This window comes from Mus caroli, chromosome 17, assembly GCF_900094665.2.
Source record: "Mus caroli chromosome 17, CAROLI_EIJ_v1.1, whole genome shotgun sequence".
NCBI lineage: Eukaryota > Metazoa > Chordata > Mammalia > Rodentia > Muridae > Mus > Mus caroli.
The window spans coordinates 79,574,565-79,637,489 of NC_034586.1; the positions used below are offsets into that span (position 1 = coordinate 79,574,565).

Here is a 62,925-nt window from a genome sequence, read left to right on the forward strand (position 1 = left end):
TCTGTACCCTGGTACCCACTCCAGTCTACAGAATCCTGTCCCATTACACAGAGGGGAAACTGGGGCTTGAGAGAGAGCACGCTTCGGAGAACAGAGAGCCCCAGCTTTCTGAGTCCACTCTCATCTGCCTCCAGGCTTCTGGCCAGCAGCTCCTCTGGACCCTGGGCTCTGACTGCTGCGTGGGAAGTCAAGTGTGATGAAACCCAAGCCCACTTGGCTGGTGCCCTGATGTGGTTTCCCACTTGAGCTGAAGAGCTGGGTGGGAGCTGCTGGGGAGGACTGTCAGAGGGCGGGGACTCACAGGCTGGGCAGCAAGCCCTCTGAGGAGTTGTCCCCAAGGGGGTTTCCAGGCCAAGCAGGCTTCTATCCCCCCACCCCCACCCCTGTGACTGAGGACCCTAGTATGACCCAGGCCCTCCTGACACCCTGCTTAGGTAAGAACCAAGAATTATGGCAAGTGAGGGAGATGGGACAGTAGGAGACATCAGCTCTTCTAAGGACACAACAAGCCAGCTTGATCTTTCCACCAATGCCACTGGCTACGTAATTTGTGGAGTCCATCGCAAAATGAAAAATGCAGGGTGTAAAAATTAGCAAGGATTTCCAAATGGAAACATCAAGATAAGAGTCTAAGCATGTAGTCCTCTGACCACGGGGCCCTGTGCAGCTTGCACTGATAACCAGAGCATGGAGCTGGCCAACCACCAACATCTCAGACCTTTGAGGAGCTCAGAAGAGAGAGACCCATCTTCTGGTCCAGGCTTAGGGTAAAAACATCAGCCTGTCCCTAGCTTCCTCTGGAAGCCAGACAATGATGGTTTCAGTTCTGCGCCAAAACATATATATCCTCATGTCTTAGGCAGAAATGTGTGTGTGTGTGTGTGTGAGAGAGAGAGAGAGAGAGAGAATGTGTGTGTGTGTGTGTGTGTGTGTAAAAGAGAGAGTGTGTGTGCACATATGTGTGAGACAGAGTATGTGTGTGTGAAAGAGAGATAGAGTGTGAGAGTGTGCGTGTGTGAGAGAGATCGTGTGTGTGTGTGTGAGAGAGAGAGAGAGAGAGAGAGAATGTGTGTGTGTGTAAAAGAGAGAGTGTGTGTGCACATATGTGTGAGACAGAGTATGTGTGTGTGAAAGAGAGATAGAGTGTGAGAGTGTACGTGTGTGAGAGAGATCGTGTGTGTGTGTGAGAGAGAGAGACACAGAGAGAGAGAGAGAGAGNGTGTGTGTGTGTGTGTGTGTGTGTGTGTGTGTGTGTTAAGGACTGGGGGAAGCTTGCTCGACCTTTGATCCTTGTCTAGCCAAGGAGGGCTCAGGACAGAAAGGGCTTCACTAGGGAGCGGTAATGAAACCCTTGTACATACAGCATTTCCATTAAGTACAAGCAAGGACCTTCCCTGCTTATTTTAGCCCAGCTCTCTCACATCCAGAGACCCAAGTCTGAACCTTTCACAGATGGAGGAATCAGTCCCCAAACAAGAGGTTTCCTGGAGGGGAAGAGGGTGATTGACTCCTGACGGAGCAATTGGTCTACAGGGATGCACATTCATCAAAATCCGTCAAGTTGTGCACTTAGAAGCTCTGTGCTTTGTATGCAAATTATTCTCCCAACAAAGCTGGGTTTAGTGAAGAACTACATTGCAAAAAGCAGGATACAGAGGCTCTGGGAAATTGAACGGAGGCACTTGAGAGTAGGGCCCAAGCAGTCACAGAGAACCCAAGCTGGGGTCAGAAAGGCAAGCTCTTACATAACTGGGGCCCCCTTCCCATAGGAAGAGGCTGTCTTGCAACGTCATGGTTCAGTGCTATGTGTTCAGGGCACGTACTGGTGCTGAGATCCACATAAGGCTCTCAGGTCTGACCACCCTGGTGGAAGTGGGGTAGAGCTGGGGCAACCTCTCCTGGTGGCATGCTTCCTTAGCTCTTTCACATAGAGTGGGCAGAGCAGCTTAAGGGTTGAGGAGACAGCATATGTCTTACGGTGGTGTGCACGGTGTAGGGCTGCTTTTATTTGAGTCCCTGCTGAGTTCCCCTCCACAGGAAGCTGTTTTGGATATCCTAAGTGTGAAGGACGGAGAAGGCGTTAGAGGAAATTGGGGTTCCCTAAAGAAGGGCAGAGGTTTTTTTTTTTATAGACAGAAACAGTATCAAGGAGTTAGAGAGGTGCCACTCAGTTGGTAGAATGCTTGTCTAGTAAGCATGAAGTCCCTGGGTTCTACTCCCAATGCTGCAGAAACTGCAGCCCAGGAAGTCTAGTGCTTGGAGGGTGGAGGCAGGAGGAGTAGAAGTTCAAAGTCAGCCTGGGATCCATAAGATTCCCATCAGGGGTTGGGGGGCTAAAAATACAAGATAGAAAAACAAAAAATAATATTAAGTTGAAACCGTCTTAAACATTGCAGATCTCCACTAGCAGAAGGAGACTGAAGGTAATGCTTTGGGGGCTGCCTTGGTCCTGGTCACACAGATCTCCAGTCCGCTTCGTAGACTGGATTTATCTTTACCTGTGGGTCTCTCCTCCACCAAAGAGTGTAAGTTGCTTATCACCCCTGACTCTTGCCCAGGGACCAATACAAACATCCTGGTGCTTAATAATTGCTGGCAGATGAAGGACGCAGCCACAACTCTAGCAAATACCAAGAGCGGGTGTGGTTAGGACAGGGGCTTTAGAACCCACCATCTTCCTAACATAGCCACACCCTTCTTGGCTTGTATCCCTAACGAGCTATCTAGGTTCCCAAATTCTAATGATCCCTCTGTCTGTAGAGTTACACATTTTTGCCAGTGAAAAATCCGAGGTCCAGAGAATTTAAGCAATTGTCCCAAGGACACACTTGAGGAATTGACAGAGTCAGGCTAAGAACTTCCTGCTCCACTGCCCAGGCGGTTTGAGCTACACTCTCTGTTCCCCACCCGACCCTATGCAGTGCCAGAGCTCCGTTGGGTGGGGCTGGCCAAAGGGAGACTTGAGGCTTGGCTTGGGCCAGGCACTCATGGAAATTGGACCGTTTTCCTGGGGCGGAAATGAGAAACAGATGTGACTCCAGGAGCTGGGGTGCAGACTCATACTGTGTTGGGGGCTCAGGTTACAGAAGGGACATGTGACTGTGGTTATAGAAACTGCCTGAAACCCCAAAGCTGGGGTCCAGCCTGGGCCTGGGAAGCTAAGCTCCCTCCCCTGACTCTCCACTTTCTGGTATCTGTGAGAGCCTGATACAGCCAGTAGAACAGGAAGCTGGGGGAGTCGAGGAGGGGGGCACAACCCCAACTGCTCACCCCACTCTGTATGTACTCAAATCTGCTTCTCAACTCAGAGCTGAGCCCCTGTACCCCACATGTCCCCTCAGGAGGATGCTCAGAAAGGCCAAAGCTGCCCCACAGAGGATACCAACAGCCTAGGCCTGGTTGGAGAGCCTTAGAGCACCTCTAAACATGTTTGCAACCTCACCCGATACTTCCTGTGTCACCAACCTGCCCCAAGCCTTTGGAGAGAAGGGGTGACCCCTGCTCACAGCACTTGATTCTTCTGGGAAAGCATCAGGCGCTGGGAAGGCTTCCGGAAGCTTCACCGGAGGGAGGGTGGTGGTGACCGGAGTGTGGGGGATGGGATGAAGCCAGATTCCAGAGCCAGTGAGGCTCCCAGGTAGGCAGAGAGCCATGAGTGGTTTAGCAGTACAGGATGCCGTTTGTGAACACCTAAGCTGATCTGCGGAGGTCCCCAGACCTCCCGTTTGGTCAGAAAAGCACCTCATTCGATGGTGTACTCACGTATTCATTTAATAGGTATGTTTACACACCCTTCTGGCACTAGCATAAGCCCTGCAGAGCCAGAGGTGACAGGGCGTGGATTCCTTCTCCGGGACTTCCTTGCTGGTTCATTCACTATGGAGGAGAATATAGACTTCATGCCAGCACCCTTCTGGACTATGGACGCTGTCAGTAGTCAAAACACAGCCACAGTGAAATGGGTGTCTGCAGGGGACATGGCCTATAAAAAACAAACCTAGACAGGCGCAGCGGCTCTGACGCAGAGGCCCACTGTAAGCCTAGCACGAAGGAGGCAGATAGGAGGATTAACAAAAATTCATACCTAGTCTTCAGACCAACCAGGGCCACATAGTGAGAGTCTATGTAAAAACAACACACCAGGTCGAGCTTGGTTGTGTACACCTGTAGTGCCTGTAATACCAGCACTCAGGAAGCTGAGGCAGGAGGGTTACAGTGAGTTTGAGGTTACTCAGGTCAACCTGGATGAGAACATGAAATTTAGTGGGGGAGAAGAAATAGGAAAGAAAAATTAAATAGTCTGTTTGGAAGGAGGCCAAGTGCTGCGGAAAGAGAGATTAAACCAGGCGTGTGGGGATGGGGATTGGTCACTCTCTGAATTGCTGCGATAGAAGCAACTGATGGGGTGGAGGAGGGGGATGGTTAGCCTTGGCTCTCAGGTCAGAGGGAACTGTCCCTCACCACAGAGAGAGCATGGCGGAGTCAACCCAGCAAGGCAGGATCTTGCGTTGGCTTTTCCAGTTATGACCACTAGGAAGCAGAGAGCCAGAGCCAGAGATAACTGTTACTTTCAAGATCCCAATTGTCCCACTCCTGACAGGTAGCCCCCATGTACACAGGGTTCCATGGTGTCCCAAACAACTTGAACGGCTAGGGTCCAAGAGTTCAAACACACAAGCCTGCGGGAGACAGTTTACATTCACAATATAACAGAGGGTTAAGGAGGTAGTGCCTCGATGCCGTGGTCCCCAAGCCAAGACAGGAGGGAGACTGTGGCAAAGCATTGAAGCTGGAGGGAGAGTTGAAATGAGGTATCTAGGGGGTGTGCAAAGGCCTCAAGGCAGGAGCAGCAACAAGGAGACTTCGAGGGAGGGGGACTGGGAAGGGGCCTTTAGCTGTTAGAGTAGAAGATTCCAAGGAGTTTTTTTTTTTAATTTGTAAGTTTTTTTAATGATGTGTTTGTGTATGCATGCCACATGTGTGTGGGTACCCATGGGTTTTATAGAACTGGAGTTACAGGCAGTTGTGAATTGCATAATGTAGGCACTGGGAACTAAACCTGGGTCCTCTGGAAGAGAAACAAATACACTCAGACACACATACATGCACGCACACAGACACACACGCACGCACACGCACACACACACACACACACACACACACACACACACACACACACACACACACACAGAGTCATGTATAGCCCAGCCTGGTCTTGGACTTACTATGAAACCAAGAATGGCTCTGAACTTTTGATTCTCAGGCTCCTAACCCCTGTGTACAGGAATTAAGGGACTGCACTACCACACCCAGTTTATTTGGTGCTGGGCTCAAACCCAGGACTTCATGCTCGCCAGGCGAGCAGTCGACCAACTGCCCTGCATTTTCAAATGACCACTGGGACTGTTAGGTCTGCTGTAGACTAGAGCTAGCAAGGACAATGAAGAGTCAGGAGACAGCTATGACAGTTGTGGCAAGACCCCCGGTCCTATTGCCAGGAGGCAACAGTGGGGACTGGTGGATGTTCTAGGAGAGAAATCATATAAGGTTTCATAGTAACAGGCAAAAGGGGCTGATTGACTCTGACTCAGGGCCTTTTCCCATGGGAAGTGACTCAGGCAGTGTCATAGAAGATGAGAAGCCAACAGTACTCCAGAGAGCCGCAGCCTCCTTCACTGCCTGGCTGTGACAAGTGACTAGGCTGAGAGGAAGAGGGACATTGGGCCAAGTATCTGATAGCACAAGGTGTTGGCCAGAGAAGTCAGAGCTGCTGAGGATCCCAGAAGGGGCATCTTGTGGGCCTTAGCAGTTCATGCAGGAGCTGGAACCCATGAGGCCACCTGTCCAGCTAACACCACAGCCTGGCCACCAAGAAGGGGCTGCAAGGAGATGAGACAGAAGCCAATGAGGAGCCACGGTGTGCCTGGGAGCACTGGGAGGAAGTGCTGGAGGGACCAGCGCTGGGGAAGGGAGGTATTGGAAGCCTCCAGGAGAGGAGCAGTCTAGCACATAGGCACGGGGTTGTCAGGAAGAGGACCAGGTGGATCTGGGGACAAATATAAGTCAGCCAGTCTGGGCAGAATTGGAGATGTCTTTGAAAAATAGGGTGATGGAGCAGCTGGTGGATCCCAGCAGAAGAATCTCAAAGTTGTTGCATGTGCACACACTCACACACACAATATACACACATACACACATATACACCCAATATACACACATACACACATATACATACACATACAATATGCACACATACACACAATACACACATGTACATATACAATATACACATACACACAATATACACACACACACACACATATACTCATACACCCAATATACACAATACACACATATACACACATACAATATGTACACAATACACACATATACACATACAATATACACATACACACAATCTACACACATACACACACATACATATACACATAAACACAATAGACATACAGAGAGAGAGAGAGAGAATAATGAATTATTTTAAAGGATGTGAGAATAATACAAGGAAATGAAGACACTGGTGGTCCATCTTTACACTGTAGAGGGTATTTTTCTAGCCATGGTAGTCTACTCATAGCCATGGTAGTTGTCTACTCATAGCCATGGTAGTCGTCTACTCAGCTATGAGGTGCTTGGCTATGGGTATCACCAGCTGTGTGTCTTGAGGAAGCTCTGCTTAGAAGTATAGCTCCCTCCTCTATACCTTAGTCCCAAGGCCAAGGAGAGACGGGGTCCAAAGTGAATCTTAAAGGCAGATCCTGGAGAGGGTCTCCCTGGATGATACTGAGAAATCACAGACAGACAGGTGTGTTCCATAGTGGCCCAAAGTCGCACTTCAGATGAGGGGTATGGGACCTCCAGAGGTCTTCATAGCATCTTGCCACTGGATCGTCTTAGGCAACCATTTCTTGTGTGCTCTCATGTTCATGGGATGTCAGTTACAAATGACAAGATGTCCCTTCCTGTTCCCAAGGTTCCTTGTTCAGCCTTCCAGGGGAGACTTACTACAGTGGAAGGCTGGTATCAAAGCCTAGTTCTCATCTAGAAGGGGGAAACAGGATGTGATGTCAGAGGGCCCAAAGAAGAGAGATTGTGAGACTTCAAAGTCAGTTCCATCCCTCACTGCGGAAGGAGAATGGTGGGAAATTCTCAGTTGGACTTGTGGGTAAACAGGCAGAGCTGGACTCTCAGGGAGTAGCCATGAGGTGTCTTGGATGAATCCACCCAGCAGAGCGGTGGCTAAAGGCCATGCAGGGGATTGCCACTCAGGAGACGCTTTAGGGATGGCAGACATCAGGGTCTAGGAAGGGGATTCACAGAAGAGCACCTGACCTGGAGTAGTGGGAGCATGAGTCTGGGCTCTCAGGGGTTGGTGGGGAATCTGTACCCTGGCCACATACAGAGACCACCAACATCAGCATCACCTCTCCCATCCATCAAAGTAGCCCCAGGAACCAAGATGGAGCATCTCTGTCTCATGGCATGGTGTGGGAAAACAGAAACAATCCCATGGTCACTGTGAGCTCCTCTTTTCATCTCTGTGGGGTTTATAAATGTCTTCAATGGTACAGTCTCTAGGTTATGCGTGGGGGGGGGGATGAGAAAATTCTGGGAAAGTCACATTTTACTCTAAGGACACCGAGTTCAATATGTAAACATGGGACTCTCTAGTGGGTTAGTTAAAGATCTCTCTTTCCTTTAATGCATTCATTCATCCATTCATTCATACCTGTGAACAGCAGGTATGATTTCATCAGACCAGGATGAAGTTAGTAATGCTGGAGAGAGCTCACTCAATAGTGTTTGCTGTCCTAGCGTGGGGAACTGAGCGCCATCCCCAGAACATACAAACAAAAGCCAGGTATGGCAGCTCACGTTTGGAACCCCAGTGCTGAAGAGGCGGCCCACCTTAATAACTTGTTTTGAAGCCAAATGAGAAACTGTCTCAAAAAACAGGGTGAAGAGCAATTGAGTAAAAAAGTTGAAGTTGCTATATACATGTACACACATATATATGCACATATACATCCCAATAATAATAATAATAATAAACAATAACTTTTAAAATTTTTATTATTTAAATGCATTTCATACATCAAACATATTAATAATATTGAGCATTTTGAGAATCAAATAATATATAAAAATTTTGTTCAACTTTTATATTCATATCCTTTCATACCCTAAAAATATTGTTAATGAATATTTAATACTATCCATAACTGAGGAGCCTATATCTAATGTTGAATACTAAATGGATAAACAATAACTTTTTTTTTTTTTTTTTGGTTTTCCGAGACAGGGTTTCTCTGTGTAGCTCTGGCTGTCCTGGAACTCACTCTGTAGACCAGGCTGACTTCGAACACAGAAATCCACCTGCCTCTGCCTCCCAAGTGCTGGGATTAAAGGCGTGCGTCACCACTGCCCAGTAAACAATAACTTTTAAAGATGAGAATAATACAAAAAATAGAGACACTAGTTTTTCATATCTGCATTGTGGAGTGTGATCTCTCTCTCTCTCTCTCTCAAGATTTACTTATTTATTTTATTTATGAATAGACTGTAGCTGTCTTCAGACACACCAGAAGAGGGCATCAGATCTCATTACAGATGGTTGTGAACCACCATGTGGTTGCTGGGACTTGAAGTTGAAAGAGAAGCCAGTGCTCTTAACCACTGAGCCACCTCACCAGCCCATGGAGTGTGATTTTCAACCCTGCCACCCACATGCCTGTGCAAGTTCCTCTGGTGGCTTAGCACTTTTGTCTAGACTTCAAGCCTTTCTTTAAGACTCGTCGTGGACTTTGTTCATGGTTAGGCGCTTACTGCAGTAAAAGCATCCAACTCTACAACGGTTACCTAGTATGGCAGAATGAACTGGCCTACAACTGCAGCTGCAAATTATAATGAGTAAGGTATTCATTCGCTCAGTCTCCTGGTAGTTGAGGAATTTGGAAACAGCTTTGCCTGGCGACTCTGCTTATATTTCCCATGAGGCTGTAATAAAGATGTTGGGAGGGACTGTGGGTATCTGAGGCTGATTCCAAGGGACACCTGAATGAGGCCTCTAGCCATCAGCAGAAGACCTCTCTGTGGGGCTGCTTAAGTGTGTGGTACTGTGGATAGCTTCCCTCTTAGTAAGTCAATGTAAAATGACTTATTCACATTGGGGGCGGGGAAGTTGGTTTTTTTGGCCAATCCTGAGCCGAGCTCCCTGTTGCAAAAGGAGACCTGTCCACTTATAAGATGAGGAACTCTTGGTGGCTGTCCGAGAGATGGGGCTAGCTCCTGGATACAGGGAGAAAGAAGTATACAGTCAAGGAAGTTCATTCTCAGCTTGGGGTTCCGCTAGGCGCTCCTAGAATGGTGCCCACGTAGGTCTCCTAAGGATCTCGAGGCAATCGGGGTGGGAGACAGCGCTCAGAGAAGGAGCGAGAGCATGGGCCAGGGCTGAGCAGCTGCTCTTCTGTTTGATCAGAACACTACATTTCTGGGCTCTCACCTTTGGCTATGGATTTATTCATGTGCTCATTCGTTCACTCCTGCCCAATTCTTAGGCTGTAGATATGGAGGCTGACTCTCTTCAGGAAGCTCCATTTAATGTGGGAAGCTCCCAGTACGGCAATCTACGAAGCCTAAGGGGAGGGGGGTGGCAATCCATGCATAGAGTGTGGAGAGTGTGGAGTAAGCCCCACCAAGTAGAGTTCCACACCGTGAAAGAGTGTTGCAAATGAAGTTGGACAGGTCAGAAGAGATGTGTGAGCCAGGCAAGGGGCATTAGAAAGCAGTAAGGTCGCGCAGGAATTTAGTGAGGCATGAAGGAATCAGTCTTGTGAGATAGTAGGGTATCAGGGAAGGTGGTCCTGGAGAGGAACTTGGGTCCCCAGCTCTTGCCTAGAGCAGAAACATGCCAAGAGGCTTTTAGGAGGAGGCACAAACACCGGAGGTGTCAGCCCAACTCCACAGCGAAGATGTAGCGGAGCTCACCCTGCCCATCTCAGAGCGGCCGGCTCCAGCGGCAGGCTGAGCCCTACTTGCTTCTGGGAAAGAATTCTGGCCCTGCAGTCCCCTTCCCAATTTTTTTTTTAAGATTTATTTATTTATTATACATAAGCACACTGTAGTTGTCTTCAGACACTCCAGAAGAGGGTGCCAGATCTCGTTACGGATGGTTGCGAGCCACCATGTGGTTGCTGGGATTTGAACTCTGGACCTTTGGAAGGGCAGTCGGGTGCTCTTACCCACTGAGCCATCTCACCAGCCCCCAATATTAGCTCTTACAAGAAGCCTTAAAGGAGGTTGAGGACACTGGACTGTGGACACTGGAGGTCCAGTTGAAGACAAGAGACTCCCTTAGGGTGGCAGGGATGAGTGGAGCCATAAAAGGCAAGGAGGAGGGAGGCGCCTCAAGGTTTTCAGTTAAGCCTGCTGAGAGTCTTCTAGGCTCAGTCCATGCACTACAGTCCCAAACTGAGCATCTGTTCCCCGAGGAGCCTCAACACCAAGTTCTCCAGTCCAATCTGCAAGGGGCACTTTAGCCTCCCCAACAGCAGGTGGCGCCCTCCTGTTGAGATTAGATTTAGGAGCTGAGTTTTCTGCCCAGAAAACCTGTTGGGCAAAGGAGAGAGGAGCTGGCCTCCGGGGAGCTGACCCCTGGGCGCTCACCTTATCCACCCACTGTAGCCCACCTACTAGCCTCGCCCTTGCTCTCCCTGCCTTTCACTTGGGTCTCAGAGCCCTTGTTCTTCATCGCTAAGGTCCACAGGGCAAGTCTGGACTTCATGAACTTCACAAGCTAAGGCAACTCCAGGACCAGGATAGTGGGGGATACAGTTGGCAGTGGAATGCTCCACGGGGTCTTCTGAGCTCCTCTCACCTCCCAAAGGCATTCCCCCTCAGGCCCTCAGAAGGTACTCCTTATGCCTAGCCGGAGGGTGTTTGCCTACGGCGAGGTGGCTCTGTCAATGAAGAACAGCATAGACGCCAGCATCTCTGTGCAGGGTGAACTGTGCCCACTGGTGTGCCCATTGTCTCCTAATCCCCAGTCTTTAGTCCTAGAGGAAAAGCGAGGGGTGCGGAGGAGTCCCATGGGCCCCTCCAGCTCTCCTGGCACCCCGTTCACTCCCTACTTGTTCTGTCCTTGGAACTGAAGTCCCCCGACTTGCCAGGCAGAGCTGGCCTAGGCCATGCACCTGTGGTGTGCTGAAGGCTGGGCAGCAAGACATGGAAGCAGAGGGTGCCCAGTGCAGGAAGACCCTGGCAAGAGATGAGCACCATTGAGGTAAGATGTAGCAGATGGGACCCAGGCAGGAGGAGACCAGGATGACAAGGAAGGAAACTGACAGAGGTTCCTGAAGGAGGAAGAAGAGGAGGAAGGGAGGAAGAATTTTTAAGAACATTTCGAGGAGAGGCGGAAAACAGAAGTTTGTGGGGCTAAGTGGTGGTGAGGCAGCCAGGGGGATTCTATGGCCCAGCACAAAGAAGACAACAGGTTTTGTAAGGAAGGGAGGAAGTGTTGGAAAGTTAGAAGGGAGTGGCAGAGAACTGTTATTGGAGGCAGGCACCTGTCTCTCCTCAACCCTGTGACAGACAGGTACGGAAACACCCTGAGCACCGTAGACCCTCATGCTACCAGCCTCACACTGTGCAGCTCATAAAAAGTGAAGCCGGAGCTCAAGAGCTTAACCCATCCCCCACCCATGTTCCCCCACCTCCAGAGCACCCTCCACCCTGGCGAGATAGCAGCCACCCACCCCACCTCTCTGCTGGAGTTGACAGGGTAATCAGTAACTGTTCACCAAGATGGTGTCTCAGCCAGACAGGGGGGCCTTTGTCTGATCCCAGCCCTGCTGGGAGCCCTCACCTGGTTCTGAGTTTGCTCAGTATTAATCATTGACCAGCACCCAGGGTTACAGCCCCTCTGGAAGCTCTCAGGACTGGGGCCTCAGGTGTCCCACAGCTTCAGGCGAGGCTCAGCTGGAGCAGGGAAGGGACAAAGAGAAGGAGAGGGGAGGGCGCAGGCTCTGGGTGGGGCTCAAGGATATTGTACCTACTACCTGTGCTTGCCCAGCTCGGCTTTCAGGAGAGATCTCATCTGAAGGGACTGAAAATTCCCCCACTGGGCGCCTCGTCCTCGTCCTCTGGAGGAGTCAGAGGCAAATGCAATGTATGGATGAATGTTGCCCTCGAGGCGATGTGGAGCTCTCTGGGGACCCACACAGGTGTAGACCCCTCCTCTCGCCCCTGATGGAGACCGAGGAATTAACTCACTATGTGCCAGAGGGACGAGGATGATGGTGAAGCTTGGCCAGGAGCAAGGAGGAAGGCATAAAGAGATACACATACCAAGAGCAGAGGTAGAGAGGGACACCTTCTATAGGAGCACACACTCCTGAACATGATCTCCGTTGACTAGCCTAATAGCTTATGCGCTAGGGGGCTGTTCTACGCCACGTTCACAAATTAGAAAAAGGAGACACAAGTCCATCACTTGTCCAAATCCCAAAGTTAGGAAAGAGAGCAGTGACAGACTGTGTCCAGACCTAGGACCTTGGGCTGTGGTCAGATTAGAGGGGATACAGAAAGAGAGGGACCTTAAATACCTTCCAGGAGCAGAGAAGAGTTGAGCCCCTAGTGTAGGGATTGCCTTTGAAGGGGAGCAGGCATGGATCGGGCTTCTTCAGGTATTGGAGACCTGGTTTAGATATTCCCCACAGAGAAGGAAGTCAGGTGAGCCGGCCCCTCAGCACCACAGAGGGGAAGCCCCACCAGCCCCCATATCCCCTTTGGCCTTACCCTGAGAAGTCAATATTGATGTTTTATGACCCAGGATAAGCACATGTTCTCTTCCCCCCATGAAGGGTTATCTGGTTTGAAGGGTTAATGAGTGATCGCTCTGCTGGGGAGGGGAGGGGAGCGAGTGAGAAGAAAGCAGCTATTCAGGCTGAGCCCTGCAACTCAGCTTCCCCCAGCCCAGTGGGTCAGACCTGTTCTTTCTGAAGGGTGGAGACAGGACCTTTGGGAATCTGAGGCTGAATCCACAGGGTGTGTCTGGAGGACTGGTGCGTAGGATGTACCCAAGGAAGGTGTCCCCAGAACAAAGATTGCCCAGGGAAGGGGCTGGCAAGGCAGGTGTGTTTGGCATGTGGCTGCCATGGAGGGGGAGGCATAGGAGAAACAAAAGTCAAAGTACAGAAGATTCATAGATGACTCCAGATGCTGTGGGACCCTCTGGAGAGTCAGGGTATTGGAACTCAATATATGATCCTATCCCACCTGTTACCCAGTATAGTTTTGGATAGGTGGCTTAATATCCCTAGGAGCCAGGTGGCTTATCTTCCAGGTTGGTTTCAGAGACTAGATAAAGTAGTATACTCAAATCAGGGAGAAAGCATAGAATAGATCTTTTTAAAAGAGAGGTAGAGATGACTACAGAGAGGCTCGGTGGTTAAGAGTGTTGGCCGCTCTTCCAGAGGACCCGAGTTCAGTTCCCAGCACCCACATCAGAGGCTGCACAACCACCTGTATCTCCAGCTCAGGGTATGTGACACCCTATCCTGACCTCCTCAGGCACCTGCACTCACATGTGCATACCCACGCTCAGATGCACACTCATACACATAATTAAAATAAAATAATAGAGGGGGTTATAAAGTAACTTATTTAAAATGAACAGTTCTGTGGGTTGACAGTCCTGTTGCCCAGGAAAACTCAGAAAGGGACCATGAGGGTTTAGGAAACCAAGGATTGAGGCCTCTGTCTACAGATGAGTTAGGATAAGACAATAAAAGCTCATTTGTAAGGCACCTTCTAAGGACGAGATCTGTGACCTTGAACTTGACCTTCCATTCCTGGTGTCAGATTGCCGTCCCCCAGGCCTGAGCCTGATTCACCGTCTGCTGGATGAGAGCCTTGCTGGTCTGGAGCACTGAGGAGGACAGAGCAGGAGCCTGTCCTCAGCTTAGAGAGGGGCGGTTCAGAGAAGGGAGAAAGGAACAGGGCTGAGGGGAGGGCAGCGTGTTGTTCACTGGAGAAGCAGACGCAGAGCTGGTGTGGGAGAGGAAAAAGGAGGTGTTGGTCACAGGAGAAGCAGAGGCTTGAGAGAGGCACCCTAAGCCAGGAGAAGCACAGTGCCTAGGAGCAGCTGGGCAAAAGCAATTGCAGCCAACCCTGACTACCTGAGTTCAGTCCCTGGGACCAACCTGGTCAAAGAGAAAAAGCAATTTCAGACCTTGACAACTCCCTGTGCTCTGACCTCGACAAATAAGCACACAATGCCTTCTTCAGAGCCCCTCTGGGATATTGGGGCATGGAAGATGAGCCACACCTCTAGAATCTAGAACTCGTCAAAGGTCAAGACAGTTTAGCTATGTAGAGAAACATGCCTGTCAAAGACCCACAGGTGTTCACTCTTCGGGGCCTGGATTGTGGTTTGGGAAAATGGGAGATGAACACACGTAGTCAAGATGGGCCCATGCCTTGTCTGTAAATGACCAGAGGGGCAACCTGTGGCCCTCGCTCCTTACTTAGACCATCCTCTTGAGGGGAGCCAGCCAGGGAGGGATAGCCAGTGTTACCCCCTCACATCACTGTATCCTCTGTTTTCACACTGTGTTGAACCAGCTGGTTTTCTGATGGGCACAGGGTGACCAAGAGTCCAGACAGCACTTCATGGTCCTCTTTTACCATAGATAGCCATGTAACAGTGCTGAAACCAGAGGGAGCTTGTCTTAGTCTGTTTAAGATGCTTTAACCAGACAGCTGAGTGTGGGCATGGTGGTGAATCTTGGTTGTCAACTTGACTCCATTCGGAAGCAACTGAGTAATAAGTGGGTGGTGGGGGGCATGGTTGTAAGGGATTTGCTTGGTCAGGTTATATAAGATGGAATGGCCCACCCCAAATCTGAGTGACCCCCTTGTAGTGGTAACCAGATAAAAGGAGGTCCAACAGGAGAAGCTTGGCCTTCGTGCCGCCTTCTCATCGCTGTCAGCTCATCTATGGGTTTTACGTGTGCTCCGAGCTCGTGCACCCTGTTGCCACCTGCCTCCACAGACATGAGAATGCAGCTTCTTCAGCCTTGTAAACAGTGTACTGAAGACCAGTGGGTCTCCTGGGATCCTCCAGGCCTTCGGTGACCAACTGGGACTGCTTGAGGCATCCAGCTTTGTGCGCTGAGCATTGGGCCAGGAAGCAGGAGAGGAGAGGCCAAGCTTGTTCTTGTGTAACAAGGTAGGAACTAAGTCACCCTTACCAGACCAGTGCACTTCCAGAGATCAGGGTTATCCATTCGTGAGAGTGGAGCCACCAGGACCGGAGTACCTCCTACGAGGTGCTACCTCTTAATGGTCCCGCCACCTTGGCACTGCCTCAGAGAGGAGCAGGCTTCCGGCACACAAGCCCATTCATAGGGGCTCTGCCTCTGTGTCTTAGCACTCCGTAAAGGCCTTGCTTCTACTATAACACTAAGTAGTAACTTTCCAACCTATTCAGAACAAAGCAGATATGAACTGAGGCAATGTACAGGACTTCTGGATTGGCCACTCCCATGACTTATCTCTTGGCCACTGGAATAAGAACTTGGGGGTGAACAGCGTGCCAGAAGATGAGAGTAACATCATAGGACCGTGGAGGGTCAAACCGTGCAACCCAGGGCCCTGACTATCATCGTATCTGCTCATATGTTCTCATGCCAGAGAGACAAGCCTCCATCTTGGTCAAATTGCTTCTCTGCCTGCTCTCCTGTTACAGCTGCCAAAATCCATTGCATAACAAATTTAGAATACAGTCAGCAGTCTGTAGCCACAGAGTTCCACATGGGTGGACCCAACCCATGTGGACTGAAAATAGTCAAGAAAAGAGTATCTGTACTGAGCACACAGAGACTTTTCTCGTTATTGTAGCCTCAAACCATTGATTAAACATGTATTTACCTCGCATTCACATCATGATAGGCATCATAAGTTATCCGGAGATAGTTTAAAGCATTTAAGGGGCTCAGGGCTAGGCAAAAATTATCCAGCTTTATGGTAGGGACAAGAGCATCTTCTCATGTTGTTATCCACGAGGGACAGGGAACCCATTCCATGTGGATGCTGAGGACAACTGTGCCTGAAAGCGTCTCACATGTCTACTATCCAGTATCCTCTCGGGCAGAGCAGGCCCAAGCGTTATAGCCGGGAAGCTCTATGCTCTGACATAGGAGTTAGTGGAATTGTCATCTGGGACAGGGAATGGGCAGGAAAGCTAACTTGCTCTTGGCCCTGTAACTAGAGAAGAATTTGGGAATTGGTGAGTAAGTCTCATTACTTCTTGCTGATTTCAACAAATTCCTTAAAAGAAAAAAGAAAAGAACTTGGGTTAGAACTGGCTGGTCTGCAAGCCAAGGAGGATTGGGAATATACTTCTGCCAAGAAAGCTCACCTACTGGTTGCCAGACATCTGAGTTGACTGAGTCTGGCACGTTGGAGCCTCGGAGAACTCTGGAAGCCACATGCATCCAGGTCCCAAATGAAAGGCAGTGATCTAGGCTGACTCTCCACAACCAGGCTGGATAGGAACTGTGCCCTGGGCCTTTCTCAGGCTTTTCCAGCTCGGAATTCTCCCCAGCACAATGGCAATCACCTCAGCAGCCAAGACCAGATTAAGGGCGTGTTCGCTTTTCACCTGGGCCCATTGTCTCAGATGGCCTGGAAATGGTGGGCCACTAAGCCCAGAGACTGGGAGGAACCTGGGAGGGGCCTGGGCAGAGCATCCAGAGAAAGTACAGCCAGTTGTTGGGCCCACAAACTCTGTCCAGACAAGACCTCTGGCTGTTCAGGGCCTGCTATAGATGTGGTGACAGAGGGTGATGACCCAGTTAGAGCCTCCCAGAGGATAAAGCCACAGCCTGAGAAGGATGCTGGGCAGGGAATTACTTCCAGAAAAGTCGGAAGAACAAGGAGTCTTTAAGGCTTCTGAGCTGCCTGGTTTGGTTAATTACCAGGGACTGGGGCTGTCTGCTGAGCCCCTGCTGTTTTGTTTTCTGAGTCAGGGTTGGTTTCAGTTGTGGTGTGTGGCTCTTCCGTCTTCATGCTACCACACTGTCCCTCACTGTGTGCAGGAGGGGTGGGGAGCACTCGCTCTTGTGTGCTGGTCTCCAGGCCACAGGTGGCAGCCAGCATCCAGCCGTGACTGAAGGGGTCAGTGCAGGATACTGGGTGGCTTCCCTTGGCAGGTAGCATTTGTGTTTTGTGTGTGAGGTTAGCAGATATTGGGTGCCGAAGGGGCAGAGTGTGACAGATTGTCAATCACCCCGAGGTCTTCCTTCCCTCTCAAAGTAGCCTGACTTTTAGGAGAGCGCATGACTATCTTAGCATAGCTGCACTTCCCAGGTAACTTTGCAGGTGTTTGTGGTTGCTACTAAACTGTGGCCGAGAGATATGTAGAGAGCTGGTCTTCAAGTTTTAGATCATACCTTGCAAAGGAGGGATTCGATCTTGCTCTTTGTTATTTCCTGATGGTGAGAAAGCCACACTGGACCGTGTGCAGGAAAGCAGGCCCCAGGGGAGGAAGGCACAAAGAGTCAGAAGTCAGAAGAATGTCTTCGAGGGTGCAGGGCTGAGCAGGCATGCAGTTAGAACTTTAATGGGGGAAGGAAAGACATTTCACAGAGACCACTTGGTACAGTGTGGGTCTTTCCTAACAAAAACAGACATACCTTAATTACTGTGTGCAGTTAATAATCTCAGAGAGAGGACGCAGGTGCGGTTCAAGTGCAGAGAGGAGCGGAGGTTGAGATCTGCCTGCTGGGATTGAAGGACAGATAGGAGACCTTTGCAAGTGAATGTCTGAGGAGGGGAAGGGCAGGCTCACAGTGGGCAAGCTGAGCAAACACTCGGGGTGGCAGGAGCACCTGGGGAGTGCTCCAGCGTGGGAGGTAGGCTGCGAAGGAGATGGGGCAGGGTGTGAAGGATCTTGGATGTCCGAAGTTGAACTGGAAAGTCTCTTCTCTCTCTCCCTTTCCTCTTTCTCTCTCTCTGTGTCTCTGTGTCTCTATCTCTGTCTCTCCCTCCCTCTCCCTCCCCCTCCCTTTCCCTCTCATTTCTAGAAATGCTGTGGAAGAAGGTGTTGGATGGAGGGAAGAAGCAGATGTAACTTGTGATTTTCTGTTTTCCCCATAGAAGCAGAGGACTGTGTTCCTGGCTTTGGACACATAAACTTAGTGACGCATAAACTTAGTGAGAACCAAGCACAAAATCAAAACTCAGATAGGTAGCTATGAGGATGCGCACAGTCCGTGCACACAAGTTTTCGAAGTAGTTCCTAGACAATCAAATAGGGCTCCAAAGTCACTAACTGTAAAAATATGGACATGTAATTGCAATGTCCTTGTCCTTATAGTCCTAGTAAAAATTATCACTTGGAAGGTAGCCCCTACACAATTTTTTTTATCACTGCCATCATTTTGTGATTTTTTAAGGTATTTTCTTCATTTACATTTCAAATGCTATCCCAAAAGTCCCCCATACCCCCCCCCACTCCTCTACACACCCACTCCCACTTCTGGGCCCTGTCGTTCCCCTGTACTGAGGCATATAAAGATTGCAAGACCAAGGGGCCTCTTTCCACTGATGGCCGACCAGGCCATCTTCTGATACATATGCTGCTAGAGACACGAGCTCCGGGGGATACTGGTTCATATTGTTGTTCCACCTATAGGGTTGCAGACCCCTTTAGCTCCTTGGGTACTTTCTCTAGCTCCTCCATTGGGGGCCCTGTGGTCCATCCAATAGCTGACTGTGAACATCCACTCCTGTGTTTGCTAGGCCCCGGCAGAGTCTCACAAGAGACAGCTATATCAGGGTCCTTTCAGCAAAATCTTGCTAGTATATACAATGGTGTCAGTGTTTGGAGGCTGATTATGGGATGGATCCCCGGGTATGGCAGTCTCTAGATGGTCCATCCTTTCCTCTCAGCTCCAAACTTTGTCTCTGTAACTCCTTCCATGGGTGTTTTGTTCCCAATTCTAAGAAGGGGCAAAGCCCTACACAATTTTTAAAGGTGTGTGTGTGTGTGTGTGTGTCCATGTGTGCATGTGCATGCTCCATGCGGAGGAACAGAAGTAAGCATCAGAGCTCCTGGAGCTTGGCTTGCAGTTGGTTGTGAGCTTCCGGGTGGCAGCACTGAGAGCCAAACTCTGGGCCTCTGGAAGAGCAATAAATACTTTGAGCCGTGGGGCCATGTCTCCAGCTCCTGCACTACACACTCCTAAGACATATAATCTGATGAGTTTATAGATATGTATACACCCTTAAAACCATCACAACAGGCACTGGCTCAGTGGTTAAGAGCATTGTCTGTGTTCCCAAAGGATCCAGGTTCAATTCTCAGCATGCACAAGGCAGCTCACAACTGCCTGTAACTCTTGTTTCAGGGATCCAACACCCTCTTCTACTTCCTCGCACAAACGTGGTGCATAGACAGAAGCCAAAAACACCCCCCCCACACACACACATAATAAAGTAATAAAAAGAAAAACATTCATTACAACCAAGAACCTGGCACTTTCAGCGCTCTGTGTGGTCCCTCTGGAAGGTCCCTTCGGGAGATGCCCCATGTTCTTTTCTGACCCTGTAGGTTAGTTCTCATTCTTAAATAATGTTATATAAGTGACATCATGCAATATGTGCTCTTTCTCCCAGCCTTCTCTTTCTCCACTTGGTTTTTGAGAAGCATTTGTGTTGACATATTTGTGAGTGATTAATGCCTTTTACCTTCCAAGTGACGTTGGCGGCATCTGTGGTTAAAACCCCAGTTACTCGATCACCTGTGGCCACAGGCTGCTACAGATAGCGCTGCCGTGGGTACCCGTGGTGAACGGGAGTTCTACCAGCACCGAGGCATGGAATGCAGGGTACATAGTGTATGTTCATTGAACTTTTAAAGAATGTGCCAAAATGTTTTCCTGAGAGGTCAGCCGTCATAACTCTCGTTAGCTATGTTGCCCTGCAGTTCCCCCCCCCCCCATGTCTTCATCGGCACTTGGAATGGTAGGTTTTTTACCTTAGCTACTCTGTAATCGTGGTATCTCAAAGCTTTGGTCTGTATTTGATTAGTTTGTTGTCTTTGCAGCAGAGTGGAAGTGTTTCATGTCGTCTGTGTACAATTCTGTTATCATAGCCAAGATGTGGAAGCAACCTCTCCCAGTGTGTGGGGGTTTTCATTCTTTGAACAAAATATTTGACTTTTCCCAAAGTCCCGTTTAGCAGTTCATTCTTTGACAGGCTATGCTTTTGGTGTGGTATCTAATGCTTGCCAACCCCACAGCAACTGATATTGTCTACTGGATATCCCATAGTTTGATAATTACACTTAGGTTCAGAGTCCATGCTAGGTTCTCCTGACATGCGGTACGTGGAACATTCAGACATCTGACACAAACATAATTAAAAATAATACAAGCCAGCCAGGTGACACTCAGGATTCAGAGCCAAGTGGGTTTCTGTGATTTCGAGACCATCCTGGTGTACAAGGTGAATAGCCAGGGCTATTACACAGAGAAGCCCTGTCTTGAAAACAAATTTATTTATTTATTTATTTATTTATTTATTTATTTATTCACCTATCTATCTATTTATTTATTTAAAAATAAGATAACTTGGGGGCTGGCAGGATGGCTCAGTGGTTAAAACCACTTGCCATTCTTGCAGAGGACCCAGGTTCAGTTCCCAGTAGCCATATGGTAGTTCACAACGGTTCTAGGGAATCCAACACCCTCTTTGGATCTCTGGGGCAGCAGGTAGTACAGTGGTATACATATGCTGTATACCCACCATGCAGGCAAAATGCTTTTCAACATAAAATAAAATTAAGAAGTCTAAATTATTAAAAATAGGCTTTTTTTTCTTTTTGAAAAGTGCCTTTTCTGTACCTCATTGCCTGAGCCTTGTTGAAAATCAGTTGTCCTGGCCAGGCAGTATCAGGTGGATCACTAAGTTCGAGGCCAGCCTGGTCTACATAGAACACCAAGTGTTCACTCACCTGCGGCTGCATGTTCACTTGTTTCCAGTTCTACAGAGCGAGGTCTAGGAAGCCATGGCTACACAGAGAAACCCTGTCTCAAAAATCAAAAAGAAAAGAAAGAAAAAGCAAGTCAGCTCTTTATGACTGTGGCGTGCGCCCGGACCGTCAACTCTGCTCCACTGAGCTTTGTGTAGGTTTGCTAGCATCACATAAGGCGCAGTGGCACTTTTCACTGCACCTGAGAATACATTTTGAAGTTTGTCTTTGTTTTCCAGCCCCTTATTCTTCAAAAGTTTCCTGGCAACTTTGGCTCCTTTATACTCCCATACAAATGTTAGAATCACTTTTCCAACTTCCATTTTTTAAAGTATTTAATTTTGTATATAAAACCCACAAAGAAGTAGCTAAAAAATAATCACAATAATCTTGCTATTTAGAGCTAATCCCTGAAATTACTCTTGGTATAAATTTCCAGATTTCTTATGCACTAAACATATGCCTTACTGAATGCACTAGTCATTGTTTTGATAGCATTTGGCTTACAGAAATATAATTTATATACGGTAAAATTCACCGTTTTCCAGGGTGAAGTTCAGTGAGTTTGGTTCATAGAGAGGGAATTACCACCACGATCACAGACGTCACAGGATGATTCTGTCACCCTGACAGGTTTCCTTGGCAGCTGTTTCTTCCCTCACACCCCTCCCTTGTCATCTGACTTCTGTCCCCACGATTTTGCGTTTTCCTAGAATAGAACTACATGGAACCGAGTGTCATCATTTATATCTGGCTTCATCCTGTGGCCGTATTCAATTTGGGGATTTACCAGTGCTGTATATGTGAGGAGTTCATTTCATTTAATTTCTTTTATTTCATTTCATTGTTTGGATTGCTAAGTAGCTACCACAGTTTGGCTGTTAACAGCCTGATTTCCAGAGTGGCACCTTCAGGAAGAGGTCACTGCTTAGGAGGCAGAGCCCAGTGGGCGTTCTATAGGCTCTGGCGTGTGCTCCTGAAGGGACTGTGGGGCCCGAGGCTCCTCCTCTTCTCTTTGGGCCATGAGGTGAGTCATTTGTCTTGACCACACTTCCCACTCTCGCTGTCCAGTTTGCCCACCAGTGCCCCACGCAATGTGTAGGTCTAACCTTAGGCTTACTTCTCTATATAAATTAACTACGTCTGCTATTCCATTACAGTATTGACGCCAACTAAGAGTTTGCTTGTGCACTCCTCGGAGATGAACAGTTGGGTCGATTCTGGTTTGAGGCCCTTGTGAATGAAGCTGCTATAAATCTTTGCATATTACATTTGTGCCCACGTGTATTTTATTTCTTTTGTCTAAATATTTAGAAGCAGAATCGCTAAATCGTGGGGTGTGTGGATATTTAACTTTGGAAGAAACTGCTCAACGTGTTCCCTAGGCAGTTGTACCCTCTGGCCATTCCCACTGATGACAAAGGAAACTCGCACCCCCTCCACATCCTCTTTAGCACCTGGCAAGATCACTTTTTAAATTGTAGCCATTAGAACTGGAACACCCTGTGCTACCTTTTGGTTTCTTTGGTGTCTCCCCAGTAACTAATAAGAGAGATCATTTTGTATGAGTTTTGGGACCTTATCTATAGATCATCTTTGGTGAAGCATCCAAAGTTTGTACCTGTTTTTAAGTTGCATCGCTTCTTACGGTTGAGTTGTAAGAGTCCTCTACTTAAATATTCTGGGAAGCGTTGGCTTAAATGCATTACAAATATCACTTAAATTAGTCTTATTTAACGCCCCGTGGTGCAGGCACTGTTGTTTTCCTGATTTTGCAAAAGAGGGAACTGAGGTACCAGAAGGTTAAGTTGCTACCCCAGGTCTCCTGTGTCCGCAAGTGGAGGGGCCAGGGCTGGTGGGATGGCTTAGCGCATGAGAGTGATTGCCACCAAGACTGATCACAAGAAGAGAACCCACTCCTGGCAAGCTGTCCTTTGACCCCCAGATGTGTGTGCGCATGCACACAAACACACACACAAAATAAGTCAATAAATGTCATTTCAAAAATTCAGGAAGAGAAAAAGTGGATGGTCACAGTGATCCCCAGGCAGTCTGACTCCCACGCTGCCCCCACCTCTTCCACCCTCCTGCCCGTTTCTCCCCGTGTTAGTACAGTTTCTCCGTGTGAGTCCGTTTCCCCCGTTATCTTGCAATGGTCCATGTCTTAATTACTCGTCAATGTGGACAAAACACTTGGTAGAAGCAACTTAGAGGTTGAAACGCGTATTTTGGCACGTGGTGTCAGAGGTTTCGGGTACGTCACGGTTGCGAAGGAATGGCGGGCCCTGCTCCATCTGTGATGGTGGGCGCCTTCCATTCCATCCATCGTGATGTGAGGACGGATGCGGCTCTTCATTTCACATCATGACTGATGAGGAAGCAGAGATCATACACTGGAACCAAAGCACTCTAAACTGGTCTTAAACCCGAGCGTAGTGACCCGATTCCATCATCCAGGCCTCCTTTGCTAGGGGCTCTGTAGCACTCCAAACAGCACCAGGGGCAGAGACTACATGCTCGGTTATGGGCTCGAGGGGGACGTTTCACATTGAACCCTAACAGTCCACAGGTGGAGGGCCACTGGAGGGGGGCGTTTAAATGTTGTTCTGAGGGGATTTTCATGTGAAAACCGTGGAGAGACATAGAGCAACCTCAGAGCCACCATTTGTCGTCCCTCTAAGAAAACAAAACAGGCACACCATTCTCTTCAGGGTGATGAGCTCTGAAGTCAGGACTCATGTCCTCAAATACGCCCCTATGTCATTATGGGTCTCACCGACAGATGGAATGGATTTTATGGGCAATCATAAGCAGAGCTCAGCCAGCAGAAATCCCTGCGAACAGGGATCCCTGTGATTTAGAGAGTCCCTTCGTCATCAAGCAAGAAACACCAGGTATAGGAGCGTATGGTGGAGTGGGTCGGAGTGGGTCGGTGTGAGGGGGCGGAGCTCCCGTTAAATAGTCTCATAGCACACAGAGCGGATCGCAAACCACACAAAGATCACAAGGAAGCACCTGGAGGGGATGGCTGCCTTTTATCATGACTGTGGCAATGGATGCGTAAGCCTAGATCCCTGTGTCGTGGAATTCATTTGTGGTGGAAGATTGACCTCAGAGCATAGCAGCAGTCGCCATCTTCCTCAGAGTCGCTGTGACTACCACAGGCGCCCCTCAACAAGAGCATGTCTGTTGATGCTCCCTCATAGAAAGAGGAAGGGTCATTAGACAGTCACCTGAGATTCCAGATGCCCCCTGCTGCATCCCCCTACCTTCTGCCCACATATAAATCTTATAGACCAGTGGTTCCCAGCCTTCCTGATGAGAACCACTGCTCCACTGTCGTTTAAATTATATTAACCATCACCAAAGGCAACTCCAGCATGTCTGACAACTGCTAATGCTACTACTCCTGAATCTTAAACTGGACCCTAAAACTATTCTCTGAGGATCCAGCAGTCTGGTATAGACAGACAGGCCAGCTGAAGGCAGCCTCGTTGAAAGAGATAAAACTTCCAACCAAGGTCCTTTATAGAAGAATGATTTGGTCTGGGAATGGTGGTGCATGCTTGAAATCCCAGCTTTGGGGGGGGGGGGCGGGGCAGAGGCAGGAGGATCATAAGTTCAGGGCCTGCATGAGACCCTGTCATAAATACACATGAAAAGGAGACTTTTTTTTTATGTCCTGAGCAGATGAGTCAGAAGCAGGAGGCAGTAGCTGGGTAGAGCCTCCCACTCCGGTACTGAATATTCTTATTAAAAGGAACACTATTCTGTCTGTGACCGAGCTATTACATTCTCAATTATTTTTTTTTAAACAAAGCCGTAGAGCAGCTGGAAAACCTAGCCCAGTTCAGTTTGACTCAGGGTTCAGGCCATCACTAAGAGGCCTTAGGGGACAGAAGAGCATCATTGCTCTGTCCGTTTAATCAAGACATTACAGTAACCCCCACTGATCAACTACACAGTTGGATAGTGAGCATCTGTCTTTCCTAATGTCAAAATCTTATTCTTTACAAAATAATTTTGAAGATGTGAGTTTTTATATTTTTAGCCAACCGATTCAAAAAAAAATGTAAACCCTTATTTTGAAAACTTCCCAAGCTATTTACTTTAATTGTGGAGGGGGTGGTGGTAGTTTAAATCATTAATTTTAGTTTTTTAATTTAAATTTGTTTCCCACTCTTGTTTTATGTATGTGGGTATTTTGCTGGTCCCTGTCTGTGCGCTGTGTGTGTGAGTACTCCCAGAGGCCAGAAGAGGGCCTCCTGAGTCCCAGAGTTCCAGGCAGCCGCCACGCCTGCCCACGTGGAGCTGGGGATCCAGACACTAGTGCCTACACTTGCACGGGGAGTACTAAGCCTACTAAGCAATCTCCCCTCGACTGAACCAACAAAGGACAGTACCTCGAGTTGCCGTGTGACCAAAGCACTTCTGAATTGTTACTGCTGAGTTGCTCTTGCACCAGCTTACGTTTAATGAAGAGCAGGCCTTCATTTACTGCTCAAACAGCCCTGTGGCTTGACGGTCCAGTCTGGCTTTGTCTGAAATGTCCCCTGAAGTCACACACCACTAACAGCTTTTGGTCGTAGAACAGGTTCCTGAGTCTAGAACTTGTTCACTTTCTGTCCAAGAGTGAGTAGAGGGTCTGTCACCTCAAAGAGCGTCCTGTTGGCCCCTCCCACTTTAAAAAAACAGCATCGTTTTTTAGAAAACCAACCATCCAGGTGCACACTAGAGTGCTTGCTCAGCAGTGGAAGAGGCCATCCACTGAACCTGAGTGAACAGAAAGTACCACGCCCCCTCACGCCAAAGAGCCCGCCCCGTCCTGGAGCTCAGAACTCCCAGAGAACCTTGCATAACTCAAGACAGTCTAAAACTGGGACGAAGAAGAGAATATTAAATCTATTAAATATCAAGGAAGTCTTTCTTGAGTTCTGGATTTTGTGCGACTGACAATACTTTCATGCGTCAGGCAAAGGTCCCACTAGACACATCTTGTTGAAGATGAAGATGCAGGCAAAGCGTAGGACCCCAGTCCTGATGACTTTAGAATTCAGGAAGCGGCAGGAAGCAGAGGTCAGAGGTCAGAAGAGGCTGAATTATGGGAGCAACCAAGATCAGATTCTCGGGAGCGTCTGGGCAGTGACCACTGTAGGAAACCCTCCCCCCACTCTGTCTTCTAACTGTGTCTCTGGCTTCTAACTGTGGTGGCTGTGTAAGTACCTTCAGCCTGTGTCGATGTGAGTACACATGTGTTCGCTAACTTGCTAACTCACACAATCTGCATTTCCACTGAAAGACCCATGGAGCCCATTCCTAAAAACAGTTCTTCCAAGGAAGCTTGTCAGCCAGTTCTGTTCCCTGGCCCGCACCTTGGGAAGGCACCTGTTTGAGTACATATGTGCTCACACATGCTCAAAAGCTCATGCATGCTCAGAAGCACATGCTTGCTTACGGTGGGTCAGACTCCACCCCTCAGATACAGGTTGTCCGTTGGGCACAGGAAGGCAGCCCGTGGGTCTCACTTGGAGGGACATGAAACAGCCGGGGTCCCCTAGGCTCTGTGCCTCTCCAAGGCCAGTGTCTACCACAGCCAGAGCCAAACACACAGCTGCTGCCAGGACACAGGCTTCCATTGTGCCTCCTGGTCCAGGGGCACACAATGAAAGCTTGTTTCCTCCCGGGAGCCCGACACCATCCCTCTCCTCGATTCACTGCCTGGCAGCCTAGGCCAGGGAGCCCAGGGTCCTGTTTCAGAAAATTAGGGAGACTCCTCCAGGGTTGCACTCTGCTCAGGAAGTCCTAGGGGGACCCTGGTGTGATAGGGGTCCCCAGGGGAACTGGTGGTCTCCTCTGCTCTCTGGATAAGGACAGAGAAGCAGGGCGTGAGTTTGTCCTGCCCTTTAGAGATCATATCAGGCTAAGGCCTAGCGCAGACGTCCAGCTGGACCCACAGGAAGATCTCTGCTCCCCGGGGCTGTCGTATTTTGCAGAGCTATCCTTACCCCATGTGGTTGCAGGCCTTGCACCACGCCTGGGAAGACAGTCTCATATCCCCATCCATTGGGACGTGGTACCACTCTGAGTGTGAGCTTTGGATGTACCGAGGCTACACCTCAAGATCATAGACAAAGTCATTAGAGTATTTTGGTGTCATTTTATTTGATTACCATTCAATACCACCTTGGGCTTGGGATGTTGTAACTCAGTGGGTAGCGTCATTGCCTAACACACACGAAGACCTGGGTTACATCCCTGACACTGTATACAGCCAGGCATGACGGTGCACACCTGTGATCCCAGCACTGGGGAGGTGGAGGGAGGAAGATCAGAAGTTCAAAGCCATCCTTAGACAACACAGCGTGAGCGCCATGAGATTCTATCTCAGAACGAAAGTAAAGCAAACCAGTACCCACCCCTTCTCCCACCCTGAACCCCGCCCCCCTGCTGCAGGAAATAAGGCATCCATCCCTTGGGTCTCTTGTCAGTATTCACAATGTGCTCATTAGGTACTCTGAGCATATGGGGACCAGACTTTCCTAATCTTCTTGTCTGTAACACCTTTGCACAAATCTTATGTCCCAGGCAAACTAAATTTTCCTGCTTTCTTCCATATATATAGCTTTTCTTTCCTAAGTGGGGTTGTTTTTTTTTTTTAATTATTCATGTGCAAAGTAACACCATTGACATTTATTGAGATAAGGGCATCAGAAAATGCAAGATTTTTTTCAATTATCATTGTATTACTGTTATTCAGTTTGCCTGAACTTTTTTTTTTTAAATCATTTATGTGTGTTTTGTCAGCACATGTGTCTATGGGTTGTTTATATTCTAGTGCTTGCAGAGGTCAGAAGAAGGTGTTGGCTCTCCAGGAACTGGAGTTACAAACCATCGTGAGTCACCATGTGGGTTCTGGGAATCTGAACCTGGATTCTCTCTGCAAGAGCAGCCAGTGTTCTTAACCACTGAGCAATCCTTCCAGCCCTTTGTCTGAAGTTTGAATTGAACTGGCAATCCTGGATTTTTGTTTGCTAATTTGGTGACCTTAACTGAGCGCTTGCCGTGAGCTACACTCTGTATAGAGGGGATGGCAGTGCCTGCTCTTGGGGTGTTCCCATATACAGGAGTTATCAGAAAGATCACCCGACCCCCAAAGAAGTGTGAGGCTCTTACAGGGGGAATTTCCAGGTACCATGGGAGGGAAGGGGACACCAAGCTGGCTTTGGAAGGTCAGAAACGGCTTCTGTGATGAAGTCAACTTACTTGAATTAAGACTTTAAAAGTTAAGTGGGGAAGCTGACCACAGCACAGGCCCGTAGAATGTGAGTTCCCAGCCAGCCTGGCCTACATAGGGACAGTTTGTCTCAAATAAATAACCGGGACATAGCTCCACTGAGCAGTGTGACAGAGAAGCTATGGCACTATCTCAGGCTTGGATTTAGGAAGCTGTATGCACTGTGGGATCAGTGGCACAGACACTGAGAAGAGCTACAGCAGAGATAGGAGCGTGAGATTAGACAGAGAAAGGAGTCAGCATCAAAGCCACCCTGTGAGAGCTGAGATAGGGAAGGACCCTCCATCGCAGGTTGGGTATTGGTTGTCAGTAGAGGCACATGTCACCTTGGCTTTGTGCTGGGACCACCTTGCATCTCTTTCCCATTAGATGATTCCCAGCTGGGACCAAGCATGCCAACCCGTGACTTGGTCATGAGGAAAGACGCAGACCCGTCCGTGTGTGCTGCCTGTCAGTGATCCCCATTCGGACTGTGTGGAGCGGCTGGTGCTACATTTGTTCTTGGCCCCGTTTGGTTCGGGTGTACCAGGGCAGCAAAGAAGGCATTGGACTTGGCCATCATCATTCAAAAGACCCAAGTTCAAAATCCAGCTCTATCTCTTATCAGCTCGAGCACCTCCACTGAGTCACAAAACCTCTCTGAGCCTGCGTTTCTCTCTGTGGGAAGTGAAGAACCGCTCACTTCACCTTAAACATGAACAAGCCAATAGGTAAACTGAGCTAGTGCTAGGTTCGCAGGGTCATAACTGTACAAATGAGACGATGCATATATAAAATAATAGATAGGCACCTGGGCTCCAGAAGAGCTTGTTTTTCTTTCCCTCCAAACACCACACCTGTTATTCACTTAGCATAACAATAGCAGGGGCATTTATATGATGTGAACCGACCAGGTAAGGTTTTCTAACATGCTCCTAATTAAGAGAGGGACGGTAGAAGTCTTTTTCTACCCTCCTGTGTTTTTCCCATAATCTCATTATCTGCTCCAAACTTAGAGGCATGGAGACTTGTTCTCCACTGCTGGGTAGAATTGGAAGAAATACAAATCCTTGGGTAGAGTCGGGTATAGACACCAGTAAGTTTCTACTGATGTTAGTAACTGTTGGAGGTTGTCATTTTGCCCGGTTCTGACTTAGGAGTGTCTGCATGGAGAACGGAGAGGTGGCTCAGGTGTTAAGCCCATGTATGGGTCTTGCAGAGAACAGGAATTCAATTGCCAACATGCACACGAGCCATCTCACAGCTGATACCCAAGGCCCTGGAGTTACAGCTGCATAGGAATCCAGTGCCTCTGGCCAGCAGGGGCACCAGCATTCACATGTGCACAGACACATTCCCACGATTTAAAATAATAAAAATAAACCTAAAAGCCGGGCAGTGGTGACACACACCGTTAATCTCTGCACTCCAGAAGCAGAGGCAGGTGGATCTCTGAAGCCAGCCTGGTCTACAGAGTGAGTTCCAGGACAGCCAGGGCTACCCAGAGAAACCCTGTCCCTAAAAACCAAGAGGCAGGGAGGGGAGTGAAATAAGATTATCCTAAAAGAAAAGCAAAACTTCTCACTTCCAGGAACTGCTTTCCAAGTGCCTGGGCAGCCACCAGGCTCCATGGCTCTTGCTGGACCCGGGAGACTCCTCAGTCAGTCTCTGGAAGGACCTTCAGTCCTTGCGTACTACTTTCTCCTGCCTCAGCCTGGCATACCTGGAAGGCCTCTGGTCTCAACTGAAGGTTGGGCCTCTTCAAAACTCATCTGTTAAAGCCGCAGACCCAAGATGTCTGGGCAGAGACTGGGCCTCCAAAGGAGTAACTGAGGTTAAATTGGGCCTTGTGTCCCTAGAAAGCAAATGGAGAGCCAAGAGAGACAGTGAGGAGTCCACTGGCTTCCAGCCCCGAAGAGGGCCTCCTCAGATACTGGGTCAGTTGTCAGCTTCATCTTGGGTTTTCCCGAGCTTCTAGAACTGAGAGAAATAGCTATCTGCTGTTGAAGCCACCTGGGGTGTGGAATTTTGTTGTGGAGCAGAGCTGACTAAAACCTCCCTCTTTCTCCAGGTCCTTCATATGCCAAGAGCACCCACAAGGCAGATCCACGCCCACATGACTCCCATGAAGAAAGAAGGCTTGCGTTCACACCTCAGCTCCTTCTAATCAGCCCTTCCCCGCCTCCAGCTTCTTTCCCCATCTGCTCATCCTTGAATGGACATCTCTGCTCCCTCATTAGGGAGCAATAGAGTCAACAAGTTGACACTCTCTGGGAAGTTTTCACCCCTAACATGATCTACCCAGCTTTCTGTGGTAACAATGTAGCAGTGATATTAAATGGCACTCGTGGTTGCTGACTGGGATGGTCGCTCTGGATACTCGGTCCTCATAGTAAGGTGTGGACAGGTGTGAGAGTGATGCCTTCCCGTTGTAGGCTGCGCTCCTTACACAATGTCCTTATTCTCTTCCTTTCCCCCCAGGAACCCACCCTAGGCTTCACCCCAGCTTGGGGCCAGCCCACACTCCTCACTTGTCAGGGCAACTGGTCTAACCTTGTCAGCCCTGCAAATCACCAGAACGGATTCCCTTGGAGAGCACTGGGGGCCACCTCGCTGAGCTCTGTGTTCAACACCTGCTTCCCCTTCCCTTCTGATCCCCAGCATTCAGCCCCATGAACAGTCTCACATCCCCGTTTTACTGAGTATGGCTCATGGAGACAAACTTCCTATGGAGAATCTGTAGGGAGAGAGAGAAGCTGGAAGACACAGTGGGTTCCTAGTAACCACATATCAGCCCCCTACCCCTGGCCCAGACTCCAGGGCTACTTTACCTGTCTACTTTAAAGTCGTTTTTCTCCATGTCCTACCCACTATGTGTACTACTAGATGCAGAGATCCATACCTCTGTGTGTTTGTGTACATTCCCCTAGAAGGCCAGCATCTTGGAGCTCTAGCGCCCCCCCTCGCCCCCCCCCAGCCCCTCTGCACCTGCAGCTGCCTGCACATGGTGGGACTGTGAGGATCTAGGTTGGAAAATGAACCTTTTTTTTTTTTTTTTCATTAACCAAGGGCTACTTAAGCTGGTGAAAAGCGTGTCCATGGATACATTGTTGTCTCTGGACCCTGACACTGTATAGGATGCAGTCGGCCTCCTTCTCCTAACAAGGATACTTCTGGCTGTCTTAAGCCTGCTTCCGGCTGATCCCAGCTGAGCCACTCAGTCCCTGTGACTCCTATCCCCAGCCACTCTGACTGCCTTTGCCATGATTGCTAGCTTTGTGCCCCTTTTGCTCTCTGAAAGCATCAGCCCCTTTAGTGCCTCTCCTTCCACATAAAAAGCATGGACTAACAGCATCTGCACGGACTTGGGGTGTGTCTCTTCTTGCCTTGTCAGAACACTAGCTCCTATCTGGCTGGTGATGGGCTAGGAGCCAGACTCAACAATGGAGGCCTTGTAAGCTTGCCCAGGGGTGTGCTGGGAGCTCACAATTTAGCACACACACACAACCCTTCCTGGTGCCACCTTCTTATCTCCTGCCGAAGAGCCTTTGCCAGTACTCGGCCTGAAACTCAACCCCCTGTAATTGCATGTCCCAGATACGGCATTCCTGGGCTTGGGCCACGATTAAACATTGACTTTGGGAGCCGAAACCTTCACTGACAACTGCAGGTGCTCCTGCTGGGAAGGTGCTAGCTGCATGTCCACCACTCTCTCCATTTTTTGGAGATATGGACCTCAAGAGCAGCCATGGCATGCCTGGGATCCTCGTGCCCACACCCCTTATGGGGCCTCTAAGCACTGAGCCTGTAACTGTCCCAGCCACTCCCTAGCTCCCCTGCAAGCCCACTGTCGACCTAGACCTGTAGGGATGGATACTTTGTGATGTTCTGCAGAACTATGGGTCATCTCCTATAGCCGTCACTTGGTCTCCAACATTGAGATCTACTCAGGCCTGGGGACCAAATCCAGGGCACCAAAAGGAATTGAGGGCCACAAGGGGCTATGACGCTCACACTGCTAGCAACACCAAGATACAGACATGGAGACTCCTTAGTAAGGGGTCGGTACCTTAATAAGGGAGTTGTAAACACCCCTCCCCCCCAAGGAAATAGACTTAGAAGTTGGGAACCTCACACTCTAGGATCAACCCCTTTGTCAATAGTACACCAGGATCTATGTCGCTCAAACCCTGTGTCCTACCTCAGGGACTACAGGCCTCAGCTTTTTAGACATAGGCACAGTTGTGCTGAAGTAAACCATAATGAGGTAATAGATGACATCCACTTCAGTCCCTTTATAGTGACAGTGTGACAGGCCGAGATACACATGGAGACCCTAAGCCAGGTGACACACAGAAGCAGCGGGAAGAGTCAGCCTCAGACCCACAGGCACCCTTAGCATCCTGGAAGGCACACCCTGCAAGCCAGAGCACTCCATTAGATGCTAGATAGAACAAGTTGAGCCTCAGAGGCAGGGCTTCTGGGTAGGGAATGTCTCACTGAGGATCCCCATTCTCTAATGTTTCCCAGTCTCCTTATTCGGAGTTCCTGGAACCAGACTGTTCAGGTTCAAACCTTGGCCCTACACTGATTACCTGGACGATTTTGACAAACTTCTCCCTTAGTGTTCCAGAGTCCCATTATTCCCATCTGTGAAATGGATGCAATAATAGTCTACTGTCACTGTGGCCTTAAAGAAGGCCATAAGAGAGGATGGAGTATACCTGCCTCAGATGTGTAGATGCTGTAGAAGTGGCTGGCAGCTCTGCTGGTTGTCATGACAGCATCCAAGGGAGAGTTGTGCTATTACAACAGGGTGGTGGGACTCATAAACAAACATGTTGCTCCCTTAACCAGAAATGCCTTCGCTTCTCATCATTTTGGTCTTCCCAAACTGCCAGGAGCTCTAAGTCCCTGAGCAAATACTCATCCTGTGAGCTGTGTCCCTAGTTTCTTGTACCAGAGTGACTTATTTGAGGTCTTAGTTCAGTCCTACCAGAGCCCAAGCCAAATGTGCCCCGTGGGGAGTCCACAAAGGTATGCTTAGCTCTACGGCTGTGGTTCCCAACCTTCCTAATACTAAAATTTACCCTTTAACATGAATCCTCATATTTTAACATGAATCCTCCCCAGTCATAAAATCATTTTTGTTGCTACTTCATAGCTGTAATTGTGCTACTGTTGTGAATCGTAATATAAATATCTGATATGCAGGATATCTGACATGTGACCCTCAAAGGAATCGAGACCCACAGATTGAGAACTGCTGCTCTATGGGAAGAGCGTTACCCTCTGTGGAGCCTCTGGTGTAGGTCAAAGGTCTACAACCATGACATGGACAATGAAGGGTCTTGGCATATTAGGTATCTTTGGGTCTGTGTTACCTCAAGACCTCTGAAGTCAGTAAGATGTATGGATCATCTCTCACTGCTCAGGGGGGCAGGAATCTGAGAGGAGTTTAGCATGCTTCTACTCTGGGTCTGTCATGAGCATGCAGTTGACATTTCAGCTGTGGCTTGGTCATCTGATGCCTGGATGGACGCCAGAGGAGCCACTGCTAACCCAGCATTCGCATGCCTGTTCTTTGTACTGCATTGATATTGATATGACCCTTCTGCTCTGGGACACGTGGACCCTTCCATAGGAATGCTTGAGTCTTCTTGAGACGTGGCTGCTGGTTTCCTCTAGAGCAACGGTTCTCACCCTGTGGATCACAACCACTTTGGGGGGGGTCGAAAGACCCTTTCACAGGGGTTGCCTAAGACCACAAGAAAACACAGATATTTACAGTAGCAGCATTAGGAGGGTTGAGAACCATTGCTATAGATTTATTAATAGCAGTCTGAGAATGGACTCACAGTATCTTATTATGACCTCACCTTGGAGGTTACAGATGGTCACTTCCATGATATCTGATGGTTTAAACATGGCAGATTTACTTGGTATGGGGGGGGGTGCTGCACTGGAGTATGAATACTGGCAGGTAGGGATCTCTGGGAGACATTTTAAAACCTGCTAGCACATCAGGAAAAGATATCGAAGAGACACAACTTTACTTCCCAGAGAGAGTGACCTGAGTGAGCTGCTGGGCAGGGGGATATGGAGAAGGGCGTGTCACCTCTAGAAGCGTAGACACGCAATCAACACGTTCCCATACAGATCTAGGTAGCCCTTCCATGCATGCTGGCCGCACCGCCAGCTGGAACTATAGTGGAAATAGAGTTTTGATTAGTAATATAGATTTCTATTTGATTGAGACATGAACTATCATCTCTCTCTCCCTCTCCCTCTCCATCTCTCTCTCTCTCACACACACACACACATACACACACACACATACACACATATACACACACATACGCACACGCACACACACCTCCTGGTCTTAGAGCATTTGGAATTTGGAACATGGCTCCATCTTAGCTTCTGAGTATCTGATATGGTGCCATCCCATAATAGAATCAGGAAAGAGGTAATGTCAAACTCTTGAGCTGGGTAGAGTGTAACTATCTTCTCTTTCCATGAGGAAGTCCCTTCCAGACCATGGCAGAGATGGGGAGGTCACTGGAATACCAGAGAGAAGAGGCGACTGTGGTTGGCTATGGAAAAGTAGGGACTGACTCCGAGATGCAGGCAATGGCATCTATAGATATGGTGAGTTCGCTGTTATGGCTACTTTTATTGTAAGGAAGGAAGGAAGGGTACATTTTGGCTCACAGAGTGAAGGGATACCATGATGGGGGAAGGCACGGTGGTGGGATACAGGCAGCTGGCCACATTCCTTGAGCAGTTAGGAGACAGAAAGGGATGGAAGCTGATACTCAGCGTGGCTTCTCCTTTGTGCTGAGTCTGGTACCCAGCCTAGGGGATGGTGCTACTCATAGCTCAGGTGGACCTCCCCACCTTAATTAATCCTATCCAGAAATTCCTGATGCCCAGAGGTTTCTCTCCTAGGGGATTCTACATCCTTCAAGTTGACAGCCAATATTAAGCAGCACAGAGGGTGTTGATGGTTAATTAAAAATGCCCTGGCAGGCAATGGGAGTCTACCCAGCAGCCAAAAACCAGACTAACACCCAGAACATAACACACATGCAGCCAAGTGGGGATGTGATGGGCAGAGTCGAGTACAAAGATGCCCTCACTAGCAACAGTATTCATATACTTTGTGCGTCTAACCTGTGTCAGGAACAGTTTGTTGTTGCTTTGTTTTGGGTTTTTTTGTTTGTTTTGTTTTGTTTATCAAGCTCACAGAGCAGGATGTTTGGAAGCAAACAAATCAGATGTGTACTTTTTTAAAAGTTAAATTTAAACTATGTTCAGACATGTTGTTTCATCTATGATAAAGACTTTACTGTATTCCGTATAGTGGTTGTGGGTTTTTCACAGAGATGTGTAAGCTCCACCTCGCTCTACAGCCAGAGACAACACTTCGTCACTGCAGAAGGAAACCCCGTGCCCATTAGTCCCTCCCCAGCTCCTTCTGCCCTCCAGCCCCTGGTAACCACCAATCTACAGTCACTATGGCTTTGCCTATTTGGAGATTTCATATCAGTGGAATCGTACATGTGATCTCTCATGTCTGGTTCTGTTCACTTACAATGTTTTCAAGGTTCATCATGTTACAGCGTGTATTTCATGCCTTTTTTTTTTTTTTTACTAACCTGTGGATATGTGTATGTATACACATATAAACCTTTTATCTGTTTATCAGTCCATAGATGTTTGACGTTCTCTTCTTCGAGCTATTATTTATAAATAATTTTGCTGTGAATATTCATGTATACATTTTGATGTGGTTGTCCATTTTCACATCCTGTGGGTGTATCCCTATGGGTAGAACTACAGTGTTAGAAAGTAACCCCATGTTTGACTTACTCAGGAACTGCCAAGCCAGCTTCCATAGCAGCTGCAACATATTATGTTACCATAGCCACGAATGGTGGGCAAGGGTTCCAATCCTTTCTGATACACGTCATGACCTGCTCCCCGCCCCTACTCTTAAAATGTTATTCTCTGGTGTGGAGTGGCGTTTATTGTAGTTGTGTGGAGCATGTTTCTATGTACTGATTCTTCATTTCCTTCAAATCCTTCATACGTTAAAAAAAAAAAAAAAGAATGGGTGTTCCTCCTCCACCTCGAATCAACCCCAAGGCTTTCCATGCTAGGTAAACACTACTCCTCAGCTATATCCCCAGCCCTTTTAGATTGAGGCGGAGTCTCATTAAGTTGTCCAGGCTGGGCTTCAACCTACTTAATAGCTCAGGAAGGTCTTGAATTTGTCATCCCCCTGCCTCAGCCTCCCAGATGCTGGGATTGGATGTGGTGGGGCAGGCTTGCCATTTCTCTTCTTCTCTAGAGGAAGATGGTTCCTTTGTCTGTTTGTTTGCGTTTTCTAAGCCAAGCTGACTTGGAGCTCACTGTGCAGCACAGCCTGGCCTTACACCCACAGTGATTCTCCTGCTGAGATCTCCAGAGTTTACAGACATATTTTGCCATCTTATGAGTTTTGCTGAATTATGAGGTTTTTTTTTTTTTTTTTATAAAATATATCTGTAGACAGCTTTTCTCAGACATGGAATTTGCAAATATTTCCCCCACAGTGTGAGCCGTCTTCTCACAATTCTGGTGGTATTTTTGAACTACATAGTTGTGTTACTTTGATTAAACCGTTTTTTTTTTTTTTTCCTGGCTTGAGTTTGTCCTTTGGTATCAAATCTAAGAAGCTAATATTTGATCCTCAGACATGACGTGTAGTTTTACCTCTGATGCTCAGAGACATGCTCCACTTTGGTTAATATTTTAGATGTGTTTATTTTCTTTTTATATGTATGGGTGGTTTGTGTCCATATATGTATTTAACCACATGTGTTCCCAGTTCCTGAGAAACTCCTGGAATTAGAGTTATGGATGGATGTGAGCCACCATGTAGGTGCTGCGAGCTGAAATCAGGTCCCCTACAAGAGCCACAAGGTACAGTGGTCCCATTACAAACTTTGAATGTGAATGTTCCACTGTCCCAGCACTATTTATTGAGAAACTATTCTTTCCCACACTGAATTTTATTGGCCCTTTTGTTGCAAATCAGTTAACCATATGTTTAATCGGTTCTTTCAAACTCTCAATGCATTTGCATCGATCTACACATGCGTGTTGCTTGACCCTACCAGCCTGACGGTACCACAGCTCTGTAATAGATTGTGAAAGAAGAGAGTGTAAGTCTTTCTACTTTGTTCTCTCTCAAGATTGTTTTGGTTTGTTTGTTTGTTGCCATTCGGGTCTGATACTTCTATGTGAATTTTAAAATCGGCTCTCACATTTTGGGCTGGTGGGGGAAGCATCTGACTTGTAAAAAGATTTCACTGGAGGCTGCAGATCATCTTCAGGCGCACTGCCATTTAACAATATTGAGTCTCTCAATGCACAAACACAGGGCACTCATTTAGTTAGGTTTTCTTTCATTTCTCCTCACAATGTTTGGTAATTATTCAGTGTACAAGTCTTCAAGTTCTTTTGTCAAATTTATTCCAATTTTGTTATTTTTCAATACGGCCCTAAGTGGAATTTGTTTTTTAAATTTAATTTTTTTTGTATTGTTATACTAGATTTTCTTGAGGGAAATTAGTTAACAAAAAGTCTGCAAGCCTGAACTACACAACTCTCAGATTGCTCAACTCCCATGGCAAGCTATGAGCTGGCTAACCTGCAGTGGAAGGAAGAAGGCTGTGACCTCTGAACTCTCACCACTGTGGACAACATCCTCTCCAGTGGCTTCTTCCCGTGTGGCCCTGAAGAACAGTCGGCTAATAAGGACCTCCCAGAAGGCAGATCAGGGTCCACAGAGAAGAATGGATAAAGGAATATTTCCCAGTCGCCTGGTCTGAGGCAGTTGGTCCCCTAGGAGGTTGGGAACCCTGGCAATCCTTGCCTGGTGGGATCTCCTAATTGTTATGTATTTTCCATTCTTCTTTTCCAAGAGGAACCTTTAATTGTGGTTGCCTGTTCCATTCCCATTGTATATTGCACATGGGTGGTTGGCTGGGGGTGGGGGTGGGGCACGGAGACAACCTGCCTTTTGATTATATGCCTCTGGACCAATATCTGAAGGTCATGGACAGATCATGCAATCACCAGGAGGGCCCAGGTTTTGAGCTGGTTGTAGTAATTATTGGATAAAACCTTGTGGGCTTTGAACTTGGGAAAGGATTGGTATATTTTGTGTGAGGGGGAGAGAGTGTGCATTTATTCAGGCAGAGATCACTAACTTCAGTATCCACGGTCTTCTTTCTCGTTAGTGATGGAATGGTTGACTGGACGTGTTGATGCCAGGACGATATGCCTTAACTTCCCTCGCAGCTAGAGATGTCTTAAGACCAAGCCTGTGAATAAACATGGTGGGAATGTAACCTCAGGCAGGGTCTGCAGAAGTAGACAGATCTTCCTCTATGTCAATATCCTTCTCACCTATGGCTGAAGTGCTAGCATGGCAGTGGCTGGAGCATCCTCTTGGGAGAGACGGGGAGGTAAGGACGGCAGAGTAACACAGAAGGATGCTTGCGTTGCCTGACTGGGATTTGCCTCCACAGTTGACCTCCTTGTTCGGTACACTGACTTCTGAGTCCCTTTGTTGGATCAGGCTAACTTCAATCCCCTCTAATAAGGCTCTGTTCTGCCTTCAAGATGAGAGGGACCAGACTGTTTATGTGTAGGTAAAAATGACTCAGCAGGGAGAGTTACCCTAATGGAGAAAGAGAACACAGGAACCAGAAAAAGAACAGAGCCCTTGAGGAGATGAGAAGGGATGAGACCCTGAGAACAAGGGAAAGGATTTTTCTTTGCCTGGAGAAACTGGGGTGTTTCATCTACCATGACAAGAGGCTAAGAGAGCTCAGAGATGGGACTATGTGGGCCTTCTAAAATCTCAAATCCAGTGACACACCTCCTCCAACAAGAGCATACACCCTAACCTTTCCTAAAACAGTTCTACCAACTGAGCGCCAACTTTTCAAATGTCTGAGCCTATGCAAGCCGTTCTCATTTAACCCACAGTGGCTAAGGCTCATCCACATTGTTTCGAGTTCTTGTAGCCCATTTTTTTAACTTAACATATGGTGTTCCATTGTTTGAGTGTCCTGCGGTTATTCATATATAAGCCATGGAAGCTTATCTGGGAAAAAGAGAAATAAAGGCTGAGGGAGAAATGGGTAAAGATGTGCTTGCTAGGGAGCTCTGAGTTTCAGAAGTATTTGAGGCTATAGTGACCATACGAATAGGTATGGCCAGAATGAAGGTGATGCCCAGAGATGAAGGTGAAGAAAGCCGATGGTCAGAGGATGAATACGGGCCATTTGTCTAGAATACGTCACTAAAGGTGGCTGGAGCTGGAGTCTTCAGTTAGGGAGGCAGCACGGTGTGTAGAGCAGAGAGAAAAAGAGGGGCAGGGCCAAGCTGGAAACAGGGGAGGGGCCAAGCTGGGAGCAGGGGGCATCAGTGGTGCAATGAAGATGAGAGAGAACAGAAGTAATGGGCAGGAAATAGCACCGGAAATTGACATCTGAGGTGCAAAAAATGAGGGAATTAACACCTCTGGAGAGGGCAGCATAGAGGCAAAGGCACAAGGTCTGCGGAGAAATATGAGGGAGGAATCCAGAAAAGGAGACAGACAGTCCAAGCAGTGTCAGCTGACGGGAGCGAAGCTGACTGAGGTGGGAGGAAGACCGGTCTCCAACCACATCACCAGACAAGAGCCTCTGCTCGTCTCACAGTGGGCATGGCTGCAGAAGGGTTGAGACTCACCAGCCCTGGTGTCCCAATGGCTTGAGGAGAAGGGCAGCCAAGAACTCATAGTTCCTCCTGGGTCCACTGCTGGTGTCAGGGAAAAGTCGGTGTGGAGATTTGTCTTCTCAAGTTGCCTTCTGATCTGCTACCATCGTCTTCTAGTCACAAGCTGAGAAAACAGGTGCCATCTTGGTTCTGAGAGAGTTTCCTTCTAAGGGGAGATGGTTGGAGGAAAAGAAAGAGAGGTGAAGCTACTTAGGAACCAAGAAAAGCTCCAAGAAATCCCTGGACCTCCTGTCATTAACACAGTCGGTACAGAAAGAAGTGGGAAGGTCCATCCCAGAGTCAGCTTGTGTTTCTGTAGTCTGAGGAGATGTTTGCTTCTGAATTTTCCCGGTTGGGTTCAACTCAAGTATCCTTCAGGCATGAAAGGGTAGGATGGGGGCAGGGGCATTAAACACAGCCATGCCAAAAAGGTGGGGAGGGAGAAGGGGATAGAGGTTTGGGGGGGGGACAGGGAAAGGGAATAATATTTGAAATGTAAATACAGAAAGTATCCAATTAAAAAACACAGCCATGCGATTATTTTCTGTTGCTGACTTATAAGAAGACCCCACCTCTCTCACATCCCTAGGACCCAGGACCTACCAAGCTGGCGCTCTCAACCTCTGGCCCTTTCTGTTTCCTCCTTATGGTACTTGGGTGAGGGTTCAGGTATGGACCACTACTGAGAGGAAGGACAAGAGGTGCCTAGCAGCAGTGTCTCTAGAGGCCTTCTTCGTGTGGTTCTGGGTAATTTTAATGCCTCTGGTTCCCCAACTCAGGAGAAGAGGGAACTATCTGCTGGGCTACCCTACCATTAATAAGGCACACACCTCCTATTTTCAAGGAAGCCAGGGGGCAGTGATTTGTATCTTTCTACAGCTCCAGCATTCACAGGCCACCTGGCTGAGGACAGAGCCATGACTCTCTAGGGGCTCCTGCACTGAGCCAGAGACTCAAGCCACATGCAGAACACTGGAGTACACTTGAGCTGGCTAGGTTTGGTTTGGTTTGGTTTGGTTTGGTTTGGTTTGGTTTCAGTTTGGCGTAAGCCAGGGTCCTCTAGGGAAAGGAGAACTAACCTGTAGGCAAGCCTGTGGGGCATTTTCTTGATTGATTATTGATGTGGGCAGCCCCCAGGCCACTGTGGGTTATGGCAGCCCTTGACAGATAATATAAGCAGGCCAAGCAAGCCATAGAGAGCAAGCTGGTAAGCGGCACCCCTCCATGGGCTCTGCTTCAGTTCCTGCCTCCAGGTTCCTGCTGAGCTCCTGCCCTGGCTTCCCTTCCTGATGGAGCATAAGCTGTAAGATGAGATATACCCCTTGCTCGAGGTGCTTATCACGGCAACAGAAAGCAAACTAGAGTCTGGAGATGAAAGGGAGATGAGACTAACTCCTACGGTGAGGCACATGTCCACACTCTGAGCAAGGAGCTGGCTACAGACGGGCTTTTACTGGGACAGAGGTAACTATACCAGGAAAAAAAAAAAAAATCCTACCCCGTGAAAGAGGCTGCGTTTGGGTTCAAAACCGGATACTAGGAGAAGGCCCTGGAGATACATTGCTTAGATTACAGAATTATCTGATAAAGCAGAGACCCAAAGTCAAAGAGGCTCCAACAAGATGGATTATTCTCTTTAAAATATATTTGTCTTATGTGTATTGGTGTTTTACCTACGTGTACATGTTTATCACATGTATGTCTCATGCCCATAGAGGCCAGAAGAGGGCATCAGTTCCCCTAGATGGCAGTGAGCCAAGAGGAGGGTGCTGGGAACCAAACCCCAGTCCTCCACGGGGGCTGCAAATGCTCTTCACCGCTGACCCATTGTTCCAGCTCAAAATGCTTATTCTTTTCCTCTGTGTGACAGTCCAGAAGTAGAAGCCAGGTCTCCAGCCGCTTCTGACCGTCTTGCTCCAGTGCCATTCCTTTGCCTGTGTTCTCACCTATATGATCCGGGACATGACCTCACGTACATGACCTCACATATATGACCCCAGGATATGACCTCACGTATATGACCTGTACCTGCAGCCTGTACCACATAGGAGAAAGAGGCCAGCAGAGCCTGAATCCCCCCTTTTAAAGGCATCATCGGTAAGCTGCACACATTGCTTTGCTCACACACTACTGACCAAAACTTTTAGTCCCTGGATTGCAGACCCCTAGCTGCAAGGGAGACTGGGAAATGTAGTTTTTTGTTTGTTTGTTTGTTTTTATTTTACACCAAGAAGCCATGTATCCAGAAAAAGAAAAAAAAACACTTTTTATAAAAATTTTAAATACCCCCGTGTTTATGTGTGGGTATGTGCCCATGGACGTAGGTACCTAAGGAAGTCTGAGAGGTCAGAGCTCCTTGGATGTGGAGTTATACAGGTGTTATGATATAGTTGCTAAGAACCAAAGTCCAGTCCCTTGTAAGAGCAGTATGTGCTCGTAGCCACTAAACCATCTCTCTGGCTCCAGAAAAGACTTTCTGATCTATGAAAGAAAAGGTAACATTGTTATGGGGGTCAACTAGCAGCTGTGTCACAGGAGACCCCCAAGTGTACAGCGAGAAGATTCTCACATGTGTGTGACAATGGGTGAGACAAAGAATCTGGGAAAATTACATCAAGACACCTCCCTGGCCAGAGCAATGCCTGGCCCAGATCTGGTCCCAGGGTTTGACGGGAGCCTATAAGAAGTCCTTACAAACTTTCTAACCAAACCTGGTGACATAGGAGAGCATTTTCTTTCTAGTCATAAAACCATGAGGATCTGACCCTGAACTGGTGACATGGTTATTTTTCTCTCTAGTTTGGGAGGGATGCACAGCTCATATGCAGAAGAAAGATATAGCCAGCTCCTGAGACACGTAAGGAAAAGATGCAAAAGATGCCCTTGCCAGCAGGTTGGCCTCTGCCTCCCACCTTTCTCCATCCTTGCCCCACTTGAGGACTTACCCCAGACGCCTCTCCTCCCAAGCTGATTCAATTTGAATGTTGGCCCTTTTCAGCCCAGAGTCTTGCCTTAGTACTGAAAGTGGCATTCCCCCCGCCCCGCCCCCTGGAGGAATGAATGGATTTATGGGTAGAGAACACAGCTGACATTGTGGGGTTCCCCTAGCTCTCTTTTTTTCTGCCCGCTTGCCCCACTACACCTTCGAGTTACCACAGAACACACCTCGAAGGGTAGGCTGCTGGGCCTCTCCGTTTTTCCCAGCAGGCTCTGCTTCCTGACAATCAGCCCCACCCTCAGGCTTGCTCCAGCAGGCCCAGCTGTGAGGAGGGGGCGAGGAGGGGCAGCCGTCAACAAGGACTGCATTCTGGGCCGCTGCTGCCTGTTATCAGCTAAGCCCGGGCTCTGACTCACCTGCCTCTGTGGGCAGCCTTTGGATGTGGGCGGTGTTTGATTTGCCTGGAGGCTTCCCTTTGCCAGGACCTGTGAGGGGAGCGGATGCTAAACAGAGGCCTATTGTTGCATTCCCTCCAGAGTCTGGCTCTTTCCAGGACTTCCCTGAGCTGTCTTTGGTTGTTCATCCTTCTCCCTCTGGCCCCCAGAACTCTGGCTTCTTCCCACGTGCCCCTCACCAGCAGCCTGGGGTGGCAATAGGTGAAGGCAAGAGATTGATAACCATGGGGTGGACTCAGAAGGAAACATCTGAACCCATGACCTTTGGGCTCCCGCTCTTTTGAAGCCTCCAGAGTCCCCTCCACCTTTGGCAGACAGGTGGGGTACATACCACAATCTCTTTTATCTCTTGCAGGGTGGGGTGGGGTGAGGATGGGAGTTGCTTTTTATTTTAAACCATGATCAGTGTGGTTCAACTTCTTGGGCCTTGGGCCTATGGACTTTCTTCTTTGCTGTTCCGTTCTGGGTCTGCCACTGCTGCCTTAGAGGGCCTTTGGTGGTATGTTCTGTCTACCTGACCGGTCTTGGCTGACTGAGGTGAAGCCAAGGCTGCCCCCATCTCCAGAAAAGAGCAAGCCAAGAGTCAGTAGATTAAAAAAGAACGATTCCAGCATCTCAGGTCTTTAAAGAGCATTTGGACATTTCCTCCCCGACGCCGTTCCCAAAAGAAGCCGGCTCTCCTCTGTGCACCAGTCTCAAAAACAAGCAGACTTTCCTAGCCACACACCATGTTTCCAGTCCTAACACCACCCTGCAGTGGATTCTTTTCTTAAGTAGATGTCCAGTGTGGCGATGGCTCAGACAGACATTTAGGGCCAACCTGATCATATACTGAGTCTTTTCTTTGCAAGTGCTCATGTGAGTGTGTGTGCTTAAATTTCTTCAACAGGGCATCCAGACTGGCCTAGAACTCACTGTATTACCTTGAATTTCTGATCCTGCCGCCTTCACTTCCTGAATGCCAGAGTCACAGGTATGCACCACTAACCATATTCAGTCTCCTGCAGAGCTGATAATCTAACCCATGTGCATACTAGACAAGCACTCTACCAACTGAGTCCTTGGTCCATAAGCTATGGAATCAAAAGCACAGCCCACCCGTGGTTTGGGCCAGCGGGATTACAAACGTTCAAAGAAAAGCTAATGACACGGGATGACAAGGTGATGGATGCCCTTGGGTACACAGAGCAAGGAGAAGAGACATGAGGGGACTGAGAAGAACAGAGGATTAGCGAGACAGGTCGGCTCACAGCCATGACCACCCGCTACCTGTGAGCAGGGGGCCATGGAAACACTGCCGTACTGCACAGAATCAGGCGGGCGATAACACCGCATCCCACCAAACCAATATTTGCTTACTGTCGGTTCCAATTCTAACTGTAAGGAAATGATTTCTGCCTGCGGAAATGAGGGTGTAGACAGAGAAGAGGGCACCTGCTGACACCACTTCATCTCCTCTGTGAAGTTCAGTGGCTCCCCCAGACACACAAACAAAACCTCCTTAGACCCCGCTGAAGCCCCTTGGAGATCACTGTTACAGTACTAACCGCTCCTTTCTGGAAGTGAGTTTATCTGGCCTTCCACGGAGTTCCTGGCAAGATTCTCTTCGTCATCTTACATGGCCAGTGGTCCACAATGCCTGACCCTGACCACTGAGAATTCTGTCTCATTTAATCACCCTGCCCCCAAAAGTCAAGATCTCCAATCCCTCTGAAGAAACAGAGGCTGAGGACAGTAACTGCCCCCACTAAGCCACCATCAGAATTTAATTTCATACATCTTGTTCCAAGGCTCCGAGTTTCACTCCCCTTGAACATCCATGAGGAGACGGGAAGACCATAGCACAGGAAGTGGAACCTGCATGTGTGACATGAGGTCGCAAGCCAAGTCAGAGACCCAGTGGCAGCAAGGAGAGAGGCTGGGTCCCTCCTTCTTACTAGAAAGCGGTGCAAGGGGGAAGACGGGAAGAGGAGACACTGGCATGGGTTCCCCCGTAAGTGAAGCCTTGTCATAGACTGAGATTAGGAGGGGGCCGCTGCTAGGGCAGGGTGAGCCTAAGTCTAGAAGAAGCCTGGAGACCTCTGTGTGTGGAATCTCTGCTTCTGCACTGGAGTGGAAGCTGCAGAAGATCACGTGGGCCCGGTGAAAGCAGCAACGTGGAGCCCGAGAGCTAACCCTGGTGGTCCCCCTCTTCCTCCCTCCACCATCCAGCTCTGGTCTGTTCAGCATCACATACTCCGGGAGCTGTTCCAGACTCCACCAGCAGAGGTCTCCAGAGCAGAGGGCTAGAGGGCTTGGAGGTGGGGCGGGGCAGGCTGCACGTAGCTCTCCGCCCCTGTTCACAGGTGTCCACACGCATGGGTGGTCTTTACTCATGCACAGGTGTGTCTGTGCTTGTGCGTATCCTGGTGGGTGGGTATAAAATGAATGTATCTGTGTTTGTGGGCGGGAAGCTACGAACAAGTCCGTGATTGCTGGTCTGCGTTGAGGCATCCTCTTTGCACATGTGGGCACTGTTTGCAGCCCCGGAAGTATGTGTGTGCACAGAGTGCCGGTATAACTTGCGCATAGGCCTGCATGCTTGGGCTTGTAAGGGGGGGGGGGCGGAATAAGTAACATGATTAGGTGTGTTGTGCACACCTGTAATCATAGTACTCCAGAGGAAGAAGCTCATGATTTCAAGAAGCCTGTCTGGTGCTAGACCCTTCCTAAAATCGGAAAGAGAAAGGGGTGTGTGTGTGTGTGTGTGTGTGTGCGCGCGCGCGCGCCAGAGACAGGCAGATCTCTAAGTTTGAGGCCAAGGTTATATTGTGAGACTCCCTTACCAAAAAAAAAAAAAGGGGGGGGGGGGACAATGGAAAGTGACAGGACACAGGACAAAGGATTCTGACATCTCAACTCAGCCCCTGAGTTTCTGTTAAAACCCCTTAGTCAGCAGGTGCAACTGATGGCCAGAGCTCTGGCCCATTCTGATTCCATTGGCAATCTGTGGGCCTTGTTCTCTGGGAGAGAAGGGCAAGCAAGAAGGTAGATGGCTACCCCACAGATGGATGGCTTGCCCAGAGAGGACAGAGGGGTCCATCTGTCAGGCAAATCCAAGGCCAGGACACAGCTCTGCACCCACTACTGGAAGCCCAAGCTATAGGTAGCTGCTTCTCTGGCCTGTGTCAGAGTTTCACCGGGGCTGCTGAGACAGATCAGACTGGCGACTCTCAGCCTGTGGGTCTCAAGCATGCCTGGCCCAAAAGAGTGAGGGGGACTCTGGGCCCCACAGCAGGAAGCTGTGTGAGTGTCCAGGGCTTCTATAACAAATTCCACACAGAGAGGCTTACAACATGACAAATGTCTCATCACAGCCCTGAGGCCAGATCCCAAGAGCAGCATCCTTGGACACCACTGAAGAGTCTGCAGAGCTGGGCAGGTCCCGTGGCTTCTCCAGGTCCTAGGGCAGCAGCCATGCTGTGTGTGTGCTTCTTTCTCCTGCCTTCAAGTCAACCACCGGCAGCACCTTCAGACACTCCCCACTGCTCCCAAGGGCCCTCCCTGCGGCCTTCGCTTGCTGACCTCTCCTGAGAACCTTTGTGACAGCAGGGGACCCCCCCCACACACACACACACATACACACATAATCTTGACAATCTTCCTACTTCAGAGCCTTAATGTAATTACACCTGCAAAGCCCATTTTGCCTGTGAGGTGATGTGTGTGCAGGTTCTGGGGACTGGGATAGGGACATCTTTCAGGTGGAGTATATTATTCTGAGTATCTGAGTATCAAAGAGAATGGCTGACAGAAGGGAACGACTTCTTCTTCTTCTTCTTCCTCCTCCTCTTCCTCTTCCTCCTCCTCCTCCTCTTCCTCCTCCTTTTCTTCCTCCTCTTCCTCTTCTCCCTCTTCCTCCTCTTCCTCCTCCTCCTCCTCTTCTTCCTCCTTCTCCTTCTTGGAGTTAATAGGCATGGAACCCAAGACCTGATACGTGCTAGACAAGGGTTCAAACACCTAGCCTGTATTTTAAGATGGTCTCACTAAGTTGCCTAAACTAGTCTTGAAGTCACTGTTGTAGCCCAGGCTGGCCTTGAATTTGCAATCCTCTTACCTCAGCCTCCTAATTAGCTGACTATTACAGGGTTATCCTAACAGGCATGGCTGAGAGTTAGAAGGGACTTTTTCTTTTCTTTTCTTTTCTTTTCTTTTTGGTTTTTTTTTTAATTTAGTTTTTACAATTTAAATTATGTGTCTGTGTGTCTGTGTGGGTGTAAGTACACATGAGTGCAATTGACCACAGACACCAGAAGAGGGCAGCAGATCCCCTGGGCCTGGAGTTACATGTGGTTATGAATCACCTGAAATGGGTTCTGGGAACTGAACTCAAGACCTCCCACAAGGACCCACCGAGTCATCTCTCTAGCCCTGTGACATTCTTAATCCTCCCATGTCTTGCCTGAGCCCTCCCAAGCTGAGAACACTCCTTTGTTGAGGATTCTCTGACCTTGGCAATGCTGTCTAGGGAACCAAACTGTCCCAAGCCCTAGGAACCATCTCTAACCAGTGAAGGGGCTGCCCTTTATCTTGCTGTCCAGCAGCCCAGGGCCAGAAACTCATTATTACTGGGTATTGATTCCTGGACCCCTCCCCTCTCTTCACCCTGGCCAGTCCACTCCATCCATGCTCCTTTTTTTTTTTTTTTTTTTAATCAGCCTTGGCCCCTCTGACCTGCTGTGCTAGACCACCTTTGGACTACGGGCCTGAAGCTGGCAGGCTACACCCCTCTTCACATGGTGAAACCCTACCCATGGGCTCCCCCATGGAAAGCCCAACCACATAACAGTGTGAGGGAGAGGGGCACAACAGCCTAGGTCAGCACTGGGGGACCCCTGGCTTCCCAGATGCTTTTCAAAACGAAGCTCCCCAGCCCAGTCAGTGCCACATCTGGAAGCAGGCTGGAAATTCCAACCATGCTCCCCTGCTAGGAAATGTGTCAAATCCTCCCAGAGACTGCATGGAAGCAGGAAACACTGGAAAGGGGGGCCAACTCCACAGGACCCTAGGAGCATTGGAGAATTCCAGATGTCACCAGGAGTCTATAGTCCTTAGCCCTGCTCCCTGCCTGCCCCCAAGGAAATTAAAGAGGCCTGGAGAGAATGACAGAGCTTGTGTCTCCCAGGGACCCACGACTCCATGTGTGCGTGTGAAACACTGAGTTCTTGATACACACTGAGTTATTTTTTCCTGGAGAGAAAAATGTTGCCGTGCCTCTGGAGGGTCATCTGCCCAGAAGAATCTCTTGATGCGTGAAGAAGTCATGGTCTCTTTTCTCTCTGACACACGCACACATCTCCCAGAGGCCCCAGGGCATCCATTCCTGAGAGCTGGTCTCACTGAGAAGATCTGGCCCTGGCTCCTTCTGCAGCCCTCAGCAAGTGTAAATCTCCAATGATCGCCATGGCCACAGATTAAATGGCTAGAAACAGCAAGCATTGGTTTCCCTCCAGTTCTGGAGGCTGGAAGTTCAATTTCAACATTACTGGCCTAAAGTCAGGCATCTACAGGCCAAGGCTCTGGGGGAAAGCCCACTTCCTTGTCTTTCTTAGTGTCTAATAGATGCCTTGGTGTGTAGCCCCTTCCCGCACCTTCACAGACCACCTCTCATCCCTTTGTCGCATCACTGGCTCTAACTTATCCTCCATCCCTCTTATAAGCCACTTGTGATTAGATTGGACCTGCCTCAGCACTCAACCCCTTAAAGTTCCTGTTGCTTTGAGGACAGCACACACACGGATCTTAAGGCTGAGGTCACTATCCAGCCTTGTGCAGCAGAGGCCCTACCCTGGGCATCAGTTTCCCTCGTGTTTGCTTCAGGGCAGATCTTCCAACTCTGACACTAAGACAGAGGACCTCTTTCCTCCAGTTAAGTAGGCTTGGCCTCTCTGCTCTCTGCTCAGAGCGGTCTCTAAAACTCACATTGCTTCCTTTCCATCACTACAAGAGAGACTTCTCCACCCTGCCTTCAGAACCAGGAAGTCATGCCCATGTAGAGATCGGTGCCTACACCCAAGTGACATCCGCCACCCCCTCGGCCCCTTGTAGGTTAAGATCACAGCTCTAACTTTCTCTGGGGCTGGCCTCACATGCCCATCCGTTGTTCCGGGAAGAAGAATCTTGGAGAAGCGATGAAGACAGGTGTGCGGGAGAGGAAAAGGCGGGTGTGGACGCTCCTCTCCTGACACTGTTCCCAGTGCTTTGGTGTCCTGGGGCTCAGCTACCCGCCTGGTCTCCTCAGCACTGTGCTGACACTCCCTAGAGGACCTTGGAAGCCTTGTGAGCTGCTAAGACATTCAAAGGGCCGAGGGAGGTAGTGCTGTACTTTAAGCCTAGAAACACTAGGATTTGGAGGCCACGGCACATGCCTGTGAGGAGATACAGCCACGGCTTAGTCCCTGCTGTACCCATTGCTGATGTCTCCCCATTCTGTTATTTCTGACTTACAAGCCACCTGCTGCAGAAAGCGTCCCATCAAGTCTAAGGAAGCTAAAGTTCCTTGATGCCCCCAGAACTGTGGGATGGCTTCCTGTGTCCTGGACAGGCACTGACTGCATCCTACAGGTAGACACTCTGCTTTGGAAGGGCTCAGAGTCCCCCTCACTCTGTTGGGCCAGGCATGCTTGAGACTACAGGCTGAGAGTCGCTAGTCTGAAGAGACGGCAGGGAGCTCCGCTCAGCCTGCCTCTCCGAAAGGACCTCTTGTCTCACGTGATGGCTGGTTTTAAAGCCAGCTTGCCATGACCTGGAATCAGAGAAGGGAGTCTCCAGGGGTGAGGACGATCAAGGTCAGGTTGGCCTGAGGGCATGTGTGTGGAGAGCTTATCTTTATTAACTGAGGTGGGAAGGCCCAACCCGAATGCAGGTGGCTCTATATCATGAGCCGAGTCCCACAGTATATGAGTGAAGGAAGTTGGCAGAGCAGAGCAGCCATTGAGAAAGGATCCGTTTATTCTCCCCCTGCTCCTGATGGTGGGTGTGCTGCGTTCATGTTCCCTGGTTCCAGGAGTTCCCTGCAAAAATGGACTATAACCTGCAAAGGCAAGCCAAATGAGTCCCTTTCCCCCAAAATTGCTTTTTTTTTGGGGGGGGGGGTCAGGATATCTTATCATAGCAACAGAAAGGAGAGTAAAACACTTTAACTCCCGCCACAGGGGGATGTCCCTAAGTTCGCTAGATTTCCACTATAGCGACAAAACAAACAAACAAACAAACAAACAAACAAACAAACAAAAATCCGAGATGATCAGCTTAAAGGAGAGAAGCCTTGCCCGTGCTTTTGGAAGGAAGCCATCCACCATTGGTTGGTTCGATTATTTTGTGGCAACACAGAGGTCATGGTAGGAGTGTGGGGCACAGAAGGCCACTACCTTCCTGAGAGCCAAGAATCAAAGAGAAAGAGATCCCTTAGCGGCTCTGAGGACACGCCCTCCCAAAGACAAACTTCAGATAGGCCCCGCCTACCGAAGGGTCCACTGACTTCCAATGGCTCCTCGGCAGGACCTTTAGGATGCTCCGGGCCCCAGCTCTAGCAGCCCGTGTCTGAGGACCCAGAGAGAGGGCTGAAGACTGGGAGCCGTTGGAGTTCACTGTTCGCCTCCTCTGCCCTGCAGTGGTGCAGAGCTAGGTTGCCTGACTCCTACAGGGGGCGTCCCAGGGGCACCGGTCTCCAGACCTGGGACCGAACAAACCCAGACCTGCTGTGACACCGGGAGGCAGGACCCGCATATAGTTCTCCTGGCATGGTTGCTGCCTACTTTCACTGCACCACCACACTGGAGCTCGAGGCCTTATCAGAACCCCTCAGTGGTTCCCACTGCCTTCCCTTCCTGTCTCCTGCCCACCCGTGATTTGGTGATCACATGCATTTCAAGGGTTTCCTGTCCCACTGAGAAGGAGTGCGTTCAATGTTCTTCTTATAAGCTCCTGACCTTATAAGTGCCTGACCCCCAAGAGAAACGAAAGGACCCTGATCTGACCCTGGCTTCACCAGGGACCGTGACTGCTGCCTTCGAGTTTGCTCTCTCTGCTGCCGCCCTCCTGGGTCTCCATCTCCACTTCAGGACCCCTGTGTCTCCTGCCCTCTTTGCTAGAGCCCTCTCTCCATGCTGCCTGTTTCTGTTTGGCTCCAATCCATCCTTCTATTTCAGACTGTTTCTAAAGAGGAGTGGGCTTCAGCCCTCGATCTAAAATCCTGCCCATCCAAATCCCCCTACAGAACCGTGACTCCTCCCTCCTCCACGTCTTCCTTCACTCCTTCCTCCCCACTTCTTCCTCCCATCCTCCACTTCCTCCTCTACTCCCTCCTCTACCTACTTCCTCCTCCACCTACTTCCTCCTCTACCTACTTCCTCCTCTACCTACTTCCTCCTCCACCTACTTCCTCCTCCACCTACTTCCTCCTCCACCTACTTCCTCCTCCACCTATTTCCTCCTCTACCTACTTCCTCCTCCACCTACTTCCTCCTCCACCTACTTCCTCCTCCTCCACTTCCTCCTCCACCTACTTCCTCCTCCACCTACTTCCTCCTCCACCTACTTCCTCCTCCACCTACTTTCCTCCACTCCTTCTGCCTCCACTTCCTTCTCCACTCCTTCCTCTTCCATTTCTTCCTCTACTTCCTTCTCCACTTCCTCCCCTACTCCTTCCTCTCCCTTCTTCCTCTTCCACTCCTTTCTGCTTTCTGCCTTGTCTCCGCTGTGCTGTAAGATCCATGAAGGAGGAGCCCTATTCTAGCCTCTAGGATTTTAGTCTAGTACCCAGGCTACCATTAGGTGCATGATACTGTGGCATATACATTGAATGTCACCCCATAGAGTGCCTCTCTATGCCAGGAGCTAGTGGGTGCTGCCACCCTTCAGCCAGACTGGGCAGACAGATATCTCTAGAGGAGGCCTCAGGCCAGGGTAAAGGTACCAGAGCAACGTGTGTGTGTGTGTGTGTGTGTGTGTGTGTGTTTATTTGGGTACATTTGTGTACTCAGGCTTGCAGAGGCCAGAGGTCATGGTGTGTGATGTATATGTCTGAGTATGGTCACACACATGTCACAGTGAGCCTGTGGCGATCGCAGGACAGCCCTCGGGAGTGAGTTTTCTCCTCCCTTTTTGAGATGGGGTTCTGTTGCTTCTGTCATGGACTCCGGGATAGCTGTGCTGGAAAGCTTCTGTGTGAAGCTTCTGGTGATTCCCCTGCCTCTGCCTCTCACCTCCATAGAAGAATGTTGGGCTTATAGATGCATTCAGCTGTTTCTGGCTTTCTCTCATGGATTGCATTGGTCAAACTCAGGTTGTTAGGCCGTGTCGCAAATACTTGCACTTGGTAGCACTACCATCTCAGCCCCGCCTCGACTGGCTGCAAGATTCTCTTTTCTTTGCTTCTTTAGTCCTGGAAGTGCAGGCATGTGTCACCACCGCGGCTTTTTAAAATGAGTACTGGTAATCAAATTGAGGTGCCAACGCTTGTACAGAAAGCACTTTGCTGACTGAGCCATCCAAAGTCTGTACTTCCACAGGCGGGCACAGGGTACAGCTCACTATGTAACTATGGGTAGCCTGGAAATCACTCTGTGGAGAAGACTGCCTCTGCATCCCAAGTGCTGAGATTAAAGACATGTGCCACGGTACCTACCCAGTGTCTGATAAGGGTCACCTAGGCACACCCTCTCTACACAGAAAGAGCGTTGGAGGTCCCTTTAGTGCTCTGCAGGGTACAGTTAGGAACCTCTGAGACAGAATGCAGCAGACACCTGGAGGCAGGAAGTCTCTGCGCTAATGTCACAATCTGGCCACAGACTGGCGTGTTTCCTAAGAGACCACTGGGATTTCACGAGAAAGGCCTGGGTTCCAGCTCTGGGTCTCTGGGCTATGCATGTGGTCATTTCCTCCTCTGGAAAACCAGGACAGTAACTAGACACCCCTCCCAGGTTTGCCTCAAAGACTAAGAAAGATGAGGCCTGGGGTCCCTGACAGGGATGACAATATTAATAAGAATTACTGCCACACCCTTGCTTGCCGCTCCAGCCACTTGCTCATTTTTCAGGGTCTGGAGTCAGGAACAAAATCTCTTTAAAATGTCACACCCACACAGTTCAAGACTCCCAAAGAGAGTCTAACTGACCAGACAGGGATGCCCTGGCTAGTTTTATATCAACTTGACACAAGATAGAGTATTCTGAAAGGAGGGAACCTCAATTGAGAAAATGCCTCCATGAGATCCAGCTGTTGGGCATTTTACCATGATCAGTGGGTACAGGCCCAGCCCACTGTGGGTGGTGCCATTCCCTGAGCTGGTGATCCTGGGTTCTATAAGAAGGCAAGCTGAGCAAGCTGTAAAGAGCAAATCAGGAATCAGTGCCCCTCCATGGCTTCTACATCAGCTCTTGACTCCAGGTTCCTGCCCTGCTTGATTTCCTGTCCTGACTTCCTTTGATGATGGACTGTGATGTGGAAGTGTAGGATGAATAAACCCTTTCCTCCCCACCGTGCTTTTTGGTCAAGGTGTCTCATCATAGCAGTAGCAACCCTGACTAAGAAGTTTTCCAGAAGTCTTTGTTTATTAGTATATATGTTAAATACATCTCCTTATGAGCTGGGGGGCGGGGCATGGAGTGATTGGTAGAGTGCTTGCCTTGCATTCAAGAAGCCCTGTGTTCAGTTCCCAGCACCACATAAACCAAGCCCACATTTGTAGTCTACTTGGGAGGTAGAGACAGGAGAATCTGAAGTTTAAGGTCATTCTCAGCTACATAATATAGGACATTCTGTCTATAAATAATTAATAAACAACCCTCCTAGGTGACCCTGGAATTTAGACCGCATTGGAAGCCACTAGGATAAAAGATGCAGGGGTTTTATTTTAATCAAAGCCAGCTTGTGTCCTCCAACTAGAGGTCCAGCTTGAAGGTACCTGCCCATGGCCACTAGTCATAGCAAGTAAGGCCACCAGTTAGCATAGGGAGGCTGGCATTCTCCAGACAGTTCCAGTGACAGAGGAGGGAACAACACCCTAGTCCCTCCTACAGCTGCCTCAGCGCCATTGGCCAGTGGAGTTCACCATGAAATTGGTTCTCCATACCTCCCAAAGCCAGACCAGGAGGCAGCTGGCTGACGTTGTGGATCCCACCAGAGGAGAGGCCTTTGAGAGCCAAGGGAATCCAATCACCTCCTCCACCCTGCACAGGTTTCTGCCAAACCCTGTGCCCTTCCCTCCTGATGGGGACACTTCATTTGGCCTAAAGAAGCTCCTGGCTCTTACATTTCCCAAATTAAGCCAAGTCTCCTAGCTGAGGTGTGGGGGATGGGCCACGGCTGACCCCTTGAAGCCTGGAGAAGAGTCTCTTCTCTTGGGAGGAATCCTAGGGCAAGTGAAAATATGAAGGAGTCGGGCGGCCCTTGGTGAAATCGGAGGGGGTGGGTCTGACCCTGCCTCTAGTGACCTGGCCTTGGTCCCCACAGGGAAAGTGCTGTGGGTGAGGATAACTGAGGAAGAGGAAGGGCACAGAAAGCCAGCACCGACCTCCACCAAGGACTCCGGACTGTGGACTGTTGACGTGGGAGAGACAGGCCCCGCTCAGCCTTGGTCTGGCTCTGGTCCACCGAGGGGAGGAAATGGTTTTCACTAAAAAACAAAGTTGAAAAACAGTTTGCTGAAAGGGAATGAAAGAGGAAAGGGGGAAGGAAGGGGAGGGGAGGGCCGGCTCAAACTGTCTGCTCATCAGAATCACCTGGGTACGCTGCTAAAAACACAGATTCCAAAGTCCGTGCCAAGTCAGTAAAATGTTATTCTTGGTAGCCTGGCTCTCTCTTCCTTACAGTTTAAAGACATAGACACAACTTAAGCAGCTTGGAAGACCTGGTGCTGGGTGTGCCAAGGTGAAGACCTGGCTCACGGTCCTTAAGGAAACGCCAACCCAAAGAAACAGACCCAACAGACCCAAGGGAAAACTCCTAAAAACTACTCACTCCTCCCCATCCAGTCTGGGGCTCCCCGAGCTGAAACCCTGTGCTTCCCCCTTTGTGTTCCCAGAGAAGGGTCTCTAGGACTCTGCTAACACCTTCTCCTTGTCCCAAGCCACCTCAGCCCCTGGCCACATGTGAGAGGCTCAGGCATTCTCATCCTGCAGTCTGCAGCCTAGCAGGTCCCCTAAGAGAGGACTTTGCACTGTGGTTCATTAGGGAGCTGGATTACCCAGGTGTGATGTCTTTGTAGGAGAGACACAGGGTAAGTCAGAGTGGAGAGAACAGTAGGGTGAGAGAGGCAGAGATCTTAGCAGACCAGGGAAGGGGGCCACAGACCCAAGGACACAGCTCGGCGGGAGACACTGGAGAGGCAAGGAATGGCTTCTCCCCAGATCCTGCCAGAAGGACCTGCCCTGCAGCCACACTAGTGTGGGACCATAGCCTCCAAAGACAGTACATGCATGCTGTTCTCAGCCACCTGCCTTACAGAGCCCTGTGTACCCAACTCCAACAGGTTCCCCACTTCACCAACCAGCTTGCACTAGGAACTCCAGGGTCTCCACAGTCCCTCACCACTCAGCCTTCTTCTGAGCCTTTCTAGACCCCTCCAGCATATTTTCAATGTCCCTCAAAGCTTCCTTATGTCTGAACAGGCAATACACTGTCCGTCTTTCCTCTCTGATCCCACCTTGGTGTGGCCACGTGGTCAGGGCTCTGTTTTCTCCTGTTACACTGACTCCTTCCCAGCCATTGGCCCAGGGTGAGGCCTGGTACTCCACCCCCTGTCTCCCAGCAGTAGGAGGCTCTCCATGTGCCTTCCTGGCCTTTTTGATGAGACCCAGGTCACCTGCTCATCCCTCAACACCTCATCCATACATCACCCTTCCAGGAAGTCCTCTCTGGTTGTCATGCCATTCACTCAGTGCTTGGTGCATAGTAGGTATTCAATAAACATCTGGGGCCTGAGGACAGCTGATCAGCTTTTAAGAAGTGGTTGGAGCCCCAAGGGCTTTGATGTCAGGAATGAATTAACCCACTGATGGTTTCCAACTGGACGGCACTATGGAAAGGTGGCAGAAGCTACGGAGGTGGGGCTTAGATGGACGAAGTGGGTCATGGTTCACTTCACCCCAGAGGGTTCATTCCCACCTCACTCACATCTCTGCTCAGATGTACCATCTACTAGTTACCTCTATCTTGTCCCTGGTCCTTCAGTCTGCCACGAGGGGGCGCTCTTGCGCTCCCTACCCAGCATCCTGTGCGCCTGCCATCCTGCTCCGTCTCTCTGGAACAGGCGGTACAGCAGTGCAGCTCAGCATGGGTAACACCTCCGAGCCCAAATAAAAGCTTCTTCCATTTAAATTGTCTCTCGGGTGTTTATCACAGTAACAAGTCTGACTAACACACTGAAAATACTTTTTTTATTATATTTGTATATGTGTATGGAGGTGGGGTGTGTGCACATAAATACAGATCCCCGGGGAGACCAGAAGAGGGCGTTGGAGCTGCCTGAGTGGGTGCTGGCAACCGAACTCTGGGTCTTCTGGAAGAACAATACGTGCTCTTAACTTCTGAACCCTCCTCCTCCTCCTCCTCCTCCTCCTCTTCTTCTTCTTCTTCTTCTTCAGATTTTTTCCCTTTATTTTTATTTTATGTGTATGGGTATGTATGCTGTGCACCACATGTATGCAATACCCTCAGAGGCCAGAAGAGAGCGTCAGAGCTCCTGGAATAACACGCAGCTGTTAGCCACCCTCTGGATGCTGGGACTCAATCCCAGGTCCTCTGGGAAAACAGCCTGTATTCTTAACTTCTGAGCCTTCTCTCCAGTCCCCAGCCCTGCAATTCTTACTGTGCTGTTTACAAAAAAAAAAAAAAAAAAAAAATCAGGCCTGATAATATTACCCACATTTTATTTAAATGTGTGGGTATATGCTAATGATGGGTGTCTCCATTGAGTATGATAATGATGGGGTGTGTTTCTAAAGATTCATTTTATTTTTATTTATGTATGTGCACATGTCATTTATCCAGTGTTGGTGCTAGGAACCAAATTCAAGTCCTCTGAAAGAACTAGTGTTCTTAACCACTGAGTCATCTCTCCAGCTGCAGATGTGGAATTTTTGTTTTATTTCATTGAACTTCTTAGATTTTTTTTATCTTGTTTATTTATTCTTTCACGAATTCATTTATTGGTGGTGCTGGTGGTGTGTGTGCATGTCTGTGTGTGTGCATTTGTGTGCATGCCTGTGTGTGCACGTGCATGTGTGTGTATGCACGCCTGGTATATGAGAGTCATGGCAAGCATACCGTATGACAGCTTTGTGGAGTCAGCTCCCTCAGTCAACTTTTACATGGGTTCAAGGATCAAATGGGTCACCAAGCATTCAGGGAAAATGCCTTTACCCATTGAGCCATCTCTCCAACCCCCAGTGTGTAGATGGTCTTTGCTACTTTGTAGGTTCTTCTTTTTCCTACCTTTTACCCCTGTTTTCAACTGTTAGAGAAAGAAGGATAGAGGGGAGAGGAAGAGATAAAGATCCCTGAGTTTAATTTCTTTCCTTTTGTTTCTTCTTTGAGCACGACTACTAACAAACTGCAACCAACTGCCCTGAATGACCACCAACCACCAACCTTGCCTTTATGTGCCCTCTGAAAAGTTCTCAGAATTCCAAACATCACACAATTGTGGAATCTATCTGCAGCTGGCAAAACCACACCTCAGCTAGAGCATGAGACAAATCACAGTCAGCTGCTGCAGACAGTCCGAAGCAGCCCCACATCCCTACACATGGGATTAAAACAAAAGAAACCTGTTGTGGGAAATATTAAAAATGAACCCGCCAACTTCCTGGCAGGGGCGGACCACTCTCCCGGGCTCCTGCTGCCAGTAACTCTCCAGCATGCCCCCACAGCATCTGGCTCACTTGTCCTTGGAGCCACTAGTTCCCTCTTTGCCATCAACCCCTGTACATGACGTTCCCGCATTCTAGTAACCCAGTAAATCAAAATTCTTGAAGCTTATAGTTAACCCAACAGATTTATGTATCAACAAAATCACAATTTACAAGATGCCAATACAATAATTTCAGAGCCAATTGATAATGATAAAAGCGTTACCCCAATTATTCTAACCTTATGATATCATAACTATCGGTGGCTGGTCCAAGCCATGCTGGTTCATATCTGCCTCCATTCTCCTTCTCCCATTTTCTCCCCTGAGATGCTTTCTCTCCACCTCCCCTTTCCCTGTCCAATCACAGGCCTCCTCCACACTAATGTAATAGGACAGGGAAAATCCTGCAACAGAAACCAAAATTCCATATTTGTCACTATACCAACACTGCTTTTTAAAAGTTTCGTTATATCCTGCTGCTGGGTGGTTCATCATTTATTTAACCAGTCCCCTCCTGTTGGACACTTGAGCTACTCTTAGTCTTGCAGATTTGTAGGTAACAGCAAAGAGCAACCTCACAGCTCAATCTTTCCTTGTCCTCTGTCTCCACCGTTGGAAGAAATGCCAGAGATGGACCCCACTAGGTTTCCCTTCCATCCCTGAAGAGGCTCAGAACCAATCAAGAAACCCTAGAGGCCTTGGCATTAAGCTTTCCATACCATGCCCCAGGGCCTCCCCACCCCAAGTCACCACAGGTTCTCTCTCCCTAGAGCTATCATCCTGTGTCTTGACCTTCCTATCCCTCAGCCTTCATATTCCCCCTGGAGGCTAAACTGCATCTCCCAGCTGGACACGAGGCCATTTGTCTCCTGCAAAGCAGTCCCTGTTAGGACATTTATTTGTATTGCCTATCTTTCTGGGTAGACAAGCTAAGCTGGGGGCATTACCTGGATTGAAAGTCTGTAGGTATAGAGGCAGGTTACATGATGCAGAGCAACCACTCAAGGACTCACCCCATTCAAGATAGAGGGGACCCCATAGTTACACCCCAGGCCCAGCTCAATTCCAGCTCCAGCCTCATGAGTCACCCTGGGCCCCACTCTTGGGTACAAAAAGCTTCAGGGGTATTGCTTTCTCCTCGTGGTACTAAGGAGTTGGGTGCCTAGAGGTGTACCCCAAGCTGGCTTTGAGACTGCAGTCCTGGGGATCTAGCTCCATCTACAAGGGGTTTGGTGCCAATCTCCGAGGGCTGATCAGGCCTGGCCTTCAGGACACGTGGCTCGCCCTGATTTTGTGACTTTGCCTCTTGTTTAAGGCTGAGTGTGCACGCTCTAGGACCTCTCACTGACCCTAAGGGCTCTTGCCCTCAGCAACCAGAATGCACCTCCTAATCCGCCTGCCCATAGCCCTGTAAGCTCTGCCGCTCCTTCCACCCATAGCGTGGACACTGGCCTCGAGACAGAGCTCTTAATGTATGGCTACCTGGGGGCCTCTCCCCTGAGTCACAGATTCTGTGTCTTCACACTGGGTGGCTCTCCAGGCTCTCTTACAGAGTTATCTTCTTGCCTCAGCTCTTCACTGATGTGGGGGGCAAAGTCATTTAACCCCCACAATTAAGCAACCCCAAAATAGTGATCCAGTGGGGACCTGGCGAGAGACAAGGCCACTTCCTCAGGTAAGTGTTTCCAGGAGGTTTGACAGCCCTAGGCTCCCGGTCAGGCCTCAGCTGCACAGGGCTTTCCTGACAATCTCTGTCCTGAGGAGCCCCAGGCATTCGCTTGCCAGGGATATGACTCTGGCCTAGTGGCTTGTGAGGGTTTGTGGCTGGAACAATCAAAGCCACCGTCCTCAGCTCCCTGACCACTTCCTCCATGGGGCTCTGGTAACTGCACAGAGAGAGTCCACACTCCCTCCTCCTCAACACACCCCTGCCTTGTTTCCATCTCCTGGGCCTTCTGAGACCCAGGGCACTTGGGAGGGTAGGACAAGCCTTTCTGTACTCCTGTGCCCTCCCTGCCACAGAGACAGAAGGTAAATCTCTCTCTTCCTCCAGTGCCTCAGGGAACCTTCTCAGACAGGGGTGGGTAGTAACCCCACGGACTTCCCACTCCATTCCAGTACATGTTTTACCATAAGGGCAATCTCGCAAGTAGACAACAAAATCCATTCTCCATTTTAGTCGAGGGCAAGCCCATCCCTTCTGTTGTAGGGACCCAAACGCTTGGAACACAGCCCTGAGGTCTTTTCTCACAGTCCAGGCAACCAGCGAATTGTGTCCACTGGATCCCATCATTTCCCAGAACCCAGCCTCCTCATCTCTTCAGCTGCCGTGTCTCAACCTGGTTTACTGTGGCGCACCCCATTGTGTCCTTAGTGGGTTTAGGGTAGAGAGGGCCTGGCAGAGCTGAGCAGGGAGGTGGTGGAGGAAAGCCAGCCCAAGGCTAAATTATGCCAGAATCCCATACGCTAAGGGTCACCCTGCCTAGAACTGGCCTCATCCTAACTATGAATAAGGAAGGGCTGGAGAAATGGCCCAGCCGTTGAGAGCACAGGTGCATCCCAAAGCAAGGCTAGGAAGAGGCATCCTGCCCAAGTGAGGGCTACAGGTTCATAGGACCGAAGATGCTAAGCATACTCACCCAGCAGAAGGGGTATGAGACCCCAGGTCAACTTTTCAACCCAGCCCAGACCCACTGAGGAAGGGACAGAGGCCAGCCAAGCCAAAAGCATGTACTGCCTAGGTGTGGAATGCAATAGAGTTCTTCACTACAAATGAGCCAGGACCTCTACCCAGTGGGGTCCCAGACCTCACAGGCCCCCATCATCCAACAGGGTCTCCCGCTTTTTTGGCTATCTTGGACATCTGCCAAGATCCTCCCTCTCTTGGCTGTTCCTTTTGTAGACTGGAAAGGGAGTGTGGATGACAAGGGAGAATCTATTCTGGACCCAGCTGGAGCTGCTTCCAGCAGGCAGCCCCCCCCCCCCACACACACACTGAACCCCCCCCATCTGACCCCACCCGCCCATTCCTGCTCCCAGCCCTGACTCAGCCCATAAATTACCTAGGGATGGTAGCTGACTCAGCCAGGAAGCCCAGTGTCCCCAGCCCCAACCCTAGGCCTCAACCCCACAGCTGGCTCTCATTCCCAGAGTGCCGGCCCCTCCTCTCAGGAAATTCCTGGAAAATATCAGGCTTCTTGGAGGGGAGATCTCCTAACCACAGCGCCAGCAGGGAACGAAGCCACCACAGCCCATCCATCATTCTGCTGCCCTGCCCCTCCTCCCCCAGTCTGTGGGTTTGTGTGGGGCTGAACATGGAGGTGTTAGTCTCCCTCAAGCACCAGACACACAGTCCTGAAGGGAACAGGGCGCAGAGTACGGTGTGGGGTGGGGCATCCCAGCATGCTTTGGGGAGGAGGCGAATGACTGGTCCAGGGCAAGGGAAGATGTTGAAACCTGATAGGTGAAGAGGCAGGAAGAGTGTTCTGGGCTCTGAGGCAGTGTGAGCAAGGCTGGGGACTTAGGAGCACAGGACAGTGCTGGGGTGGGCAAGGACCTGATCCATCTAACTAAGCCCAAGGGAAACATGGTCCTGCCAACGTCCTCAGAAGGCCTGGAAGATAGAACCCAGCCCCTGCCTCACCACACTCAAATGGCAGGTACAGTATTCTACCTGCTAGGAGCCCAGACAGAGGCAAGGACATGGCCTCTGGGAGTCCCCAAGCAGCACAGAGGATAAGTCACTTCCTTAGAGCACTTCAAACCTAATGAAGAAAGATTTCCAGGTCCTTCCTACCTCCCCTGGGCCTCAGGGTTCCTTGAATCCCTTCCTCAAAAACCCCATTCATTTTCTGAGGAAAGTCAAGCTCAGGTCACAGATAAGTCCTCCTTACAAAACAGTTCTTTAAACTATGGAAAGGTTGGCCCGATCTCCGGCTTAGGAATGCCACAGTCACAGAAGAGGGAATCAACACGAGGGGCTCACTCAAGGATGGGTTGTGTCCAGAAACCGTCCTGCCCAAGGCCAGGATCTGACGACGGGCTAGATCCAGTTTTTGCTCCCTCTCTTGGGAATAGTAGTTTTCCAGGTCAAAAAACAGGCAAAGACACAGCCCTCCAGACACGCCAAAGGCAAGATGCAGAGGAAAATGGTGGCAGTGGGCGGACACACCATGAAATCAAGGTTCCCCGTGTCCTCAGCTCTGAGGCCAGAAAGCTGCCCAGCTGGAGGAAGGCTGCCCCAGCCCCACCATCAAAGCTGTTAAAACACACCACATTCCCTAGGTTACCTGTTGTACCGCCCAGCTCCTCCCAGCTCTGAAAGAGCTTCCTCTTTGGGTACTGAGACAAGTCAGCTCCTGGCGGGGTCCTTCCACCATACTTTAGTTTGGCTTGTAAAACAAAGATGAGCCGGGCGTGGTGGCGCATGCCTTTAATCCCAGCACTCGGGAGGCAGAGGCAGGCGGATTTCTGAGTTCGAGGCCAGCC

The 62,925-nt window shown here is 49.4% G+C and overlaps 2 long non-coding RNA genes across 2 annotated transcripts; one reads left to right on the forward strand and one right to left on the reverse strand.

The window, feature by feature from the left end:
• Nucleotides 1-11,145: 11,145 nt before the first annotated feature.
• Nucleotides 11,146-30,681, forward strand: LOC110312194. The gene is made up of 2 exons (XR_002380035.1): nucleotides 11,146-11,299; nucleotides 30,400-30,681. It is a non-coding gene; the product is annotated as an uncharacterized LOC110312194 (long non-coding RNA).
• A 7,912-nt stretch (nucleotides 30,682-38,593) lies between these two features.
• On the reverse strand, nucleotides 38,594-43,186 carry LOC110312195. The gene is made up of 3 exons (XR_002380036.1): nucleotides 43,097-43,186; nucleotides 40,125-40,317; nucleotides 38,594-38,707 (listed from the first exon to the last, which is right to left on the reverse strand). It is a non-coding gene; the product is annotated as an uncharacterized LOC110312195 (long non-coding RNA).
• Nucleotides 43,187-62,925: the final 19,739 nt, after the last annotated feature.